The sequence below is a fragment of the Gadus morhua genome, chromosome 7 (genome assembly GCF_902167405.1).
Source record: "Gadus morhua chromosome 7, gadMor3.0, whole genome shotgun sequence".
Lineage (NCBI taxonomy): Eukaryota > Metazoa > Chordata > Actinopteri > Gadiformes > Gadidae > Gadus > Gadus morhua.
In genome coordinates this window covers 14,952,819-15,020,129 of record NC_044054.1, presented here as the reverse complement: position 1 = coordinate 15,020,129, position 67,311 = coordinate 14,952,819, and the positions used below count along the sequence as shown (strand labels likewise).

The following is a 67,311-nucleotide window of genomic DNA, read 5'->3' as shown; positions in this document are numbered from 1 at the left end:
GAGGGACCCCACTAGGCCAGGAGGGACCCCACTAGGACAGGAGGGACCCCACTAGGACAGGAGGGACCCCACTAGGTCTGGAGGGACCCCACTAGGTCAGGAGGGACCCCACCAAGCCAGGAGGGACCCCACTAGGTCAGGAGGGACCCCACCAAGCCAGGAGGGACCCCACTAGGTCAGGAGGGACCCCACCAAGCCAGGAGGGACCCCACTAGGACAGGAGGGACCCCACTAGGACAGGAGGGACCCCACTAGATCAGGAGGTACCCCACTAGGACAGGAGGGACCCCACTAGGACAGGAGGGACCCCACTAGATCAGGAGGTACCTCACTAGGCTAGGGGGGACCCCACTAGGACAGGAGGGACCCCACTAGGCTAGGGGGGACCCCACTAGGACAGGAGGGACCCCACTAGGCTAGGGGGGACCCCACTAGGACAGGAGGGACCCCACTAGGCTAGGGGGGACCCCACTAGGTCAGGGACCCCACTAGGCCAGGAGGGACCCCACTAGGCCAGGAGGGACCCCACTAGGCCAGGAGGGACCCCACTAGGCCAGGAGTGACCCCACTAGGGACCCCACTAGGCCAGGGGGACTCCACTTGGTCAGGGGAGACAGCGCTGGGTCAGGAGGGCCGGCCCTGGGTCAGACCTTGACTTGCTTGCGGAGCTGGTCCTCGGCCATCCTCCTGGCGGTGGAGCGGGGCAGCGTGCTGGACACCGTCACCGCCTGCATGGCGTTGATGTAGAAGCGGAAGTTGGTCCGCGTGGTGGTCTGGGCGGGGCTGATGTCCACCACCACCAGCCTCTCCACCAGGTCAGGCTGGAGGACCAGACAACAGGGGGAGGAAGGAGAAGAAGAAGAAGAAGAAGAAGAAGAAGAAGAAGAAGAAGAAGAAGGTGAGCAGGACAAGGAACAATGACCTTGACTAAACACCGTCGGCCCCTGTTCATGGATGTGTTGTTGTGGTACTTTTGATGGGCCAGAGTGGTCATACTTTTCAATTCAATACCCCCGTGTTTTGGCCCTAAACTCCTGTTATACTGAGGACATTACCTGTGTCAGCGCCGTAGTCATGGCTACCTTCCCTCCCATGCTGTGGCCAATCAGAACACACTTCTCAATGTGGAGCTTGGTGAGCAGGTGCTTGAGATCGCTGGCCATGGCCTCGTAGGTCAGCACCGGATGGTGTGGGCTGGTACCATGGTTACGGGCATCAATGGTCAGCACCTAACTGGACAAAAGATGGTTACAACACTTGGGATGGGGGGGAAACAAGGTGGCTGAGACCCCCATCCATTACTACAGGGTCTCAGCTAACCGCACTCAGGGCTGCTAACAGCGCTCCCTCCCTGCGTTACCTTCCTGCCGGTGCGCTGCACCAGGGACTTGGCGATGGAGTGGAAGTTGGACTTGCTCCCAAACAGGCCGTGGAGGAACACGAGCGGAGTGCTCTCGCCCTTCCCGTCGAACACGTCATAGGTGAGGTTCACCGGGCTGAGGGGGGAGAACAGGTCATAGGGCAGGTTCACTGGGCTGTGGGGAGAACCGTTCATAGGTCCGATTCACCGCGCTGAGGAGGGAGAACCGCTCATAAGCTTTTATTAAGTTAGCATTAAGTCGTTGTTGCCGTTATCATTGTCACATAATTGTTTTACAAGTATGTAAGCAATACAAATGCCATTTGGTTCCATCACCCGGAAGAGGATAATTTTTGTATCGCCATTCGCTGGTCCTCGTCCCTCTCAACAAGGGTCCTATCGCAAACAACTGTCTCGACATTGAGCTTTATTTAACTGCCATGTCTAGACAAGTCTGAGCCTATTTCATCAGAGGAATCCAACACACTGGATCACAGTCGGAGCTAGCCAAGTAGCTGCTTCTGAATGTCATCCAGTCCATTTGACCCTAATGGACCATCAGACATAACGCTGCATCACTAACCTCCATTATCCGCTCCTGCTTTTTAAAGACGTGCATGGCCAATTAATCGATAACAGAGCTATGGAAAACTCCCTCATGATAAAAGTCGACACTGAGGTTTTTTTTCAGATATCATTTGTACCTTTCAGAGCTGGAGAACCGGGCCAGAGCAGGAGCCCCGCCGCACATGGACCCCCGTCCCGCGGCTGAGCGGCACTGCGCCCTCCCGCACAACAGACCGGTCTGGAACCAGCGACGCAACACACTCATGGTACGATCGGTCCGGCGCAGGGTCGGGACAAGGACATGCGATGATCAATCTCGCAACAGAAGCTAACGTAAATCTGTGCGTCCACCTTCGTGCCCGCTACCCAGGATGCCAGGATGAGGAGTCATCGCGTCGCGTTGACAGCTGGTCATGCGTCATGACGTAGACAATACGTTCGTCACGCAACGTAAACCACTGGCGGAGTATATTATATGACATGATATAATACAACAAATATGCAATTCAGATCCATTTTATTATGGGTCTTTCATGCGCACATGTTTTTGTTTTAACTAACATATAATTCCAGCCCTAGTTTGTCAGTTCTTAAATTAAATATAAAACATTTGTGATCATATAAAACATATTTAGTTTAGAAAGAATGAAATAAAACATGGATTGTAATATTAGTTATGTATCCTATTGTATAATATCAGAGATGTAATCAATAGTTCTTACTAATTGGGACTTGTTGTAACACTGCCTTCACAATGCTGAGTTCATTGCACCGTCCACCAGGGGGAGCTGTATTGGAATACAACGGATTACAGCGTCGTGATAAGGCCAATTATCTTACATCATATGTGCCTCAAGAGTCTCTCTTGGCCGTGTTACTGGGATACGTGTTTGAGTCCTGACATTGTATACCTGTAACCAAAGGTTGACATGGGGAAACGTTTCACTGTTTCCCTATTGGGGTTTGGCCTCCTTTATCAGTGTGCAAAATGTCCTCAAATTTAAATGATGTTACCTATTATTTTGGAAAGGTAACATATTTCATTTTGCAAGCAGCTAAATGTCCATGTTGTCCACGCCAACTGCCAGGTTAGAGATGATGTAACTCGACCCTACATCACATCTGTTCATACAAAACTTAAGTAACAGCAATACTAACAACCATGTATGTATTGAAGTAGTTCCTATTTCCTATTTACAATATAATCAGTACTATTTATGATTTGCATTACCATCTCCATTTTGAAACGCATCTTTGACAAAAAAACGCATTTGCCTGTGTGATGTGTAGTTGTGTGAACAGCTGATCTATAATCAGCTACTTGCTCCTTTCTTCACCTTCAGTATTTAGTATATACAGCGAGATCCCTGCAGCGGGCAGTTGAAGAACAGGAGAGAGCAACATGGAGGGGCCTCCATGTTTCACTGCTCTCTCCTGTCAGGAGCCCTGTCCAGTGAAACATGGAGGAGCCTCTAAGGGCGCATTTCCAATGGAGGGTGCGTTGGAAATGCGCCCTCCGTACCCCTCCTCCGTTAGTACCCCTCCTCCGTCTCAGTACCCCTCCTCCGTCTCAGTACCCCTCCTCCGTTGGGGTACTGAGGCGCCTGAAAGGGTGCCGGCAAGTTCGAGCTGCACACACCGTCCGTTGATTGGTCGACAGAATTGTCCCTTCCGGGCAACATGGGGATAATAACAAACACAGTACCCGCAAGTTATTTCTGGACAACAGCGGAAGCTTAGTTTATTGCTCTTTGTTCATTGCGTCATGTTCTTCTTTTTCCTTGGATTTATTAGCAGTCTTGTGTCAGGCTGCTATGAGATCATGATGCTTATGTAGCTGTCAAGGTTATCGCCTTCCGGCTTATACCCCGCTCTACCAGCGCGAGCCGTTACTGAACTGGGCCAAAACCGCAACTTCACTACTGGGCCAAGCCGTGCAGGGCCGAAGCGCACCCGCTTGGGCCCTGCAGTAGCTACTCCTCTCTCACCGTGACAAGCCCACTGGGATGGAACTGTGTGTGGTTACATCCTGTTGTTGCCATGGGGATGGTCTCTTGGAGTGAAACCCACTGGGAACAGACATATCCCCAAAGCTGGGGGAGAAGGGGTTGCGTGTGGGTGTGGATGTGGATGCGTGTGTGCTGATATTTTTGTGTGTTTTGTTTGTGAGAGAGAGGGAGAGAGGGAGAGGGAGAGAGAGAGAGATAGAGAGAGAGAGAGAGAGAGAGAGAGAGAGAGAGAGAGAGAGAGAGAGAGAGAGAGAGAGAGAGAGAGAGAGAGAGAGAGAGAGAGAGAGAGAGAGAGAGAGAGAGAGAGAGAGAAAGAGAGAGAGAGAGAGAGAGAGAGAGAGAGAGAGACAGAGAGAGAGAGAGAGAGAGAGAGAGAGAGAGAGAGAGAGAGAGAGAGAGAGAGAGAGAGAGAGAGAGAGAGAGAGAGAGAGAGAGAGAAAGAGAGAGAGAGAGAGAGAGAGAGAGAGAGAGACAGAGAGAGAGAGAGAGAGAGAGAGAGAGAGAGAGAGAGAGAGAGAGAGAGAGAGATACTGTATACAGGTATATATCGAGAGAAACCAGCATTGCAGGTTTTAATTGAAGATAACCCCCAATAAAGTATAAAATGCCAACCTGAACTCCAACTAACACTGACTGATGTGATTTTGAAGAAAAACATGAACAGCTGAATTGGGCCATAAAATATCATAGGATTATATCTGAATCGAAACATCATAAAGTTCTTAAAATGACCCAAGTCCGGTGTGTGTGTCATGACACCAGCCCAGGAAAAACACCTGCTACTGAAAGATACTGAAAAACAGTATCTGTCACACGTCACACTTAATGAGGTCATAGTGCCCTTGTTTCATTCAGGAGTTTCTCTTGTCATGTGGTATCGGCTGTTGTCATTTATCATATGAGATACTGACAGAAAGAGGGACAATATGGAGAGAGAGACAGAAAGAGAGATGGTTTGGGGAAAGAGAGATGGTACGGAGAGAGAGAGAGAGAGAGAGAGAGAGAGAGAGAGAGAGAGAGAGAGAGAGAGAGAGAGAGAGAGAGAGAGAGAGAGAGAGAGAGAGAGAGAGAGAGAGAGAGAGAGAGAGAGAGAGAGAGAGAGACAGAAAGGGAGATGGTATGGGGAGAGAGACAGAAAGAGAGATGGGATGAAGTGAGAAAGAGAGGGAGACAGAAATAGAGATGGTATGGAGAGAGAGAGACACACACAAAGAGAGATGATTTGGAGAGGCACAGAAAGAGAGAGACAGAAAGAGAGAGAGAGAGCGAGAGAGAGAGAGAGAGAGAGAGAGAGAGAGAGAGAGAGAGAGAGAGAGAGAGAGAGAGAGAGGGGGAGAGAGAGAATGTATTGAGAGAGAGACAGAAAGCAGAAAGGAACTGTCAGCTTTAGTGCCCTGCAGGACCCTGCCAGACACAGGATTCCTGTCTTCTATGAATCATATGAAGGAATGAATGATATGACGACAGGTCTTTCAGGCTGTTGCTTCCATGTATAGCTTAGTAGAATTCAGAGTTCTCTGCCATTTCCTTCCTTTAATTCCAGAAGCTTCCCAGCTACACCACCATTCCATGGCAACGATGGCAGCTTGGTTCCATATTTTGATCACGTCATGATTCAAAAAGCGTTGATAAACGGGTGGGTGGACAAGAGCTGCGTCCCTGTAGGTCTAAATATGGAAATTAATTCCCTTATTTGCAAAGAGATTTGTTAGTCAAATAGAGCTCCTCCAACAGAAAGGTGGAGGAAAGCTGGAACACTGGCACGGGGGTTCAGCTGGCCTGGATTTTAAATATATTTGGTTAAAAGATACAAAAAGAAAAAGAGAATATTTGAAATATTGAATATGGAATGGCCCTTTATATTGAGTTAGGTGAGTCACACTTATGTTCTTCCCCTTTTCGGCAGCATCCCTGTTATCTTGTTCATTATGTGCAAACTTAGAGGAGCTCTTTTGGATGTTTGCAACAGTTATCTCTGCTTCACCTAAACATTTATGGAGGTTGAATAATCTTTGATAAGCTGGGTGATTGTGCTAATACCACCTATCAGTTGGACTTTGCTTCTGCCTACAGTATATAAATATATATACATGTAACTAAATATGTATATACTAATATCTATATATTATATATTGATATACAGTATATTTCTATATATGTCTATATATATATATATATATATATATATAGGTGTGTATATATATATATATATATATATATATATATATATATATATATATATATATATATATATATATATAGATATAGATATAGATATAGATATATAGGTGTGTATATATATATATATATATATATATATATATATATATATATATATATATATATATATATATATATATATATCCACAGCTGGTCCACTGGACCTGAAGGAAATGTGGCCAGGCCATAGGTGAGGGCAGCTCCTTGTTCCTGGTGAAAGAGGCTGGTTTCTGAAGGTGAGGACAGGAGGTAATTTCCTATCACATGAAAGCACCTTTGGATCTTTTGCCAACAGATTATTTGGCTGTAAAAATAAGCAGTTTGCTTCAGAATCTCACCCTTCCCTTATATAAGCTGCCATCAGCGTGCAAAAACAATCGCTCCATCTTTGGTGATTTATAACATGATGAATATGTATGTCAGATCACATTGATGCTTTGATTTTAGTATATTTGAGAGTGCACTAGAAGGGAGTGTTAAGAAGGTCCGTGGCATCCAGAGAAAGAATATCGCTTTGCAATGAAGTGTAGCTTCAATAAAGTGTTGTGTACTTGCCTTTGTGTGTGTGTGTGTGTGTGTGTGTGTGTGTGTGTGTGTGTGTGTGTGTGTGTGTGTGTGTGTGTGTGTGTGTGTGTGTGTGTGTGTGTGTGTGTGTGTGTGTGTGTGGGTTTATGTGGGCGATAACTCGATTACGATTATTAATCGCGATAAATCTCACGTCGATAAGCATAAGACATAAATGCTCGATATGAATTTTTTTTTTTTTTTTTTTTAAAGATAAATATTTTTTTTAATATATATATATTTGTAATATTATATATCGTGATAATATTTTTTGCAATATCGCCCAGCCCTAGTTTATGTGTGTTTGCGTGTATGGGTGTGTTTGTTAGTGTGTGCGTTGTGGGAGTGGTGCTAAAATCTATTGTCACATCTGTACAGTTTTCTTAGTAGATTTTGTTTTTCATAATGGTCTTTCTGTTTTACGACCTCTGGACTGAAGATATCACTTCGGCCGACCTTAGAAATATAAATTTCTAGGCAGAACACAAAACAACACCAGTTACTCCATGATTACAACACTTGACTTTTATTAAACATAACAAAACTTCTACACTCAGACTGCAAATTGGAATCGTCCTTGAATCCAGAACCGTGATGATGCAAAGTGGAATGAATATATGCAATGCATTAAAAAACATAAACATCAAAGTATTGGACTTAAAGAGTCATTCTTTTTGCAGGACGAAAATTATAAGTTGAAATATACAAATATATATAATTATATATAAATATGTTTATATATACATCTATATATATATATATTTATGTTTAAATATATGCATATATATATAATTTCCACGTATATATATATATATATATATTTATATATATATATATATATATATATATATATATATATATATATATATATATATATATATTTATATATATACAAGGTTTTCAGAAACCGCCTCCTCCTCTCTGTCTTTATGTCCCCTGCTCTTCCCTGCTGTACATTGCCTTTCTTTATTTAGATGTTTGTCAAACAGAGGGCTGCTGGGCCACAACCCAGATACCCGTTCTGCTTCGTGTCTTACAGTACACAGAACACCACAGATCACAATAACAGACACTACTCTTCATTATTGCAACGAAGACTGTAAAATACAAAATGGTTGTGTATCGGGTTGTATGGAATCAACAGACGCCCCACAAACACAAACACACAGTCGCATACACAAAGATAAAAATAAATAAACTGAAATGTCGTCCACTCCTCCCATGTCCTCAAGAGTAACATTGGCCAAGAACCAAGAATATCCGTGACCGGGGCCTTCCACGGACACCTGGAGCTTAGGTTTCAGTCTCAACAGAAACTCAGGTAAGCAAACGCATGCAAAAACCCCCCCTCCCCACACACAGACGCTCACAGACCAACAGGCTTTTCCCTGTCATTGTCTGCAAACGCAGGGAAGTGATTCTTCTAAAAACTGGTTTCAGTGAAACGCGACACCCCTCTCAGAAGGGGACTTTGGGGGTTGGGGTTGGGGCTAGGGGTAGGGGTAGGGTTTGGGTTAACCCTAGCCCTAGCCTTCCCTCCACGCTCACACACAGTGACACAGACATTTTGAATTACACGTGGAGAGGTACAGATTATATGTTACAAAAAAAGTATGTACAAATATTCGAATGAGACAAAACATTTGTAACCAATAAATATAGATATATGTATATATATTTATTGGATACAAATGTTTTGCTATAAGTATATATTTATATAATGCGCATACTAAACTTCAAACAAAACCAATACCACACACCATAAGCCTTCATGTCGGAGTCAACTCGGGAGATTCAAGCTGCGCTTCTTTCTCACAGCGCTTCACATTCACACGCTGAAGGCCCCCGTCCTCTGGCCCCTCTTCCTCTGGCCTGCCGCCACCCCTCTCACACATAGTCCTTCCGGTCGTAGCCCGCGGCCGCGCTGGCGCTGCGCGGCGCAGAGTAGGCCATGCGCGGGGGCTTGTACCTCTGCTCCTTGGGCGGGCAGGAGCTGCACAGCATGGCTCCTCCGATCAGCAGCAAGGCGGCCCCGCCCCAGCCGATGTAGAGCGCCGATCCCAGCTCCCGCCGCTGGCCGTCGGTCAGCAGGGGGTTGTAGAAGTTCTGGATAATGGTGCTGGCAGTCCAGGAGACGGGGATGATGAGCAGCAACCCCGCCAGCAGGAAGAAGATGCCGGAGATGATCATCACCTTGGCCTTGGACGCCTCGTCCTCGATGCAGTTGGTGCACTTGGCTCCCACGATGGAGACGAGCACCGCCAGCACGCCCAGCAGGATGGCCACGATGGTCAGGGCGCGCGCCGCCTGCAGGTCGGAGCTGAGCGCCAGCATGGAGTCGTACATCTTGCACTGCATCTGGCCCGTGCTCTGCACCACGCAGGTCATCCAGATGCCCTCCCAGATGGTCTGCGCCGTGATGATGTTGGCGCCGATGAAGGCGGTGACCTTCCACATGGGCAGAGCGCACACCACGATGGAAAGGATGAAGCCGACCACTCCCAGGGCGATGCCCACAATCTCCATACCCATAGACATGCTGGGATTATCGGTGAGGACAACAGCACCAGAATCAGATCAGGAAGCCCAGCAAGTCCAGCGATTCTTCAAGTTCCAAATCAAATGTAAATCCCAAACTGTGAGTGTCGAGTGGCTCTCTCCTCTCTCTCTCTCCTTCGCTCTTTCTCTCTAACTACCAACTCCTTTGTGCTGGGCTCCAACGTTTGTCTTGGGAAGGTGTGAGGATTTGGAAGAGGGCGGGATCGAGGCAGATACTGCCACGGAAACAGAGGTCAATTATACCTGGGAGGGAGGGAGGCAGGTGAGCGAGGAGGAGTCCAGTGTTCATGATGTCACGGTAGCTTGCCTGAAGCCGCTTTTACAAAAACACCACCTGTGTGCTCTCAATGAGTCCTCTGAGGAGTGGGTGAAGGAGGGGGAGTTGAGTCAGGGGGAGGAACAATGATCTATGGAGACTTGGATCACACTAAGGAAGAGATTAGCATAATCAAGAGACCTCCATTTGCAAAGCTAATTCTGAAGACGCCATCACGTTAAGATCCAATCACTGTGTGCTGATGAACTGATGAATGAGGAGGGGCCTGTGTTTGACAACAAACACTGAGGTAGACAGTTGATTGGCCCGCAGTCCCATCCCCCTCCATTGTTAAGGGCCGTTTAGGACAATAGAGACAGGCCCCTGGCTGCTAAGATACCTTGTTGTGAGTACGCATGGAAACAAAATATGTTAACACACACCAAACAGGCACACACAAACACCCACACACATACAGACACAGACACACAAACACACGCCCTTGCTGAAGGTGTGTAATATACCCGCCTTCCGGCTCCCGGATGGCCCGGCCACCGATTCTGGTTCTTCCTTGTTCCGGATAAGACCGGCGTCCGACTGAAGCTGTGTTAGGAAACCGTCCCAGCTCCTGAAACCAGATTAACTGCTCCCAGAGCAAACAGGCCGGGAAAAGAAAACATGATAGGCTGGCCTTCCCTGAGCACACAGACCACACGATCATCCCAGTATCGGTCATATACCCACCAGTCCAAACTGTCACCAGACACCTGGTTGGGGGGGGGGGGGGGGGGTTGGGTCCAATCCCACACTTACGGAGGCCTTCATAGATATAAACATAGATATAGATAGTATATATATATGTATTAGATATAGAGAGAGAAAGAGACAGAGACAGAGAGTGAAGAGAGAGAGACAGAGAGACAGAGAGACAGAGAGAGAGAGAGAGAGAGAGAGAGAGAGAGAGGAACACAAACAGAGGCAGAGAGGCAGAGACAAAGAGAGTTGCTATTTTTTATGTTAGTTCTCCCTGGTTACCGTCGTTGTGCTAACTATTCCCAGGGCCCTGAGTGCAGCATCTAAGAGTGAAAGAGGGAGACACTCTCTGTCAGTTTCCGGGTGGTCACAGCTCAGTGTTGGTGAAGTGAAAGAGCGGCCCGATGGCTGACCCCTAAACAACCTTGTACACTGTGTTTTAATGTCTTTATAAGGCGTATAAAAAAAAAAACACCAAGAAACCTGCTAGTTCAGGAATGATCAGGGTGAATTCATTCTGCTCACGAAGGGCAATAAATGGTTTTATGTTTTCACCTTCATAGAATAACTAATGCTTTACTGCGGCCTGTGTTCCCTGCCAATGAGCGTTTCTAATTTCTTCCTCTAACTATATTTGCATAGCTGCTAAGGAGCTCTATAACCACCAATAAAATGACTCGACAAGAACCCAGCATGACATGTCCGATGCTCTGTGAACTATGAACCACCCAGAGAGGCGATTGACATGTAACCATAGTGATGGATAAGAGACGTTTAAAACCAACCTCCGAGAATCTAAAATACTTTAATAAATATATTACAGCTTGAATTTGTACTTTACAAACCATTTGATGATGAACCACAGCTTACATGGCAAAACATTGCTGATATCATTCCCAGTCGTATTCATATTTTTATCAGAATTTAGGACATGAATTAACCATTTAACCCTCACCAATTTTCTCTCATACATAAACAATTGTTCCAAAGTGGATTTCAGGCTAAGTAGCTGAATATAAAAAAAAACAGAGCTATAGATAAACAATATATATACAGATTATATTATATCTATTCAATATACAAATAGATATATAAACAATATAGATATACACATTATATTATATCTACTTATAGAGCTATAGATAAACATTGCTGTATATACATAATGTTATATCTACTCAATACACAAAGAGCTATAGATAAACAACATATATATATAGACATCATATCCCCTCAATATATATAGAGCTATGTATTGCGAATATATATACACATTATAATATTATATGTACTCAATATATATAGAGCTTTAGATAAACCACATATGTTGTATATCCATGATGTTATTTATACTATATATAGAGAGCTATAGATAAACACTGTTGCCTAAACACAATGTTATTCCAGTTGTTCCAGAAGAAAGGGCGCTCCTACACATAATCCTTCCTGGGGTAGGAGCTCTGAGCCACGGACCTTGGAGCCGCTGAGTACGCCATGCCACTCTGGGCGGAGGGGAAGTACCTCTTGGTCTTCTCCTCCCGGGGGGGGGGGGCAGCTGGCGCACAGGATGGACCCCCCGATCGCCAGCAGGGAGGCGGCGGCCCAGCCCAGGTACAGCGCCGCCCCGATCTCCATCTTCTGGCTGCTGGGCACCAGGGGGCTGTAGAACTCCTGCACGATGCTGTGGGCCGACCAGGAGGCGGGCACCAGCTGGGCCAGAGCGGCCAGCAGGAAGGTGGCGCCGGACGCCACCATGGCCCGGGCCTTCGCCCCCTCGTCCACGATGCAGTTGGTGCACTTGGCCCCCACCGTGGCGATGAGCAGCCCCACCACGCCCGCCACGATGGAGAGAACGGAGAGGGCGCGCGCCGCCTGCAGGTCGGTGGGCAGCGCCAGCATGGAGTCGTACATCTTGCACTGCATCTGGCCCGTGCTCTGCACCACGCAGCTCATCCACAGGCCCTCCCAGTACACCTGGGCCGTGATGATGTTGGCGCCGATGAAGGCGGACACGCGCCACATGGGCAAGGCGCAGCTGGTCACGCCAAGCAGCAGCCCCAGCACGGACAGCAGCACCCCGACAAGCTCCAGCGCAAAGGAGGCCATTCTTCACCCCGAGACAGTCACACACAAACCCAAAGTATCTTCTGCTGTTCCGAAATCTTCTCGGGGACGATGAGTACTCTCTTGGTCGTCTTCCTCGAGATGTTTCTGCGCTGCGTTGCTTGTTTTAGTTGTTTTTGTTTGTTCCTCGTTCGGACCTTGACTTTCCAAAGCTTTACTCAAGCTTTTAGCCTCTTCTTCCTGAGGAGGATTCCTCTGCTAAAACTCTTATCAACTGTACCTGTTGATCACGAGGAAAATAATTGACGCCTCACAGTGTGCTCTCTCGGTCTCTCTCGGTCTCGCTTGGTCTCTCTCGGACGCTCTTGGTCTCTCACGGTCTCTCTCTGTTTCTCTTGGTCTTTCTCGTCTCTCAAGCTCTCTCTTGGTGTATCTTGGTCTCTCTCGGTCTCTCACTGTCTCTCTTGGTATCTCTCTCTCTCTCACGGTCTCTCTTGGTCTCTCTCTGTTTCTCTTGGTCTTTCTCGGTCTCTCACGGTCCCTCTTAGTCTCTCTCTGTGTTTCCACTCAGTATCTCTCCACCCTGGATGTGTAGTGAAACAGTGTTATGCTGTTATGTTGTAAAGCAATTCGGATTCTTATCGATAAACTTTTTATTACAAACCGTCACCCCCAGCCACGTCACTCATGACCAGACCAATCAGAGTGAATCAGAGCTAGCCTTCGCTCTACTTAAAAAAACACAAAGAAACGGTGTGTGTGTTTTCAAACCAAGACGACTCGTCCTGCCCTATGGTAGCGTGGGGTGGCCCCTTTATGGCAGTGTGTGGGTAATGAGTGGCCATGGCAGGTTGTGTACGTGGTTGATGAGTGACTTTATCTTAGTGTGTGTGGAACTAGGCTGGAGGGATGTTGGGGGCCAGGCACTTTGTGTACATAAGGTTGTGACCGGAGATAACTTCTCCCGTCTTCATCAGCTTCTTCTTTCCACTTATCCAGTGTATCTACAATATGCATCGCTAAATATTGCCTGATATGCCTTTTTGCGGTAATATAACATGGCATATATATATAGCTCGCACATGTGAATATAATGTCCACTGAATTACATTATAGGAGTAGAAAATATTTGTAATGTTTTCTATTAAGATCATGATACAGAATTATAATATATAGGATTAAAGATGTATAAACGACAATATAATCATGATAATTCCATCCGGCAGAATTGCAAGATACCCTTCCCTGTCTCTGTCAATGATTCCCAGCTAGCTGGAACGATTTGGTCATGGTTACAGAATGTGAAGTGCTCGGAAATGAATTTTAAAATGTAAAACAAAAATAGTAACATGAAAAAAAGAAATAAAGAAAGTGTAGTGAACATTGATGTACTAATTTCTTATACTTTAATTTCTATGCCTACATAAAGACCACACATTCCTTGTTCAGGGCTTCGTATCACAAATAGGCAGTTCTATGTTGTCTGTTGTGGAGTACCAGGAAACGTTGATTAGCTGTCTGGATTGTGGAGCCGATCGAGCTTGTTGTGTCACATGGTCCATCTCACCGAGGGGGACTTTGAACCACCGAATAAACCTGGGTCCAGACGGCCACGGTGGGCCGCTGAAGGAAATAATAAAGTCATATTTATTTGTGTATATATATATATTTATTTATATATATATATACCTGTATATACCTGTATTTGTATATATATATGGATGTCAAGGTTTACGATTTAAAGTTGTGATTAATCTAGAAACCCAAACGAGTTCATTTACTACCTGAACCAATGTCACACTTCCTTATTCTGTGCCTTACCGCTCTGATTGTGATGTAATAGTCAGACCTGCCAGCTTACCGTATCTGGTGTTCGATTAGTGCTGTCTGATATCTCCTTGTCTGGGGGGAAAGGGCCAACAGGTTTGGAAGTGATTTCTCACATGGTTGTGGGCTGCGTCATACTGCTTCTCTATTCCAGAGCTCTTTAGATGTTCTTTAGTCCAGAGCTCTTTAGAGAGAGATGCTCTCTGGTCCAGAGCTCTTTAGAGAGATGCTCTCTAGTCCAGAGCTCTTTAGATGCGTTTAATGGCACTGGGAGTCAAACATCAGTTATTGTCGCCGTTTGTAAACTGCGCGAGCCCGCAAAGCAACCAGCATATCATATGATTCATAAGATACTCTTTTTAATCGATGACAGCCTTATTCGATTTATGGTATATTTAGATACATAAAAGCAAAATAAATAAATATATTAATAATACTCATATTTACGTATTCATGCATACGTTGGTTAGTGTTGGCTTTGAGCAAGTGGGACACCACTTCCCTGTCTACTGTTAAATACAGACATCAAATGCCTTTTGATTATCATTGACATAACACAACCCTGATTAACTGTACTAAATAATGACTAATTCCACAAGATTGGTTTTGGTTGGAGCTGCTAAAAAAAAGCATATGTTTACATGTATTCCAAATGCCTTTGAATGTTACCATCTTTTTATTGCAAACAAGCCCTTTAAATATTTTCGTATGTATGCGATAAGAGGAGAGAAATACAATTCCTTTGCCAACTGGAACGCATTCAATCTGTTTGTTCTGCATGCCTAGGAACCGGTGAGCCACTGTTCTAGTTAACGATGCATCTTCCTGTAAAAAACACACATATACACACACACACACACACACACACACACACACACACACACACACACACACACACACACACACACACACACACACACACACACACACACACACACACACACACACACATACGGGTTTATAGACTATATCAGGACTTATGAAAAAAATGTGACAAATTGGGACATGCCTTTCCCAAGGTCCAAGAGACCTGGGAATCAGAATATTTCCATTCCTTGATTCTAGGAATGCAACCATCTGTTCAGATTTAGGCTAGGGCTATATTTTTGTTCAGACCTGATTTTAATGCTACATATGAGGACCTTTTCGGGTTTATGTGACTTATAAGGCCCATAGCAACCAGCCCATACACACACAAACTCTATTTTCAGGTTTATGTGACTTATAAGGCCCATAGCAACCAGCCCATACACACACACACACTCTATTTTCAGGTTAATGTGAATTATAAAGACCCTAGAATACACAAAATAGGACCTGTATTTTAACTGGGGTCCGGTTATATATGTAGAAATGTCAAAACCCCAGACAGCCCGGGTAACCTTCAACAGAAAGGACTATCCATGTTCACATAGCTCTTAAATATAATATATTCTCAGTCTACTGTTTAAGTCGTATTATTGTTATTTGTGACAATATATAAAAATTCGTAGCAAATATTCACGTAATAAAAAAAGGCGGAACACTTTTTGCATTTCTTACTTTTATTGAGTGCCAGCAAAAAAAATACAAGCAAAAAACAAGATCAATTGGAATGGATCTACCTAGTCATCTTCCTTTTTAATGCTACGTTTCTGTTGTGTACGTAGTACTTGATGGCAACCCAGTCTCGGTCTTTCAGAGCTACTGGCTCTGCCTCGAGGCAGGAGTCACAGTCCTTTTTACCAGGTATTCTGCGGCTTGTAATGAAGTTAAGCAAATGCCGCTCAACAGCCTTCTCTTCCTCACCTGTCCACTTGCTTCTCACCTTCACAGCTTTCATAAATGGAAACAAAATACAACTGATTAACAATGGAACAATGGCTCTGCTAACGTGACAAATGGGGGACATGATACAAAGGATTCTAGTTAGTAGTTATATGATATATGTTATCAATACATTTTTCTAATAAAGTAATGAATACAAAATGCTGACTAACCTTGCTTTCTTTTGGAGCCCTTTGAAGAAGCTTGGAATGTGACTATTTTGTGACTCATGTTTACGTCATCCAAGGTGGTTGATTCAGGAGTGCCCTCCATGTTGTCCAGGCTGGTTGACTCGGAAGTGCCCTCCATATTGTCCAGGGTGGTTGACTCGGAAGTGCCCTCCATGTTGTCCAGGGTGGTTGACTCGGAAGTGCCCTCCATGTTGTCCAGGGTGGTTGACTCGGAGGTGCCCTCCATGTTGTCCAGGGTGGTTGACTCGGAAGTGCCCTCCATGTTGTCCAGGCTGGTTGACTCGGAAGTGCCCTCAATGTTGTCCAGGCTGGATGACTCGGAAGTGCCCTCAATGTTGTCCAGGCTGGTTGACTCAGGAGTGTGCCTCAGAAGTGTCTGGTCCCTAGCAGTCTCAGTTATTGAGCCTTTGCAAAGTAATAATGATTGTGATGTTATTCTTCACCCCGAGACAGTCACACACAAACCCAAAGTATCTCCTGCTGTTCCGAAATCTTCTCGGGGACGATGAGTACTCGCTTGGTCGTCTTCCTCGAGATGTTTCTGCGCTGCGTTGCTTGTTTTAGTTGTTGTTGTTTGTTCCTCGTTCGGACCTTGACTTTCCAAAGCTTTACTCAAGCTTTTAGCCTCTTCTTCCTGAGGAGGAATCCTCTGCTAAAACTCTTATCAACTGTACCTGTTGATCACGAGGAAAATAATTGACGCCTCACAGTGTGCTCTCTCGGTCTCTCTCGGTCTCGCTTGGTCTCTCTCGGACGCTCTGGGTCTCTCACGGTCTCTCTCTGTTTCTCTTGGTCTTTCTCGTCTCTCAAGCTCTCTCTTGGTGTATCTTGGTCTCTCTCACTGTCTCTCTTGGTATCTCTCTCTCTCTCACGGTCTCTCTTGGTCTCTCTCTGTTTCTCTTGGTCTTTCTCGGTCTCTCACGGTCCCTCTTAGTCTCTCTCTGTGTTTCCACTCAGTATCTCTCCACCCTGGACGTGTAGTGAAACAGTGTTATGCTGTTTCACTACATCTTTAGATGCTACATCTTTAGATGTTCTTTAGTCCAGAGCTCTTTAGAGAGAGATGCTCTCTGGTCCAGAGCTCTTTAGAGAGATGCTCTCTAGCCCAGAGCTCTTTAGATGCGTTTAATGGCACTGGGAGTCAAACATCAGTTATTGTCGCCGTTTGTAAACTGCGCAAGCCCGCAAAGCAACCAGCATATCATATGATTCATAAGATACTCTTTTTAATCGATGACAGCCTTATTCAATTTATGGTATATTTAGATACATAAAAGCAAAATAAATAAATATATTAATAATACTCATATTTACGTATTCATGCATACGTTGGTTAGTGTTGGCTTTGAGCAAGTGGGACACCACTTCCCTGTCTACTGTTAAATACAGACATCAAATGCCTTTTGATTATCATTGACATAACACAACCCTGATTAACTGTACTAAATAATGACCAATTCCACAAGATTGGTTTTGGTTGGAGCTGCTAAAAAAAAGCATATGTTTACATTTTTCAGATTTAGCTTAGCCTAAATATCACTTGACCGAAGAAAGTATAATATAATGGAATTAATCATACAATAGTGCATTAATTAATAAAGACTATGGATATGTATTCCAAATGCCTTTGAATGTTACCATCTTTTTATTGTAAACAAGCCCTTTAAATATTTTCGTATGTATGCGATAAGAGGAGAGAAATACAATTCCTTTGCCAACTGGAACGCATTCAATCTGTTTGTTCTGCATGCCTAGGAACCGGTGCGCCACTGTTCTAGTTAATGATGCTTCTTCCTGTAAAAAACACACATACACACACACACACACACACACACACACACACACACACACACACACACACACACACACACACACACACACACACACACACACACACACACACACACACACACACACATACAAAAACTGAAAATAGTCTACAGTTCCTAAGATGGGAGAAGAGTTACTGTGTTACCGATAGAATAAATCATTCTGTTGTTCCACAAAGACTTTTTTACACTGGTTTGTGTTGAATGTTTTGCGGACTGCCTGAACCGGTCCATCATGGATCCCAGCAACATCTCCCGAACCAGAATTTCAGGTTGTCTTTTTCACGCACACTTATTAATTTCCCTCTCTGTCTTGGTCTGTAACCCGCTCCCCTGGGCCATGAAGCCAGACACTCAGAGGGAACAGGAGATATCTCCATGTTTCTAGGAACCCACTCACGTCACACGACGCGCAGTAAACTAACTCCTCCCCTTGATTGAGTGGTTTATATCCACTCCCATCATTCATATCATACCAGTATGACCAACAGTCCTCAAGTTCATATCATACCAGTATGACCAGCAGTCCTCAAGTTCATATCATACCAGTATGACTAGCAGTCCCCAGTATGACCAGCAGGGCAGGGAGCACTCTGGGGTCTGTGGTCTGTGGTCTTTTGAGGAGATTTATGGCCACTTGAAAAGGCTGCGGTGAAAAGGCTGTTGATCACAGAGCGAGGAGCCAGTTTCAGAGCTTCTCTCTCCGTGGGAACCGGGGGGGAGAACCCAGTGCTGATAGGGCAGAGTGCTGGCAGTGCTTTGTGAGGAGCATACTGATGCAATCACGCCATGCATAAGCAATGAACTGGCAATGTCACACTCCACCACTTTGTGAACAATGACAATCAAAACTTCACGTATGAAGAAAAACACCCACAAACACACCCACACGTATATGCACACACACACACACACACACACACACACACACACACACACACACACACACACACACACACACACACACACACACACACGTGAATAAAAATACACAGCCACAAAATAACATGATTAAAAGAGTATTTAGGAGTTGGACTGGAAGTAAGGTGATGATGTTCATGCTCCAGCCCTGTTCCCAAAGCCTGGTCCTGGGTCATCTGCTGGCACATTCAACATGTTATCCATCAGCCCTGGGGTACAGGGGAGGAGCCTCCGTCAGGCCTGGGGAACAGGGGAGGAGCCTCCATCAGCCCTGGGGTACAGGGGAGGAGCCTCCGTCAGGCCTGGGGAGGAGGGGAGGAGCCTCCATCAGGCCTGGGGAGGAGGGGAGGAGCCTCCATCAGGCCTGGGGATGAGGGGAGGAGCCTCCATCAGGCCTGGGGAGGAGGGGAGGAGCCTCCATCAGGCCTGGGGATGAGGGGAGGGGCCTCCATCAGTCCCCTGGGACATGGCTGATCTCCAGGAACACATCATATCTGCTTCTTAATCGTCACCAGTTTCTAGAATATTCAGTGGCGTGGTTCATCCTTTGTTCATTATGACTTTCAAGTTACAATAAATTAAGCTCATCATTTTAGAATGAATGTGAAGCATGACCCTGCCACACGCAGCCTGGGCGGCTCACCGGGCTCCTCCAGACCAGGACGCAGTGTGGTGGGGTTGGAAACCCGTTTATTGTAGAGTTTGAAAACAATGATCGATGAGATAGTGATCGATGAGACACTCATTCTGCCATGCATTCTGCATGGCAGAATGCATGGCATGATGAGTGATCACCACACACTCAGTGATCACCACACACTCATCATGCCATGCATTCTGCCATGCAGAATGCATGGCATGATGAGTGTGTGGTGATCACTGGTCATGAGTGTGTGGTGATCACTGGTCATGAGTGTGTGGCGATCACTGGTCATGAGTGTGTGGTGATCACTGGTCATGAGTGTGTGGCGATCACTGGTCATGAGTGTGTGGTGATCACTAGCCCATTGATTCCTCAATGTACACAGGTGAGCAGCCTCACCAGCCCCAGAGTCTACTAGTCGGACTCGGCCAGGTGAGGCTGCTCTAACCAGCCTTCATAGACACACCCAACAGGATTACCTCGTGAGACTGGGAGAAAGCGTGAGAAAGCATATCAGTTGATTTAACTGGTACTGGTGGCAATCTTAGTTGGTCACCAGAGCAGTCGGCATAATAAATGAAATACAAAGTGCTGAGACGATTGTTTGCATCTGTCTCAACTGTGTGTACCTGTCTCACCAGTGTGTACTCTATGTGTCTCATCTGTGTCTCACCTGTGTGTCCCTGCCCTGGTAGCCATAGTTTATGTAGATTGTTGATTTTCCTCATGTTGCAATCTTGTATTATCTACAATTAATAAGAACAACTTCAGCCGTGTGATACGGTTCTGTTGGTCGACATACTTTATCTAAGTATAACTTTGATAAGTTAATGAATCGCTTACCAATGTAGACATATGGTCACACAGACAAACAGACAAACAGACTTAAAGATAACAAACAGGAAACACAACCTTATTTGGTGGATGCTGATTGCATGTGGTTGATTTTGCAGGTGGATAATCACCACAGCAAGGCCCGGCCACGATCCGGGAGTCCGACGGTTTTAAAGGAAGCTATTTTCATAATAATTAGCATTCTACACAGTTTCAACGGCTTGGAATCTTTACACGCTCACCAACAGCGGGGTCTTGTTGGCCAAATGCTCTTGGCATGTCATTGGTCGAAATGTGTGTCAAGAGAAGTCGCTGGCAGCTGATTGGTTCAAGGCTTGTTATACTGATCTGCTAAATTTAACTCAACAGTTGACCAAGGACAATTCCCTTGGCACAAATGTTTGCCAATCAGACGCAACCATGGTAACCGGTGTGTCCCAAAACCCCCCACAGTCCCCAGGGTCGGATTAGTGTCTGGTATGCTCTACGTAACTCTACTACTGAAGCTATGGACTTATACTTGAACCAGTTTCTCAGGAATAAAATGCACCCGCAAGACAACGTATCCAGAGAACAACCCATGGTTCTATTCTGGTCAACTCTTCAGACAGGTGTAATTCTGAAGGTAAAGTTAAGACATGTATGATGTTCCAACCTTAAACATACACAAACGGTAGTGTGAAAACAGATAGAAAGATAAGATATGGTTCTGACGTAAGATCATGTGATAAATAAATAGCTTTCGGGGCCCAGTAGTATCGGTGGCACGGAAGAGAAACCTTCAAGTCAGCTACTTGTTGTGTCTCATGTTTCAGGGCATGATTCAACTTCTAACAATGTATAAATCATTGTTTACGAGTCATGTGGGTGTGTGTGTGTGCGGTAACACAAGATTCTAGTTCAAAGGGACATGTTGTGATGTCACAGAGGTTGTATATGACTCCCTGAGGGCGGGGCCACAGTCCGCCGGCCCCTGGGCTGTTTGTGCTGGAGTCCATGCCAGGAGTGAAGGGTTCCACAACAAATACTGATAGCCGATTTGATTACCATCCGATTGTTTAATTGCATTGTATAATTTATCAAGTTGTGTACTTGATGTTGTGTCTTAAACTCCAGGGATTGACCAAACCCCTGGCGTGCAAGACACGGACATAATGCTGTGTCTTAAACTCTGGGGTTGCTTTGGTCAAACCAGAAAGTGTGTGGCCAGCTGACGTCATGGCGGGAGGGAGTGTTGTGTGTGGGTATACATCGGGCTCCTGTGTGTGTGTGTGGGACGGGTTGGGCGAACCTGTGGAGCCGGTCGGGCGGCTGATGAGCTGCTCCCCTCCATGGACCTCCCCCTCCTCTGACAAAGGACATCATATGAACTGGCCCTCGGCTCCTCATCTCTCATTGGACTGGTTGACTAGCTCTCTCTCTCGCTCTCTCCACCACGGTACAAGGGACAAAAAAAACACAGGGGGCTTTACGTCACAGAGACAACAGCAGGGAGATCAACAGGGACAGCACCGTAGCCGTCTATCAACACTGTACCAACTTCCCTCGCCGAATCGAGAAGGACTTAAAACCGTCCATCCCCTGATCCGACATGGTTTCCGCCGGGCTGCAGATGCTGGGTGCGGCGCTGGCCGTCCTGGGCTGGATCGGCGCCATCGTGGTGTGCGCTCTGCCCATGTGGAAGGTGAGCGCCTTCATCGGCAGCAACATCATCACGTCGCAGACCACCTGGGAGGGCATCTGGATGAACTGCGTGGTGCAGAGCACGGGCCAGATGCAGTGCAAGGTGTACGACTCCATGCTGGCGCTGAGCTCGGACCTGCAGGCGGCGAGGGCCCTGACCATCGTGTCCATCGTGGTGGGCGTGGTGGCCATCCTGCTGGCGGTGGCCGGAGGCAAGTGCACCAACTGTATAGAGGACCAGTCCTCCAAGGCCAAGGTGGGCATTGCGGCCGGCGTCATGTTCCTGGTGGCGGGGGTGCTGGTGCTGGTGCCCGTGTGCTGGACGGCCAACACCATCATCCAGAACTTCTACAACCCCACCCTGGTGGGGGCCCAGAAGAGGGAGCTTGGTGCCTCGCTTTACATCGGATGGGGGGCGGCAGGACTCATGCTGATCGGAGGAGCGCTGCTCTGCGCCAACTGTCCCAAGGACGACAGCCCGTACGAGGCCAGATACAAGGCAGCCAGCTCTGAGGCGCCGTCGGTGAAACCCAGTAGGGACTATGTCTGAAGGGGTGGCGGGAGAGAGGAGGAAGGCATATGATGAAGATGAAGACTGTTTCTGAGAGGGGGGCCAGCATTTTAAAGACTTTGTCTGAGAGGGGCTAAGCATCTTAAAGACTGTCTGACCAGGGGCCAGCATATTAAAGTGGGTTTTTTTACACGGTTAAGGGTGCTGTTTAAATGTTAAAGCAGTTGTATGGAGGCTGAATGCAGGGCTTGGTGTTCAGACCAAACCACACCCAACAAGTGCATTTTGTCTGTCAAACAAGTTTGTTTGGACTATGACTGTTTTTTTCTTTTCTGAAACACTGCATCAGAATAAATATTTTGTTTACAAATATAATCCTCTTGTATTGTGTTTATGATTAAGTCATTTATTTTTTAAATGTTTTTTCGCTGTAACGCCCTAAAGATTGGTTTACATTTGTATGATGTAGACTTTCTTGTTGAATTGTTTTTGATTTAATCACAAATCACAGCATGATGTTGTTTTGCTATGATCACATTAAATAATTCTGCTATTTACACATGGAGGAAGCCACCATTTTGAATGAAGCCTCAGTATGCCTTCACGCAAGCATCCATTTTCTTTTCTTTCATTTTTCTGTGGATCAGTTCTAGGCGTGGCAAAACAAAGACTAAGTGGCTAGTTGAAAACCAGTCTTTGTTCAAACATTACATTGAACAAACTTTGAAAATGTTTTCTTTTCATTTATTAATTTGGGTTAAATTACAGTAAGGTATTATGATTGTTGTTTTTGGTTGCTGTTCTATTAATACAAATGTTATTCACTTTTAACTAAATAAAACAACAACACATTTCTTCTGAAAATGTGATTGATCTACAAGCTTGATTTTTCTTCAAGTTTCCATACTGACAACGTCAACCAATCCACCTGTGAATTACACCTGCTGAAGAGACAGGTGCAACGCCTTTTATGGAATGAATAACAACTAAATACATTATACAGCACAGTGCCCTCTGCTGTTCATTTTAATAACGTAATTATGAGCGGGAAAAGCTCTATCAATGGGTGGAACCTTGTCAAGCATTGAACTCCGGTTCTTGTAGAAGATAACCTTGTCTTGTATGGAACAGGTTCGGGACAAAATGCTGTTAGGTGAAGAGTTTCTTTGTTAAGAAGATGTACTAATATATACAAGACAACATATTGCAGAGAACCACAGTAATAAGAGTTATTGTGTCTGTGTGCATGTGTGCGCATGCATTTGTGTGTGTGTCTGTGTGTGTGAGGTGTGTGTGTGTGTGTGTGTGTGTGTGTGTGTGTGTGTATGTGTGTGTGAACATGCAAGAATTTGTGTGTGTGTGTGTGTGTGTGTGTGTGTGTGTGTGTGTGTGTGTGTGTGTGTGTGTGTGTGTGTGTGAACATGCAAGAATTTGTGTGTGTGTTTGTGTGGGTGCTTGTGTGCCTGTCTATGAATGCATTTGTGTGTGTGTGTGTGTGTGTGTGTGTGTGTGTGTGTATGGTGTGTGTTTGCGTGTGTGTGTCGTTGTGTGTTTTGGTGTGTACGTTGTGTGTGTGTGTGTGTGTTTGTGCGTATGTGTATGCAAGTGTGTGTGTGTATGTGCTTGTGCGTTTTTGTGTGTGTGTGTATGTAACTTACATGCACACACACAGACACACAAAAACACACAAGCACATACACACACACACTTGCATACACATACGCACAGACAAACAAACACACACAGACACAGACACACACACAGACACACACACACACACACACACACACACACACACACACACACACACTTACATTATGTAAGTGTGTGTGTGTGTGTGTGTGTGTGTGTGTGTGTGCGTATGTGTATGCTAGTGTGTGTGTGTGTGTGTGTGTGTGTGTGTGTGTGTGTGTGTGTGTGTGTTGGCCGGCATTAGCCCAGGTGGGAGAACTGACGCATTGTCCTGGGCTCTGTGAACGAAGCTTGAAGAAACCAAACGTGTGAACAATGAAGGAGCGCAGCGCACAAAGCTGGGGGGTTCAAGTGTCGGCTTTCCGCTTTTGTTCGGGAGCGCAGAAACTCCACCCTGAAAGTTCATCCTATAAGAGATCAGGAAGGTTCCCTCCCAGCACACCTACGTCGCCAGACCCAGACCTCAGACGCAGTCCGAGTGCAACACCAGAGGCTCCATCTCCATCGCCTGCACCTGCATAACCGCCGTACAGCGCCGGTTGCACTTACAACTCTCCTCAAAGTCTCAAGCAAAGCCGTGGACGTGCTCCTCCTCCTCCTCCCCCTCTTATTGAGACGCAGCGGGCTCCCCGGCAGGTTACCATGGCGTCCCAGGGCCTCCAGCTGATGGGGGTGCTCCTGGCCTTCGTGGGCTGGGTGGGCACCATCGCCACCTGCGCCATGCCCATGTGGAGGGTCACCGCCTTCGTGGGCGCCAACATCGTGACGGCGCAGACCATCTGGGAGGGCCTGTGGATGACCTGCGTGGTGCAGAGCACAGGCCAGATGCAGTGCAAGATCTACGACTCCATGCTGGCGCTGAGCTCGGACCTGCAGGCGGCCCGGGCCATGGTGATCGTCTCGGTGGTGGTGGGCGTGTTCGGGGCGCTCACCGCCATCATGGGGGGGAAGTGCACCAACTGCATGGAGGACCCGACGGCCAAGGCCAAAGCCTGCGTCGTCTCTGGGGTGATCTTTCTCATCTCCGCCTTCCTGGTGCTCATCCCTGTGTCCTGGTCGGCCCACACCATCATCCGGGACTTCTACAACCCCCTGGTGAACGCCGCCCAGCGCCGGGAGCTGGGCGCCTCGCTCTACCTGGGCTGGGGGTCGGCAGGGCTGCTCCTGTTGGGAGGGGGGCTGCTGTGTAACAACTGCCCCCCGAAGGAGAACCGGCCCTACACCGCGGCCAAGTTCGCGCCTCTCAGGTCGGCCTCTGCGAACAAGGACTATGTGTGAGTCTCTCACGGTGAGGACAGGATTTGGGTCATATTGGGTCCTGTGGGAATGAAAGGGAGTACTAGGATAGAAATGACTAGGACTTGATCAGTGTCTGTCAATGTATTTGAAGTATCTTAACAATCAATCCAAGCTATAGGCGCTTGACATGTGTATATTTGATTTGATTCCTATAGATAGCTCTTTATTTTTCCATCATATGTTTTGCATGTTCTGAAAGCCTGATGCATGATACTAGTGTATGATTTGTATTAATAACATATAAAACTGATAACAGAGGCTCTACAGGGCTTATTGTTCTTCCTTTTGTAAGTACATTGCTTTTTAAAAGGTTGAAATTTATCAAATTATTCTATGTCTTATTCTTCTATCCTTTAAAGAAACATTAAAAAATTACAATTTTTTGAAAATGTTTTTGTTTTCTCTGTTTCTTAGTTTGTCTCCCCAACGCTCCCACATTAAAGTGTTGTTGGTCCAGCACACTCTGGCTCTTAGAGCCAGAACTATTCTGCTGCATGCTGGGAAAAATATTGCCAAGCGACTGCTGCACATATTCACAGCGTGGATAATTGTTTTTTGTTTTATTTTTAAAGACAGGGATAAGAACAGATAATAGGCTAGACATATAGACATTTGACAAAGCTTACTCATTTAGTTTTTGATTGGGTATACAAATATATTATTAAAACAATAATCGGAGTGCAATATATTATTCAAACAATAAGTGGTTTCCTCCAAAGTGGAAAACCCAGTATGAAGAAGTCCATTAATCTGATAAAAAGTTAGGTTAGATCTACACATAGACTACAGCAAACATAATAACGAAGTAGGCAGGAAGTTAGGAAACATTTTCGCCAGGTCTGCAGTCGGAAAACAAGTGGACTAGTTTGCTGCTTAAAAGTCCCATAAAAGTATATAGCATTACAGTGCATAATATAAAAATACAATGGTTGTACAGTTATTAAGTTTTAGGTGCGTCGACAAATCAAAACATTATTCCAAGTAAAAAATAAAATGAAAGTTACTTCACAGTAGCCCGTGACCTTGAGCCCCAGACGTGTGAGCTCACACAAACTCCTTCCCTGGGACGGTGGACCTAGGCGGGGCGTATCTCCCTCCGTGGTAGGGGTCTCCCCCGCAGGGGCAGCGGCAGCAGAGCAGCACCCCCCCCACCAGGAGCAGCCCGGATGCCCCCCAGCCCACGTACAGGCAGGCCCCCAGCTCCCTCCTCTGGGCGTCGGGCACCATGGGGTCGTAGAAGTCCTTGATGATGGTGTGGGTGGGCCAACACACGGTGCCCAAGCACAGGGCCCCGCTCAGCACAAACAGCCCCCCCGCCGCCAGGCCCACCCTGGCCTTGGCGGCCGGGTCGCCCACGCACGTGGTGCACTCCCCCCCCACCACCGACAGCAGGACGGCCAGCAGCGCGAGCAGGATGGCGATGACCACCATGGCGCGCGCCGCCTGCAGGTCGGTGGGCAGCGCCAGCAGGGAGTCGTAGATCTTGCACTGCATCTGGCCCGTGCTCTGCACCGCGCAGCTCATCCACAGGCCCTCCCAGATGGTCTGCGCCGTGATGATGTTGTTGCCGACGAAGGCCGACACCTTCCACATGGGCAGCAGGCAGATGGTGACGGTGCCCAGCCACCCCAGCACCGCCAGCCCCACGCCCACGAGCTGAAGCCCCATCGACGCCATGGCTGGCCGGGGTTCCTCCGCGGACTGGAAACCTACTCAACCCACGCCAAGGAGATGGGGCTCCCACAGAGAGAGAGAGGGGCTTTATAATGGGAGAGCCCCCCCCCCACCCCCCCCTAGGGACCCCGCCACCCATGGATGGGCTTTAGCCCCAGTGGAGATTTACAGGGCCACCCCAGCCTCAGAGCCCCCCAGCCTCAGAGCCCGACGGCTACAGACCGTGTGGAGCCTAGCCTGCTGACATGGTTACCAGGGAGGCATGAAAGAAGCCTTTGTTGGTTCAGAACACTGTTACGTCACATGGGTCAACATTTAACAGCGTTTACAGACAGGTTCCGCCCCCATGTGCCTCTGCCCTCCTAACACCTCCTCCTGTGAAGGGACAGCAGGCTGATTTAATGAGGATACTCACGTTGTCTCGTCTCGTTGAGCTCATCAGGACCACTGGTGTCTCTATCATGGCATGTCTTACTCTTCATACGATGCGACCAGTAACCATCTGCAGTGGGCTTCAGTGCAATTCTGACTCATTTAAATCAGTTTAAAAAATGTTTTGTGCAATTTGAGAGCTATTGTTTTAGTTTCAGTTGTTAGGAATGGCCTAGCCACCAATCAGCTCTCAGTGGGTGAACTGGGCAGAGAGAATGGCCATTTCATGATGATGCCACCTGCCCCCGTTTAAACTATTTCTATTATAGATCGCACCAAGCTCATTTCTAACCCATCAGGAATCTCTTGTGATTTCTTTGGGGAATTCAGCTTGCCTGTCAATAACAGGGATAGGAATAAAACACTTCAAGGTGGAGAAACTTCATTTTATTCAGTTTAAAACAGTAGGAAATATCACCTGTAGCAATGTCAAGTAGCGCCAACATGCAAACCATTTGGGTCTCAAATGTTCCAGTGCTTTCCATAGACATCTAAACCCAGAACTATATATATATATCCAGCACTATAATATAACTTCTAAACCCAGCACTATTATATTATATATAAACCATAGCGCTATAATATAACATCTAAACACACCGCTATATATATATATCATCTAAACCCAGCATTATATTTAACATCTAAACCCAGCGCTATAATATAATATCTAAAACCAACACTATAAAATAACATTGAAACCCGGCATTATAATATCAGAGCTAAACCCAGCAATATATTGGATCTAATCCCAGCACTATATTACAATTAAACCCAGCAGCCATCAGGTTCAGTGCTGCAACACAACAGAACAGCGTTTAAAAGAACATTTAAACAATCTTACACTTGTAAAGACAATCATTGGAAGTTGAGAATTTCTTCTTATGAAACGACCACAAAAAGGTCGTCTACAAATTGTAAGGACAAATTAACTCATGAAAGTAACAAATAACTTGTGAAAACCAACTCTAGCGCATGGACAAAGCCCTATTAAAGACGGTGGATGGTTAAGGCTAATGGGGAACCAGAGACTCTGGGTTTGAGCCCCCTGAAGAAGCCATGTGGGTTAATGAGCACCATCTCATCTTCTGCTGGTCCTGGGAAAAGTGTGTAGAAGTGGGTCAATAGTGTAGATGAGGTACAACACAACATATGGCATGTGAAGTTCAATAAACATTATGTAGTGGTGTGGTCATTCACTATGGAGGAGCCTTTACTGGCTCTTCCAATGAACACTTTATCCAAAACATGACTTATTCAGATACAACTTATCTTGGTCAATGTATGCATAGTGACCTCTAGACATTGAATTATGCCCAAGAAATCCAACATGAGAACCATATGGTGAAGATGAGTTCATGACCAAGTACAAGATTATAGGTAGAAAGATTAGGTTAAACACAACAATGCTAACAGCATGCTCAAAAGATAATACAGTAGTAAATATTGAAAGGCAAGTAGGCATTATTATAATCATGCCAATTATTGAATCAAGAATTATGCATTATAAATATCCAATGTCCCATCAGATTAATTAATGATCACTTACCCTAAAGATAAAATCAGTTAAAACAGCAGATAAAAGTCACAACTAAATAACATAAAAGACTGACAAACTAGAAGAAGCTCAAGACCTTTGTAGGTACTTACTTAGCAAAGGTCTGCATGAGAAAGGAGAACAGCTTCTGCCTCAGCTGCATGTAGAACATTAAGAGTTGATTTCTAATCCAAAAACGCTTCCTCTCCAACGATAATACAAACGTTCAAAGTGGCTCTAATAAAATTCTTATAAATGCCAGAGGTGCTTTTCAATGAGTCAATTATCCAACAACCAATCAGAAGCTATCCGAGCCAAAGCAACGGGTTTAAAATACACAGGTGAGCCAACTATTAAATCAAGGCAAGTTTTGGCAGAGAAGCAGTAACAGCAGTATCCACCGGCTCGCCAAAACCAAATCGATTGACATCATGGTATCTGCAGGTCTCCAGATCTTCGGCATCTTCCTTGCCGCGGTGGGCTTCATTGGGGACATCGTCATCTGTGCCCTCCCCATGTGGAAGGTATCTGCGTTCATCGGCAGCAACATCGTGACGGCCCAAACCTACTGGGAGGGCCTGTGGATGACCTGCGTGCAGCAGAGCACGGGCCAGCTGCAGTGCAAGATCTACGACTCCATGCTGAACCTGCCCGCCGACCTCCAGGCGGCCCGGGCCCTGGTGATCATATCCCTCCTTGTGGCCGTCATGGGGCTCCTGCTGGCCACCGCCGGGGGCCAGTGCACCAACTGCATTGAGGACGAGGCGGCCAAGATCAAGGTGGCCATCGTGGCGGGGGTCTTTTTCATCGTGGCCGGCGTCCTGTGCCTCATCCCCGTGTCGTGGTCCGCCAACGAGATCATCCGCAACTTCTACAACCCCATCCTAATGAGCGGCCAGAAGCGGGAGCTGGGCGCGTCCCTCTTCATCGGCTGGGGCTCTGCCGGGCTCCTTCTGATCGGCGGCGCTCTGCTCTGCTGCCAGTGCAAGAAGCACAAGGAGCACGGCTACTCGGCCAAGTACTCAGCGGCAGACAGCGGCGCGGCCTACGTCTGAGAGGACAGCATCCTGTTGGGTCTGAGACTACAGCGTCCTGCTGCATGGATCTTTTAAGTTGCATTTAGTAGTTTGGTAAAACTCGGACATTTTTAAATTATGATTGTGTTTTAAAGTATTTTATTGCCTCATTAAATTTTATGAAAATCTTGCATCATCTCGTCTCTAAAATTGTTGCATGCTTTTGGCTTCTTCCTCAGACAGGACTGTGGGATCAAACTTATTTGCAAACAAATCTACTCTGACCCATTAGTACACTCAAGCTAAACTAAGTACTTGTGTTGAGAGGCAGCGTGCATCACCCAAACATCTTGCTCTTGTGACTTAATTTCCTGACTTGTAGCGTGCCAGTTGTCTTTTTGGGCATCGCTATACGACTAGTCGGAAGAAGTTATTGTTAGCAACATTAGCCTCTTTAGCAAACCAGGTCGAATACAACTTTACATTGTATTGCAAGACCGTGCAATGCATGAAATGACAGGATTAAAGCAGCAATGTTATCAAGTTAGATCATTTTAGAACTAACGTGGTACCGAATGCATATACAAAAAGTACATCTCATTATGGGTGCAGCCATCTTTGCCTACCGAGTCCCATGGTCAACCTCGCTGAACTTTGTGGACTCTCAGAATCCCAAGATATTAACACAAAGGGGGCGTTGCTCAGTGGAATGCCACAAGCTGGGAGATATCCCTGTTTTAAACTTGTGTTGTGTACAAGGCCTCTTGAGCTCACCATATAAACATGTGAATGGGATACTTTCCTCACTGATTCGGCATTGGTAGAAAACTTGAACCTTTGCCTCTAGCGAGACTTGTCTGTCCCTTCCATGTAGAAATGCATATGTTAGACTGGGGTTTACACATAAGGGAGGGATTAATCATGATAGTTGCCTAGTTTTAACCATTGCATTATCATAGGCGGTCATGGAGTACCGCCTATGGACTATGGCCTATGGACGAGGCATCCTAAAAAAAAATTCTTTGAGAGGAAATTTGACATTTAGACTTAGTTGATGATGCAGAGCACAGGTCTCTCCCCGACCAAGGCCTATGGGTGCTGGTTGAGCACAACAGGTGCGTTCAATTAATCAATCTTCCAACAACCAATCAGAAGCTTCACAGCCAAAGCAATGGGTATAAAATACACAGGTGAGCATCCTATTCATTCAAGGCAAGTTTGGGCAGTGAAGCAGTAGCAGCAGTTTTAACCGGCTCTCCCGAAACCAAATCGATTGACATCATGGTATCTGCAGGTCTCCAGATCTTCGGCATCTTCCTTGCCGCGGTGGGCTTCATTGGGGACATCATCATCTGTGCCCTCCCCATGTGGAAGGTATCTGCGTTCATCGGCAGCAACATCGTGACGGCCCAAACCTACTGGGAGGGCCTGTGGATGACCTGCGTGCAGCAGAGCACGGGCCAGCTGCAGTGCAAGGTCTACGACTCCATGCTGAACCTGCCCGCCGACCTCCAGGCGGCCCGGGCCCTGGTGATCATATCCCTCCTTGTGGCCGTCATGGGGCTCCTGCTGGCCACCGCCGGGGGCCAGTGCACCAACTGCATTGAGGACGAGGCGGCCAAGATCAAGGTGGCCATCGTGGCGGGGGTCTTTTTCATCGTGGCCGGCGTCCTGTGCCTCATCCCCGTGTCGTGGTCCGCCAACGAGATCATCCGCAACTTCTACAACCCCATCCTAATGAGCGGCCAGAAGCGGGAGCTGGGCGCGTCCCTCTTCATCGGCTGGGGCTCTGCCGGGCTCCTTCTGATCGGTGGTGCTCTGCTCTGCTGCCAGTGCAAGAAGCACAAGGAGCACGGCTACTCGGCAAGGTACTCTGCTCCGCGCTCGGCCGCCAGCGGTAGGGCCTACGTCTGAGGACAGCATCCTGTTCGGGTCTGCTGCGTCCTGCTGCATGGATCTTTTAACTTAGTTTGAAAAACATTTTTAAATATATGAATATTTTTTAAAGTATTTTATTGTTTCATTAAATTTTATGAAATCTTACATCTTGTCTCTAAACTTTGTTTACATGTGGTGGGCTTTTTACTCAGACATGTTTGAGTTGTAACTTATTGGCAGACAAATCTTACTCGCTCGGACCCTCTAGTTCAGTAAAGTTGTGTTTTTGTGTAAAAATGGGGACCAGTCCATGTGAAGATGTTACCACTTTGCATCACTGACTTGGCATTAATAGAAAACCTTTGCCTTATGTGAGACTTTTCCATCTCTTCCACATAGAAATGCATGCCGGGGGCGGGGGTGCTAATGGAGGGGGTACCGAACATGGTAGTTGGCCAGTTTTAACCAATTGCACTATTTAGGAGGCCAGGGATTACTTTTGTTTGAAATCCTTAAAATAAACGTTGACATTTACACTTTAAATGGGTTGTTCCTGCGCTAATTGTTTGTTGCTGGCCAACTTGGATCCACAGACATTTGTCTAGAGGCCTTGGGGCTTGCTGAAAGGCTAATGCCACATGCATCCTTGTAATGCAATTCACCAGTTGAATAATGTTGTATAGGAGACATCCCTTGTACCGAAATGGAGGGACTCTCAATGTCCATGCTAAATCATTGCTTTCTGGGCAACAAAGCGGCTTTTCAGACCTCGTCTCCATGGCAACAACTATCCCGCCCTCTTGTTCAAATCAAAGGAATCAGGACAAGCAGGTAATCTGATCTTTAAACTAGCAATGTCTCCGCCCCTGTTTTGGTCTTCCTTGTAACTAAAGTGAGCTGAGCCCTGCGTCCACACTGAGCGGAGCCTACACACACACAGGGCCGACTTAGTTCAGCTTCCTGTTCAATCCAGTGGGAGAAAGAATGCTGCTTCTGACGATCCACTTGTGACTGACCGGCCCTCGTCTGGCGGAACGGCTCTCTGAAGCTCGGCAGCTCTGCTACTACCATGGGAAACCAGGTGGTCGCCCTCCTCCTGGCCCTCCTCGGGTTCTTTGGAACCATCTTGATCTGCGGCCTGCCCATGTGGAAGGTGACGGCATTTGTGGGCGCCAACATCATCACAGCGCAGGTCTTCTGGGAGGGCCTGTGGATGAACTGTGTGATCCAGAGCACGGGTCAGTCCCAGTGCAAGGCCTATGACTCGGTGCTGGCCCTGCCCCAGAACCTGCAGGTGTCGCGGGCGCTGGTCTGCGTCTCCATCGCCGTCAGCGTAGCGGCCATCGGGCTCACGGTGGCGGGCGCCCGATTCACCAACTTCCTCCGCGACGACGGCCGCACCAAGATCAGCGTGGGCATCGCAGGAGGCGCCGTGTTCATCGTGGCGGGGGTCCTTTGCCTCATTCCTGTCAGCTGGTCAGCCTACACCATCATCACAGGGTTCTTTAACCCCATCGCCACCCAGGAGAGGCGGGGCGAGCTGGGGGCGTCCATCTACGTGGGATGGGCCTCCGGAGTGCTGCTCGTGATTGGTGGAGGAATGCTATGCAGCACCTATAGATACTGAGGAGCTAGAGCCACATGGTTCATGCGTATTGCATACGTAGCAGGGGAAGTTAGGCTCACCCAGGCTGCTTGGGTCAGTGTGTGTACATAGCAGGGGTAGATGGGTCCAACCGGTCTGCCTGCATAAATGGAAGTTTGTTAAAGGACCACATTTTTTAAGCTCTGAATTGTCTCCTTGTTCCATGACGTGTTAAACTGAATGATAAACATTATGTCGCTCTTTTTCAACAGTTTGTAATATTTGAAATGAACATGTATGATTGAATGTTAGTAATTTCTTGTATTATTTGCACGAAAATAAATGAATATATTTTCTCCTTTTATTTGGTGTCTTTGTCCTGATAGTCTTCCCTTCGTAGAAACCAAGAACAACGCAATGCCACTTTGCTGCTTTGCTGCACTCAAGAACGGTTGTCCATTTAGCAAAATGACCAAATAGGATGTTGTCATTGTGGTTTGTTTACGGCCCGTCTCAAACATAAGCAGAAGAACCAGATCAAGAAAGGGCCTGGAATCACCCTATGCATATTTACATAGAGCACAAACACATGATCCACGCAGCCAGCTTATTTTGGCTTCTTCAGAGCAGTCGGCTATGAGGGGAGAAGCAGCTTCACTTCACATGTCTCTACCAAGCAAACAGCACACGATTTTTTTAATGATGCCAAAGAGGCATTTTTAAGCAATAAGTATAACTAAATTAACTCACTTTTTGCGGCAGTTTTTCTTTTTCAGAAAACAGTTTTTTTAAAACGTTTCCAGGGAGAAGAGGATTTATTTGGGATGGAAGGACAAGGCAGACTGATAGGGGGTCTGGCTCTGGTGCTGGTGGGGATCCTGGGAGTGGGTCTGACGACGGGACTGCCCATGTGGCGAGAATCATCTTTTGTGGGTCCAAATATTGTGTCAGCACAAACGGTACGTAGTAAAATATGTTTACAGTATTTTCATATGTATTTTCTATTACATTTGAAATAGCAACTCTACTATCCAATCAGATGTGCAGTTCAACCGCTGCCCCAGTAGACGTAGGAGAAGTATTTTTTACTTTGTACCCGGTCGGCAGCGTCATATTGTCACGGAGCACATCCTTCATGCTGGACCGACGAGTGGCCCCGCTCCGCTCCAACACCGCCTCGTCATCCATGTCTCAAACCTTCCAGATCTGGGACGGCCTGTGGCTGGCCTGTGTGGTCCAGTCCACGGGCCAGATGCAGTGTAAGAAACCGTCGGGCATCACCTACACCACCGACCTGCAGGCGGGGCGGGCCCTCACGCTGCTGTCCATTATCCTGGGCCTCATCGGCTTCATCATCGCCATCATGGGAGGGGGCGTGGCCAACTGCAGCAGCGCTCCACCCGACGACTATTACACCACCAGTCAGTCCGGCACGCGGTCCTCCCAGAACAAGGTCAGGGCATGTCTGTCTGCACTGCAGTGTCTGTCTGTTTGTCTGCACTACACGGTCTGTCTGTCTGTCTGCACTACACTGTCTGTCTTTCTGAGTGTCTATCTGTCTATCTATCTGTCTTTCTGTATGTCTGTCTGTCTCTCTGCACAACAGTGTGTCTGACTGTCTCTCTGTCTGTCTGCCCGGTTCTCCTGGTCCTCCTGTTCCCAGGCCGCCCTGCTGGGGGGGCTCCTGTGTCTGGTTGCGGGGGTCCTGTGTCTGGTAGCGGTCATCTGGTCGGCGGCGCTGACCGCCTTTGTGAGCAACGACCCGCTGATTGTGACCTCCCTGAAGCGGGACGTGGGCACCTCCATCTACATCGGCCTGGCCTCGGGGGTCCTGCTGCTGCTGGGCGGGGCCGTGGTCTGCATGGTGTGCGGGAACAAGCCTAGCGCCCCCCAGCGGGTCTACCTGCGCCCCCCGGTAGAGTACAGCTATGCCGCCCCCTCCCAGGACAGCCGGTCGTGGCGCAAGAACGGGCCGTACGACCAGCCCCTGGAGACCCGGGACGGCTCCCGGTACCCAGCTTGGAACCCGGGGCCCAGCGCCGCCTCCTTCCCAAGATAACGGTCCGAACGGGCGCCTCTGGAGCGGGACGCCCCCGGCATCACCGCCCCCCCCGCCCCGGGCGTATTACTTCAACACGCCGACTTAAGAATCCAAAACGAATGCTTCATAGAACAACTTCCATCCATCCTTTTCTCCTTCAACCTGAACCCCTGGTGGGACTCAGTCTCTGTCCATCACTGGGACTCATCCAATCAACAATAGGATTTTGGGGTCTTGTCAGTGGTTGTTTTTATGTTGTTGTTGTTGTGGTTAACAATCATGTGTCTCATTCACTGAGAAAACTTCTTCCCAAGGGGACAATAAATGATCTATCTATCTATTTATCACCCCATTCGCACACGGTCAATCCCAGAACCTGTGAAGCATCTTTAATTTCAGAGGGGGATCCGTCACCCTCTGCTGTTTATTATACTCAATACACCAAATCTAGAGAAAGATTGCACATCTCTGCTACACCATTTGCTGTCATTTCTATTCCATTTAAATATAGAATGTATACTGTACATGTGTGTGTTAATTGTGTAGTGGTATGAGGCACCACTGCTACTTAGACACAGGCTTCTGTTTTACCACGCCCTCTCCGGCTGGTTCGCCAATCATTGTTTGTGTCAAGGGGATAAAAGTAGGTCGTGCCCTTCCTCCTGACCTCTCTCTTCCTGCCTCTTCGGCCCGTCCACTTCTGGGTCGTTGCCCTCGCCGCTCACCTCAGAGCACAGGTAGGCGCACCTTGGCATGCTGTTTTGCGTACATTCGTCAGCGTTTTACTAAACTCAAACCGTTACTCTAATAGATCTGCCGAGATCCTCATCGCGATCGGGGCAATATATTAGGGGTCGTTTACCGCCGCTGACCAGAGCATAGGTGAGTCATGGTGAGCTTTTGGTTGTTAATTGCCTGTTAGTCTGGTGCTAAGATCACTTTGCGCTCCTCTCCCTTTAACAGTCTGCTTGTCGCATGGTGCGTGGTGGCTGTCTCCCCTGCTACGCCGATCCTCTTCACCCCTCTCCCTCTTTAGAAGGGACGCAAAATAACCGGACTGAGAACCGGGGTTATGAACGCTAAACCGAGAGAGCTGAGCAATCATGGTTATTTAAGTCATTGCTACGTTATCATTGCTGCTGCTTCGCTGCCGCTTCCGCCGACTTGGTTCGGGGCTCTGTCTGCTGCCCCTGGTCGGCTTGCCTCCTGCTGTTAACCCTGTGTCCCGCTGCTGCTGTGCGTGGTGCGGTGTGTGCGTGTGTGTTTTTCAGAGTTAATCTCATAAGGTGTGGTGTCGTTGTTCATTTAATTTCCATTTGGAAGGGAAGCTTCTCAATCTGAGCCCTTGTTTATTTTTGTTTAAAACATGTTATGGTTACTTGTTGAGTTTATATCTGGTCAGAGACTCTTTAATTTTCTTGCTTTCTTTAATTTTGATAGATTTCTGGTTACTGCAAATTAATACTCTTTAGTTTATTGATTGATTTTTCATCCGTTGGTTTGTTATGTGATATTGTTTGTGTCAGTTGTGAGTAGGGCTGAACGATCTATCGTTTTCGACCGAAAATCGCGATCTCAAGCATTACGATTTTGGGATCGTCAAAGCTGCGTTTTTTTTTTGTTTTTTTTTACAAAATTGCAATTATTTTGATGCTGATGAGCCATTGAAGCAAGTTTACTTAAGAAAGAGGGCTCCCTTTTTATTTGACTTTTTTGGTTGTTGTTTCTTAGGTACTTGAATAAACAGTCTTGCATTTGAAATCTGTTGCCAGCAGTTTTCATTATTGCATTACCTTAATGGAATTCATTGGTTATATTAATTTATACTGAAACTTGATTTAAAGAAAATAAATCGTGGTTGAAATCGAAACCGCAATCTCTACCAGAAAAATCGCAATTTCAATTTTTTCTTAAAATCGTTCAGCCCTAGTTGTGAGCCCTCCTAACTGTGCCTCTTTCTCGTAGAGCTGAAGGCCGACGGTGGTGGTGGTGGTCCTCCTGGGTGGTGGTGGTGATCTCTTGTGTGCGTGTGCTTCGTTTAAGATTTTATTCGTATGAACTTCACGTTTTTGCTGTGTGTGTGGGGTGCTCTCGTTTCTTTTGTTGGATATCTCTTTCGACCACCCTGTCGACCACTCCTCCAGCTGGCAAGCCTCAGCTTGTACCCACTTCCTTCCCCAGTTGGGCTTACTTCTCTTTTTTATCTTTTTGTGCCAAACCGTGGTCATTATAATAAAGTGTTTTATGTTATTCTTGAACTCCGTGCCCCGCCCTCCCTGATTGAACGAACCTGAGTGTCTTATTGTCAGAGACAATCATAATCACATAATCACAATAATAGTGTACAGGTCCTTGGGCCCTAACCCAAGGTGGCGTTGTTGGTAAAAAAGAGAAGATACTCTGACATAAAATAGTAAAGCCTCCTCGTGTCACCACAATTGTAAATGGTTCTATCAATTTCAAAAAATAAATAAACGTGTCGACAGGCAACAGGTCGTAGTTTACTTTGCATCACACCATTTCCTCCCTGGTGTTGTTGTTCACTTTAATGTCGTCTGATGAGATTCCTTCGAAAAAACCAGTTGTGGGTATCCATGAGGAGGGGGAGGGCTGATCCACTCCTCTGTTAGTGTGACGCCCAGAAACCCAGCTCGGCCATTCATTGTTACCTCCAGCTCTGCCGAGGAGGAAACAGCCTTCACAGACCGTGCCTTCACTCCGTCCCCTCACCTGACCTGCTCCGGCTTACTCCCCCTCCTGGTGCGTTCCTCCATCAGTGCTCACCATGGTTTCTACTGGGAGACAACTGCTGGGCTTGGCCCTGGCCATCGTAGGCTGGATCGGCGCCATCTTGGTGTGCGCTCTGCCCATGTGGAAGGTGAGCGCCTTCATCGGCGCCAACATCATCACGGCGCAAACCACCTGGGAGGGCATCTGGATGAACTGCGTGGTGCAGAGCACGGGCCAGATGCAGTGCAAGGTGTACGACTCTCTCCTGGCGCTGAGCTCGGACCTGCAGGCGGCGAGGGCCCTGACCGTGGTGTCCATCGTGGCGGGCATAGTCGGCATCCTGCTGGGCATCGTCGGCGGCAAGTGCACCAACTTTGTGAGTGAGGAGCGGGCCAAGAGCAGGATCGGCATCGCGGCCGGCGTGGTGTTCCTGATTGCGGGGGTGCTGGTGCTGGTGCCCGTTTGCTGGACGGCCAACACCGTCATCCAGAACTTCTATAACCCCATCCTGGTGGGGGCCCAGAAGAGGGAGCTGGGGGCCGCGCTGTACATCGGCTGGGGGGCCGCCGGACTGCTGCTCCTGGGGGGAGCCCTCCTCTGCAGCTCCTGCCCGCCCAGCGAGGAGCGCCGGCCGTACGATGCGGCGTACTCCAAGGCGCCGAGCAGCCGGGCGTACGTGTAGAGGCAAGGAGACGCGGCGAGGTTGAATTGTTGAAAGACAACCCTACAGAAGCGCTCACACGTACAGTCCGATGTGATATGAAGTATTGCCTCATGCTTCCGCTGCCTGGAAACTATGCTGTGTACTGTTGGCTTGACGCTTTGTTGAATGTATTGAATGTGAACTCGTTGCGAAGTGGGTCCTGAGTCACGCTGCTCCACTAAGCCTGAGTCGGTGCAGCTGCCTGCTGGTCCCTCACTAGCTGCCATGGAGAGGCCTGGCTTTGAGCCGCCAGTGGAGTAGACCTGGAAATGCTTCTTCTCTCCACCAATCTAAATGTCTGCATCTGCCTTGTTTAACTTTATTATCTTTTGATTGTGTGCTTGATTGTACTATATCTATGTACAATTTCTATATAAAAATTGAATAAAGTGTCAGTGATGATGACAAACGCTGAAGAAACCTGTCTGTCCAGCTTCTCACTCTAGGAAGTATTTGCCGATGGCAACTTGTAAACTGGTTTAGGAACAAGTCTGAGAACAATGATAGGCATACTTTAAAAAGAGTAACCTGAGGGACACACACACACACACACACACACACACACACACACACACACACACACACACACACACACACACACACACACAGACACACACACACACACACACACACATACACATAAGCCTAGTGAAAAGCATGGGTAAATAACAAGGTAGAATTTCCCTTCAAATGATGACAATCTCTCAGTCTTCTGAAAGACCTGGGGCAGGTGAGGACGGAAAATACTGTTTGCATACAAATAGAAACAGCAAAGAGCAGTCTATTTTGGTTTTGTTTAGACAATAAATACCTAAGAATTAAATTAAGAAAAGCCATTATTTGTGGGTTTAAGGATGGATTTATGATAACATTATTTATAAATATAGACATAGATAAGATTTGTTTTTTACTTTTCCTTCTCAGCTCTATTATTCACCAGTTTAATATAATAAATAATAGAATAGAACATAGTCAACATGCCAACAGGTTTTTTCCCTCAAATCCACCGAATGAAAACATTCATACTTTCATTTCAATCTGCATTCACCAACCCAGACTTAAACAGATGATGTCATTGGCCACCATAGTTACCTTCTCTGTTTGGCTCTCTCTCCACCCCCGCCCAGCCCACCCCAGGGAGTAGGCGTGGTGAAATATACACCTGAGCGCTCACAGACAGCTGCAGAATGGAAGGGAAGCAGGCGGTCAGACAGGACTGACGCTGTGAGAGGAAGAGAACGATCTGGGGTTTGAGGCAGCGGGAACGAGTGAGGCTTCCGATGGGACCCAGAAGAAAGGCCCACCTGAGGAAACCCTCCTAGGATAGAAGGAGAAGAACAGAACAGAACAGAATGATAGTGGCAGGGGCGAGAGAGAAAGAGAGCGAGAAAACAGGTTGACAGGAAGTGGAGGTTCAAGAACTTCCTCTTCACAGCGGCGATCCCAATAAAGACCAAGAGAAGAAGACCCCCCTACGACCCCTCAGAAGAGGCTTTTCCCGGGGGAAGCCGTCCGTCCATCGAGCCTCCCCATCTGCGATGGCCTCGCTGGGGATCCAGATGCTGGCCAGCGCCCTGGCCCTGATGGGCTGGGCAGGCGCCATCCTCAGCTGCGTCATGCCCCTGTGGCGGGTCAGGGGCTTCGTGGGGTGCACCATCATCACCTCGCAGACCATCTGGGAGGGCATCTGGATGAGCTGCGAGTGGCAGAGCACGGGCCAGATCTCCTGCAAGCCGTACCAGTCCATGCTGGCGCCGAGCTCCGACCTGCAGGCCGCGCGGACGCTGACCGTGCTCGCCATCCTCACGGGCGCCGCGGGCCTCCTGCTGGCCTTCATCGGCGGCAAGTGCACGCGCTTCCTGGACGACGCGCCAGGCCGGAGCAAGGTGATGGTGGCGCTGGCGGCGGGTGGCGTGCTCATCGCCGCGGGACTGCTGCTCCTGATCCCCGCATCGTGGACGGCCGCCTCGTTGGTCAGCAAGAACAACAGCAGCTTCACCATGAACATCGAACGCCGGGAGATGGGGGCGTCGCTGTACATCGGCTGGGCGGCGTCCGTCATGCTGATCCTGGGCGGGGCGTTGCTCATCGGCTCCTCCTGCCCGCTCCGACCCCCGGTCGACGACGAGAGGAGCGCGTCCGCCGTGCGCTACGTGGCGTTGGAGTCGCTGGAGTCGGTGAAGACCTAGGGCAGCGAGGACGCTCGGTCCAACGCGGTCAAATCATACTTATAGGAGCGCGACCCCCCCCCCCCCCCACCCCGCCCCCCATGCTGCGCCCTGAGCCCACCGCCTCCATGCGGCTCCTCCACAAACACTGCACTGTGTAGCATTATAGCATGGACTCACCATTTTACTGTTAACCTGCACTATTGACTTTTCATGCAGTGACATGGTTTGAGAACATATGCCTGTCTATGTTTAGCAATGGGTGATGATAAGCTTTAGACATGAAGGATTTGTTCAAAACCTTTTAGAAAAAATGTTGATATGTTGAAGATGTGTAAGTACATCTTCAAAGCTCTAGTGAAGATGTTTATTTGTGATTGTTATGATGTAAATGTTTATTCTTAATTAATGAAGACGATGAAGTTAACGTGCACTCAGATTTTAGGGAAACGTTCAATGTTTTAATATGTTGTATCCCATTTATAGATTAGATAGATTATTACGTATCCTTTTTCACCTCAACTGAAAGTAATTGTTTTTTCAAGGAAACAATGGAAGGTTTGAAATAGGAGCTCACTATCTGACAATGCTCTCATGCTTTTACAAACCACATGGTAAACTGGTTTGACAGAAAGTGAGCTTTCACGAGGCCGGGCAATACAGAGAGGCCTTGGATGACATTAGGTTTCACTGCAGGGCGCTCTGGCTGTCCGCATTGGAACATTTTTGCATATTCAAATATGGTGTTTCGATGCAAACAAGAACTTTTATGCTGGGCAAAATGCACATTTAGTTATTATTGATATATTACATATGAGTTTTGGAATTGTATTTGTGTATGAGACAACTGCCCGCTTATCCTTTTAAAACCAAGTTTACGTGTTGTACATTTACATTCTTCAATCTAAAATAAACATTTCTTATCGTAGTTCCTTCTGAGAGGACATTCATATCAGGTCATTAGGTCTCCAGAATAGCACCTCATGGGCTTGGAGATTTACTTTCTGTAAACGATAAGACAGCTTGAGTGATGTTTTTGTTTTTATTTTTGATTTATTATGAATATATTAATAATGCTCAGATGGACAGCACAAAGGAAGTTTCAAAGGCTTGAGTAAAATATCCTAGGACTACACTATAGCGATTTATTATTACGCATTCCCATCTCCTCACCATATTGATCGTTTTCACAAGTGTCAATTATGTAGACGACCCCATGTGTTTAAGCTTCAGTTTTGTTTTATCTTAGTCAGTTATTATCCTTGTGGGGGGGGGGGGGGGGGGAACTATGCTGTGTACTGTTGGCTTGACGCTTTGTTGAATGTATTGAATGTGAACTCGTTGCGAAGTGTGTCCTGAGTCACGCCGCTCCACGAAGCCTGAGTCGGTGCAGCTGCCTGCTGGTCCCTCACTAGCTGCCATGGAGAGGCCTGGCTTTGAGCCACCAGTGGAGTAGACCTGGAAATGCTTCTCCTCTCCACCAATCTGAATGTCTGCATCTGCCTTGTTTAACTTTATTACTTTTTGATTGTGTGCATGATTGTACTATATCTATATACAATTTCTTTATAAAAAATGAATAAAGTGTCAGTGATGATGACAAACGCTGAAGAAACCTGTCTGTCCAGCTTCTCACTCTAGGAAGTATTTGCCAATGGCAACTTGTAAACTGGTTTAGGAACAAGTCTGAGAACAATGTTAGGCATACTTTAAAAAGAGTAACCTGAGGGACACACACACACACACACACACACACACACACACACACACACACACACACACACACACACACACACACACACACACACACACACACACACACACAAGCCTAGTGAAAAGCATGGGTAAATAACAAGGTAGAATTTCCCTTCAAATGATGACAATTCATGACAGTGATTGATGACAGTCTTCTGAAAGACCTGGGGCAGGCGAGGACGGAAAATACTGTTTGCAAACAAATAGAAACAGCAAAGAGCAGTCTATTTTGATTTTGTTTAGACAATAAATACCTAAGAATTAAATTAAGAAAAGCCATTATTTGTGGGTTTAAGGATGGATTTATAATAAAATTATATTATAAATATAGACATAGATAAGATTTGTTTTTTACTTTTCCTTCTCAGCTCTATTATTCACCAGTTTAATATAATAAATAATAGAATAGAACATAGTCAACATGCCAACAGGTTTTATCCCTCAAATCCACCGAATGAAAACATTCATACTTTCATTTCAATCTGCATTCACCAACCCAGACTTAAACAGATGATGTCATTGGCCACCATAGTTACCTTCTCTGTTTGGCTCTCTCTCCACCCCCGCCCAGCCCACCCCAGGGAGTAGGCGTGGTGAAATATACACCTGAGCGCTCTCAGACAGCTGCAGAATGGAAGGGAAGCAGGCGGTCAGACAGGACTGACGCTGTGAGAGGAAGAGAACGATCTGGGGTTTGAGGCAGCGGGAACGAGTGAGGCTTCCGATGGGACCCAGAAGAAAGGCCCACCTGAGGAAACCCTCCTAGGATAGAAGGAGAAGAACAGAACAGAACAGAAAGATAGTGGCAGGGGCGAGAGAGAAAGAGAGCGAGAAAACAGGTTGACAGGAAGTGGATGTCAAGAACTTCCTCTTCACAGCGGCTATCCCAATAAAGACCAAGAGAAGAAGACCCCCCTACGACCCCTCAGAAGAGGCTTTTCCCGGGGGAAGCCGTCCGTCCATCGAGCCTCCCCATCTGCGATGGCTTCGCTGGGGATCCAGATGCTGGCCAGCGCCCTGGCCCTGATGGGCTGGGCGGGTGCCATCCTGGGCTGCGTCATGCCCCTGTGGCGGGTCACGGCCTTCGTGGGGTCCACCATCGTCACCTCGCAGACCATCTGGGAGGGCATCTGGATGAGCTGCGTGTGCCAGAGCACGGGCCAGATCTCCTGCAAGCCGTACCAGTCCATGCTGGCGCTGAGCTCCGACCTGCAGGCCGCGCGGACGCTGACCGTGCTCGCCATCCTCACGGGCGCCGCGGGCCTCCTGCTGGCCTTCATCGGCGGCAAGTGCACGCGCTTCCTGGACGACGCGCCAGGCCGGAGCAAGGTGATGGTGGTGCTGGCGGCGGGCGGCGTGCTCATCGCCGCGGGACTGCTGCTCCTGATCCCCTCGTCGTGGACGGCCGCCTCGGTGGTCAGCAAGTTCTACAGCGCCAGCAACGACGCCCAGCGCCGGGAGATGGGGGCGTCGCTGTACATCGGCTGGGCGGCGTCCGTCATGCTGATCCTGGGCGGGGCGTTGCTCATCGGCTCCTCCTGCCCGCTCCGACCCCCGGACGACGACAAGAGGAGCGGGTCCGCCGTGCGCTATGTGGCGGTGCGCGTGCCCACCGGGTCGGGCCGCACGGCGCCCCGGACCCCCGTGTCTCCGCCCGCACTGCAGGGGTCGGCCAAGCTGCCGTGGGGGGAGGGGTCGGCGAGGTCGGAGGGCAGCAAGGCCCTGTCCACCAAGTCTCAGCTGGAGAGGCCCGGGTCCACCAGGTCTGAGCAGAGCAGTGCCCTGTCCACCAAGTCGCAGCTGAAGCGAGCCGCCGCCGCCGCCGCCGACGCTTCGCTGGAGTCGGTGAAGACCGAGGGCAGCGAGGACGCTCGGGCCAACGCGGTCAAATCATACTTATAGGAGCGCGACCCCCCCCCCCCCACCCCGCCCCCCATGCTGCGCCCTGAGCCAACCGCCTCCATGCGGCTCCTCCACAAACACTGCACTGTGTAGCATTATAGCATGGACTCACCATTTCACTGTTAACCTGCACTATTGACTTTTCATGCAGTGACATGGTTTGAGAACATATGCCTGTCTATGTTTAGCAATGGGTGATGATAAGCTTTAGACATGAAGGATTTGTTCAAAACCTTTTAGAAAAAATGTTGATATGTTGAAGATGTGTAAGTACATCTTCAAAGCTCTAGTGAAGAAGTTTATTTGTGATTGTTATGATGTAAATGTTTATTCTTAATTAACGAAGACGATGAAGTTAACGTGCACTCAGATTTTAGGGAAACTTTCAATGTTTTAGTATGTTGTATCCCATTTATAGATTAGATAGATTTATACATATCCTTTTTCACCTTAACTGAAAGTAATTGTTTTTTCGTGGAAACAATGGAAGGTTAGAAATAGGAGCTCACTATCTGACAATGCTCTCATGCTTTTACAAACCACATGGTAAACTGGTTTGACAGAAAGTGAGCTTTCACGAGGCCGGCCAATACAGAGAGGCCTTGGATGACATTAGGTTTCACTGCAGGGCGCTCTGTCTGTCCACATTGGAAAAAATTTGCATATTCAAATATGGTGTTTCGATGCAAAGAAGAACTTTTATGCTGAGCAAAATGCACATTTAGTTATTATTGATATATTACATATGAGTTTTGATATTGTATTTGTGTACGAGACAACTGCCCGCTTATCCTTTTAAAACCAAGTTTAATTGTTGTACATTTACAATCTTCAATCTAAAATAAACATTTCTTATCGTAGTTCCTTCTGAGAGGACATTCATATCAGGTAATTAGGTCTCCAGAATAGCAACTCATGGGCTTGGAGATTTACTTTCTGTAAACGATAAGACAGCTTGATTGATGTTTTTGTTTTTATTTTTGATTTATTATGAATATATTAACAATGCTCAGATGGACAGCACAAAGGAAGTTTCAAAGGCTTAAGTAAGTTATCCTATGACTACAATATAGCGATTTATTATTTTGAATTCCCATCTCCTCACCATATTGATCGTTTTCACAAGTGTCAATTATGTAGACGACCCCATGTGTTTAAGCTTCAGTTTTGTTTTATCTTTGTCAGTTATTATCCTGGGGGGGGGGGCATTTCCCCCCTTTTCATTGGCAAGGCTAAATCAACTTCTTCCCACGGGTGAAAAAACAATCAACGATATTGAGGAGAAGTGAGGTCGTCTGATGGAAGGAGGCAAACATAGTTGAAGCACTTTGATTTAGAAATGTGACACTGCTGTAAAAGCTCTACATCTAATAAAAATATAAATTGTAAGAAAATAAATGACTGACTTTGGATCTGATTATAATGGCTACACTGCACTCCATTTCCTGCGCTACATGTGGCGTCAGGCTCAGTACTAAGAGCAGCTACTGCGCAACATGGCCGCCAGCGGGCAAAGAGCTATGATCACGTTTTATGAAATAGTGTTCATCCTTGATCAGGACTAACGTTATATTATCAGGTGGTCCAGATGTCAGGTATAACCCCTGCACCTCTACAATAAGAACACACAGGTAACTATAAACATTTAAATCATACTATTTTGAGGGAATGTTGTCGTTTTGTCAACTGTAAGGGAACGGAACCTCTATTAATCCTGTTGAAAGGGCACCACATCACATTTCAAATCCTTTAGGAAACCATCCCAATTCTCAAACATAGGGCCCCCTCTACAACACTGCACTGGACTCAATCCACTGGAGGGGTATCCATGAGGGGCCCCTCTTTGGGGCCCCTCATTCATTTTCTCCCCTGTAGATGTAGTCCCCTACAGCATCCCATGTTCTCTACTGGAGAAAATAAGTGTAAGTGTAGCGTCCTCATTCAGGATATTATCCACTCTAGATGGCTCTTTACATGTGAAGGGCCAACAGGGCCATTTCTCTGGTTCCTGCCGCTCCAGGGGCCTCTTCCAGGGGCCCACTCTTTTACCACGCTTTTTCATTCCACCATTGAATGGGAATTTTGTATCTATCCCTGTTTTGATTGACTAGCTTAGTTGCTCTCAGCCTGAGTCTAAAGCAGATTTTATCTGATGAACTACAAAAAAGTAAAAGGTCCATACAGTTCAATTCTAGTCCCGATCCTTTTGATGTCAGTGCAGTGGCGCCCCCAAGGGGTGGCCCAGGTGAGCTTGAACCCCGTACGCATGCGCTGCCTCTGGCGACATGCATATGCGTCGAATGCAGGAGATACCTCTGCCTGTGTAAAACATCAGGTCATAATCATTTTCATCGATAATGAATGTTTTCATAATAGTTAAAGTCAAATAACATGAAAAGGAGATGTTTTGGTCCTTATAATCCATATTCTCCTTCAGATAAAAAGCTGTATGTATGAATTTTTGAGGGTAAGGACAACTAGTTTATTTGAAGAACAATTAATCACATTTACAGAAACTCTTAGCAGATAGGATCTCTACCTTTTCCAATGTCCTGTTGTCACCTGACATGCTTAATGTTCCTATGCAACCAAAATAAGGCTTATTGTTCAGCATTCATTCATTCACCAGACCTTTTTTTTTATCAACCACTTGCAAGAACCCAATCCCAATGTTGCCACTGATAAATGTGCAAGAATTAAACTTGGTTTTCTGTACAAATGTCCTACCTGCAATGACTTATTTCCTCTTCGTATCTGCTCAATTCAAGAGCCCCTTGCAGAATACCAGGGTAAAAATCGAAGGTTTACTGTGGTGTTAGTCGCACAAATGATCAGGTCGATTTCTGATGTAGGATCAATAGGTCTAATTAGTGAAGCTCCAGTTTGATGCTCAAAAGCAAAATACAAAAATCCTTTTCCATGATATGAGGTTATGATTAGAGGTGATAGTCAGAGAGAGAGGTCAAAAAACGTCGTGGCTCCACGCCTGTTAGTTAACACAATAAAGTTCCTCTCACACTTCAAAATAAAGTAATTTAATGTGTGCATACACCAAAAATAATGCAAGTGAATTTCAAAATAAAATCGAATATATTCGAAATGACCGCAATTGACAATATTATATTATTTCACTTATGACATTCCAAACATTATCATAAAATATTAACTTAAATAAAGCAAATAGGCACTAAGGCTTCTACATCTGATATTCCTAACTGGTAGGCTTGTTTTCTGTGTGTTTTGAAAACAGCTAGGTGCATAACCCCTGTAAGGTTAGGCATCTCTGTCTACAGGTAAGAGTGCAGCCGTTGAGGTTTGAACTCAAAACCTCTTGCTAGGAGAGAAACCCCCTCACCAGTAGACGAGCCTGGCCCTTGAAGAACGCATTAGCGGATTTGATGGAAGCCGTGGATCTCTAAATGCGTTGGGACGTTTCTGACCAATATCTGTGTATACATCGAACATGATAATAACAAGGAAACTGAATCTCGTTTTTATTGGGTCGTGCAAAGTTGTATAACGGCATTTTCCAGGTATGACAACAATGCAATGACTTGGTCATCATTGGAGCTACATCTGAAGGCTAATATGCACTTGGAGCTTAACAGGACCGTTTAAAAGTTTAACGACAAGATTACTTTTGTCAGTTGAAAATGTTCCTGTCGGGACTAATAAAGCGTCCGTGAACATTTGTAGATAAAGTGAGTCCCGGACCAATGACGTCATTGTCCTGCCGAGGTTGCAGAAATCCTGAGTTTGACGAGTTAATGAGTTCATCGGAATATTGCTAGACTGTTAAAAATGAACATGAAATTGTTAAGACCAGTATGGCTGCGCAGAGTCCTTTTTACGGCGCAATCAGGAATTCCTTTGTGTGTCAGCAGGATATCTTCCCAGTACAGCATAACGTATATGCAAACTCGGCGACTCGTTTCAACAGCCCTCGTTTCTTAAAGCATAGGGCTGCATCATGGCTTTACATCAGAGACCCTGTATATGTAAACACAGCCGCCGATGTAGCCCTCCTCATCCGCCGACACAGCTCTCTCCCACTCCTCCACCTCCGTCGTGGTCACACAACTCCACAGACCTTCTTCCTCCATGATCTTCAGCTGCTGCTCCAAACACGCTTTGTAAAGCAAGTTGTCTCGGTTGCTTCTGGTGGTCATACAGACGAGGCCCCCTAGGGGAGAGAGGTCGGAGTGTAGAGTCAAGTGTCTTCTAACGAGCCAGGCTTTGGCGGGTGGTTTGAGGGGCATCAAAGGTCTCACCTGGTTTGGTGGCCTTACACAGCTCTTTGGCAATACAAGCTGGAACCTGACCATCGCTAAGCGCTCCAACAATTAACACCACATCAAATGAGCCTGCTGGACAGAGTGGTGTAGTTACCGTTCTATAAGCGGTAAGAGGAAGGCTTCACATGTTTTTCACAATAACAACTGGTTCATTGTTATCATAAACCATTGTTCATTGGTTTATGATTATAGAATTTTTCGATCACATGATTGAAACCCTCCGATAGAACAACGCAATGTAAGATTCTGAGAGGTTTAGATAAATTGTATTATTGGTTGATCCAATTGTTCCAAAAGTACAACATTGTCTATCTAATATAATAATAATATCTATACTAGGAGGGAATGCACATGTTTCATGTGAACGGATACACATGTCTTATGCAAACCGTTACCCCATGTCACCGGTAGCTGGTCTTCTCCCAGCATGCACTGCCTGACGTCTTCGTAGAGCCCCGTGTTTGTGGCCAGCTGGAGCATACCCTTGCTTCCGTCAAGGCCAACAAGACGTCCAAACCCGTGCTTCTTCATCTGCCAGAAGAAGGGCCACGCTTAACAGTTTCCACATACTGTGCCGGCAGATATTAAAAGCAGTCGGTTCACACCAGCCCAGGTTAGTTCTCACCTCTGCAGCCACCAGCCCCGTCCCACACGCAACGTCCAGCACCAACGCCGCCCCCCGCTCCCCGGGGAAGTGGGCGGAGACCAGGTTGGCTGCTAGAAGGGGCGCACGGTAGTCCAGGAGAGACACATCCTGCCGGTTCATCCACAGGAGGAGTTATGTATAAGACTGCTACATTTATATGGAGTTGAGCCTAATATAGCTAGCACCTGGAATATACTCTAAATTAAATAGCAATATTGTAACTAGGTTACTTCAGGCTAGAGAAATTTAATATTTCCAACAAATGTATCTGAACGTGCAAAAAGCAATGTTTGACAGTATTGCAACTGATATTTTTGTTTTCACAAGATTTAATTTGAATCATGATGATTTGTATTAGAACATGAGTGTAACATGGCCCATGCCACACCCCACCTAGGGGTCTGTCCCGGGCTCCTTCAAACATAAAAGACCTTGGTGTTGACAAGCACCCTCACCATGTTAACATGGTGAAGGTGCTCTGCTGACATGCAGGAAATCTCTGAGTGTGTGTGTGTGTGTGTGTGTGTGTGTGTGTGTGTGTGTGTGTGTGTGTGTGTGTGTGTGTGTGTGTGTGTGTGTGTGTGTGTGTGTGTGTGTTGACGGATGGATTAAAGGTTACCACCTGGACACGCCCACTTGTGATGTCAGAAGAGGCAGATTTCAAAACGTCTTGTAACGCTAGCTAATCACGCTCACACCTGGTAGTATAATATGTCACCTTTAACCTGTGCCCACCACACACACTCCAACAACAAGTTTGCCACTTTTTCCAAACCAGAAGCTTACCTTGTCATAGTTCTCTGACCACGTGTTGTAGAACTCCACCTTTTCTGCTGGTGAGAGGTTCATGTGAGCTGATAGAATAACGTCTTTCACATTGTCCAAAGTCCTCGTCTCAGAAGACATTTTGAATCAACCTATGTACAGAAAGGTACACCAATTATTTTGATTCAAGCTCACTAAATAACCATAATTATAACCGTTTATACCACAGCAGATCAGTGCGCTTCATCAAATCAAACTATCGACCGGGTTCACCGCGGGAAATATTCTAATTCCAGCTGATTAATCGATAGAAACAATCAGTATTCATTATTGCTTATTGCATAGTGTAATATGAAATCCTAACTACAACGTCAGTTTAACCAGTGGTACGTATACAGCGTCTATCGTACTTACGTCAGCTGGTCTATTATAGCCTTGAAGTTTATGTTCCTCAGACTACAGCAAGGCTACTGAAGGGTTTACACGGCGGACTTAGGTAAAGTTATGGTAGGACGGTGGACGTTGGACGTTATGGAGTTGGATATTCAACGGACATTCAGCCGGATTCAGCGGCTTCTTGTCCCCCAGTTTCACGCAGTGTGGCAGCAGAGGATTGGTTTCACTTAGGGACCGTCAATCAATTACAGTTAGAATCGTTGTTATTTACATTACCTTCGTGCTGACTTGGTCATATCTAAAAAATAAAAGAAAGATAAAATGATGTAACTGAATTGGTCTCATCTAGCAAACCTATTTTGATTGCTTATGTGTTATAATAACATAAATATTTGACCAAAGAATAAATGCAGAATTACTTTTTTTCAACAGCTCCCATGTCATGACACACCTTTTTAAAAATCATGTAATGCTTTAGTGCTCTATTTTATATTAATATTTAATTGTAAAATTGTTAGTGACCTATCAGCTGGAACCAGGGGGAATGAGGTGTTAGTGACCCACATCTGGAACCAGGGGGAAGGTGGTGTTAGTGACCCAGCTGGAACCAGGAGGAAGGAGGTGTTAGTGACCCACAGCTGGAACCAGGGGGAAGGAGTTGTTAGTGATCCACATCTGGAACCAGGAGGAAGGAGGTGCTAGTAGTGACCCAGCTGGAACCAGGAGGAAGGAGGTGCTAGTATAGTGACCCAGCTGGAACCAGGTGGAAGGTGGTGTTAGTGACCCAGCTGGAACCAGGAGGAAGGTGGTGCTAGTAGTGACCCAGCTGGAACCAGGAGGAAGGAGGTGCTAGTGACCCATATCAGCTGTTGCCTGTTGATGAGGATGGAACGGTACCAGTAAATTAAATATGGCTTAATCTCCCTCTGATGTTCAAGATATTTGCTAAGTATTCAGGTAGGTATTTTATTTTATACATGTCAAAAAGATATATATTATTGTAACAATATTTTCCTATTCCAAAACCTATGTTAAGTCCATAATGTCATGTCGCGGGGACCACACCGCATTGCACATGAAATAAAGAATAAATATTATTTAAACGTGACACGCCAGCCTAGCTTGTTGTCCCTGGTGAACATGCGCACTGCGCGGAGATGCATTTCTGTTTCTCGCCTGTAGTCAGACCAAACCAACCAAAACAGCTAAGCTAACTGTAGCTACTCCTGTTGTCATTTAACCTCTTCATCCTTTCCATTAATACGCAATAAAACCAGATAGCCGTAGAATACTTTATTTGCGTGAGGCAATTATGGCGATTTGCCAAGTCTGCAACTTATTATATTATTTATTTTGGTCTGTTTTTGAGGCACAGCTGGAAAACTAACGCTAGCTAGCTAACTTTTCAACACACTGTACGAGTCCCATCGTCTCCACCATCACAATTTAACTACAGGATTTATTAATTCTCTAGAGGACCAGCCCGTGATAAAGTCATTGCGAAGGTAAACTATGGATGTGTAAAAATGTAATCTGTTCTGCACAGTTTAATGGTATGCTATCCTACACATGCCAATCTGTCCATGTCACGTTCATCTTTCACACGCATAAGTCTGCCCAGTGTGAGACAATCTTCTTGTCCTAGTGTCCTTTTGTAATCTAATGTGTAATAGATGGGTCTTGTATCCCCAAAAGTGATACACGAGTACAACTTTTTCTAGCGTTCGTGGTTTGGGCAATATGCATTACAGCAATGTGCAAAACACAGATCTTTTAATGAAGTGAATAATGTCTGTTTCTTATTTTACAGTCCGTTTTCGTTCGATTCCTGGTGTCCCTTCTAACTTCAGACCTCCAAGATGTCTATACTGGGCTTAAAAAAGAAACAACCAAAGACCTTTAAAGTCAAAGTCATCACCATGGATGCTGAAATGGAATTCAGCTGCGAGGTATTGAATCGCCTTCAGTAAAGCGACTTCTTCCCATTTGTTTTGATTTTTTCAGTTGGTTGTAGTTAGCCCCTTTCTTGGCAGGCAAGGTCATGTTTCGAGGGCCTGATTCTGTGAATAAATCTGTTGAACCAATACCAATCAGCTATCTTTGTCATAGTCTTCATGGGGACTATACATGGTGTAGGACATGGCAGTGGTAACGGCCTATTCACGTTTCTCAAACACAGTCCTCTCCATACATTCATAGTTTCAAACTACATTCAGAGACCTATCATATTAGCTATCTGTTTTCTGTATTGATCATTCACCTCAAGAAGTTGGGTCTACAAGCTAATGTTAACTTGCACTGCAGGATGTGAATATAGCTTACTTTTGATAACATGACAGTTTGCAGTTGTATCACAACAGTTTGGTTATGGATACAAACCTTCTCAGAAAGAGCGATGGCCAATCTTTGGAGTGGAACAGTGAAAAGAACCTCAGAAACGATCACACAAACTGCCATTCACTATTTTTAACTTCACCTCTGGGCTCCGTTGAAGAGGACCTGCCCCCTATGTAGAATTAAAGGGGTCATTCTAAGGGGATTATGCACTATTTAAAACATACTTTTGTGTGTGTGTGTGTGTGTGTGACCATTGGATATGTTTTAGTGGTTTAAAAATGACCACAATTCAAAATGTACGACTAGCATTTCCCTTGACCTCCTCCACTCAGAGAGTCAAAGCCAGGTGTTTTTCTGTCTCCCCTGCAGGTCAAGTGGAAGGGGAAGGACCTGTTTGATTTGGTGTGCAGGACGGTTGGTCTGAGGGAGACCTGGTTCTTTGGCCTCCGCTACACCGTGAAGGACACGTACGCCTGGCTGAAGCCTGAGAAGAGGGTGAGCATGCATCACTTGGTACAGATAAATTTATTTAACGCTCTTGAATGTGTCAATTTAGAAAAGCTGCATGCATTGATTTCCAAATGCCCAAGGGCAGGAAATGAACTAAAAACAGGGCAATGCCGCCATTTGGTCCATCCATATCCCGCTTACTGAAGCTAAGCCAATCAGCTGCAAAGGTTGACACACACCGCTCAACAAACACTGCAGACGGCACACTTCTCTAAATGAAGTGAAGTGTATGTTGTGCGGGGAAATGGAGGACCCCAGCTGATTAACAGTCTCCCGTTCACCTGGTGGTCTTGTCTCATATTGTTGTATGTTTCTGATGATGCAGGTCCTTGATCAGGAAGTTCCCAAGGACTCACCGATTACCTTTAGTTTCTTGGCTAAGTTCTTCCCAGAAAAAGTAGAAGAAGAATTGGTCCAGGAGATTACGCAGCACCTCTTCTTCCTTCAGGTGAGGATGCGACTGCTTCTGCTCTTTGTAAACCACTACTATAGGAACAGGGTTATTTACATCTGCATTCAGGTCAGGTTTACCTTTCACAGATGGCAGTTAACTAATGTTGCAATTACAGTTAGGGTTAGTTCAAGTATCAAGTTTTCATCAACAATATTTTACAAAATGGAGGTGTTAAAGGTGTTCTCTATTGCTATTATGAATTAACATCAGGTGTTGGGTTTTTAGCTAAGGAGAGGGCACTCACGATTCAATCATTCCTCAGCTTTACTATTGAGTGAGCTAAAGACAAACCCCTTATTCAAACTGGAGCCCATTTACCCTTTATAGGCTAGCGTTACCTCTTAAAACTCCTTCAACATAAGATTAGCTTAATTTATTTTGGTCACACTGCAGAGTTTCACCCCACAGTAAGACATTGACATGACTGTTTGCATCTAGGCTAGACAACAGGTGGAAATGCAGCGTTAAAGTGTTTTTCCCTTGTTCACTTTGTGACTGACGCATAACGTTGGATAGGTGAAGAAACAGATTTTGGATGAAGAGATCTTCTGCTCTCCCGAAGCCTCGGTTCTGCTGGCGTCCTACGCTGTCCAAGCCAAGGTAAGTAGCTCCTACTGAAGCAAAGGAGACCTTGTGGAAATCTTTCCTGCTCTGCACTATCAGATATCATTGAGACATCAAGTACTTTAGGTCTGTTTTGGTTGTTTTGGAGTGTCTCTGTAACCATTTTCCCAAATCTCTTTTCTTTCTTTTCAATTATCGCAGTATGGGGATTATGACCCAAACTTCCACAAGCCTGGGTTCTTAGCCCAAGATGAGCTGTTGCCTCAAAGGGTAAGTGTCTGTCCGTCTGTCCGTCTGTCCGTCTGTCCGTCTGTCCGTCTGTCCGTCTGTCTGTAAAAACCTGTCTGCCTTCCTCAGGTTCTGATGCAGTACCAAATGACAGCAGAGATGTGGGAGGAGAAGATCACTGCATGGTATGCAGAGCACAGAGGTATCGCCAGGTACAACATCATCATCCTAATCTCTCCTGTACCGAAGCTGTTAAACTATACTCTAGCCCCAGGCGTATCACTGCCAACATGGCAAATGAGATGCGTTGCTGTAAATGCAAACTAAACAAGGACTTCGCAAACGTACCTCTTTCTGTTAACCAACACTGAGCATTAAAGCCGACATGGCTGTCGGTTCATGTGGGACTATTCCATCCATTGTGTTAATGGGGTTTGATCAGTTTTGTCAGTACATGCATATTAGTTTATCAAGTGGTCATAAATAAGGAATAGGATTTCTGTCAAATGAGGTCAGACTCTTCTTATTGTTTTGCTTTTGTTTGGACCCCTGCAGAGATGAAGCTGAGATGGACTACCTCAAGATTGCCCAGGACCTTGAGATGTACGGCATCAGCTACTTTTCCATAACTGTAAGAATTTTTCTTTTTTTTTCAAACTCAAACACTGCTGCTCGGTCTTCTTTCCTAGATTCCTTGAAGTTTTCTTTTGGGATGCTTCCTTTGTTCTCAAATACATGTGGTAAGCCGAAGGGGGACACCTAGCAGAATAAACACTGCAATCCATTTAATCTTAACAAAAAAATCCTGACCAGAAGTCTATTAGGTATTTCATCGCCGGCTATGAAAATATGTTGCTCGCCAAGAAGGTGAAATTATTCAGTCTGTTTATGCCAACGTGCTTATTGTTATGCGAGTGTGGAAGAACAGAAACAGTGTTTCCATTTAAGTCACCCGACCAAAGCCTAAAATGAACTTTGCATTTCTTGGATCCATTAAAAAAATGTATAAGTGTAACCTCCTCACAGACCACAGATGCACAGCCACTCAGTACATGTGTTGATTACCTGCTTGCTTCCTGTTTTTGTCCAAAAAATAAATGACAGCAAAACAAGAGAGACACTGACCTGCTGCTGGGTGTGGATGCCCAGGGTCTCCACATCTACAGCCCCAACAGCAAGCTCAACCCCAACAAGTCCTTCCCCTGGAGCGACATCCGCAACATATCCTACAGCGAGAAGGAGGTGGGGACTGGGATGTGTATTAACGATTACTTTCTGGTGGTGCACCCTGATTTTTCATGATCCGGACTAGCTGTGATAGGGCAATAGAGGGCGCTATGGAACCGCCTTCCTGGGTGGAAATTATTTTACATTTTCTTCTGAAAAAATATAATTCAAATAAGTTGGCGTTTATTTTAAATTCCTTGTGGCTTGTATATTACCCGTAAGCCGTTTCTAACTTTATTTCCACAATCCAGTTCACTATTAAACCCCTGGACAAGAAGAAAGACGTGTTCAAGTTTTACTCTTCCCAGCTGCGTGTCAACAAACTGGTGAGTTCGGTTCTTCAACGATCAGATGGAATTTCTCACAAAAATGCTTAATTGATGAGGTGAGACATCTAAGGGCTCTTGTCCGGGACTCTTCCAGATCCTGCAGCTGTGCATCGGCAACCATGACCTGTTCATGAGGAGGAGGAAGGTGGACTCCATCGAAGTGCAGCAGATGAAGGCTCAGGCCAAAGAAGAGAAGGCCCGCAAGAAGGTCCGCTTTTAAGACATGGGCCTAACAAACCCCCACCAGCCCATTCTCCTCTGCAGATCAGTGTGGCCTTGATCCCACCGAAACGATTGGACCATTCAGTGCTCAGGGAGTTTTGTCCTGACCAAAAGGAAGGCCACAGTCTGCCGAACTTAAAAAAAAAAAAAAGATTGTGGCGCCTAAGAAGGTTGTAGCAAACTAAGGGGCAATTAAAAAAGTTTGGTCTGAAATAACAACGGTGAAAGAAAAAGGCATGGCTCAAGTTTTATTTATTTGATTTCATATTTGGAAATCAATTCCTCTCCAGCCACGGCCAGACTGATTTAAAATTCAAACTGTGCTCTGCAGTCCTGCTGAGGTCCAACATGAAAAAGGACTCTTTAGATGAAGTGAACCTATTGAAGTAGTAAGATTAATGGAATACGATGAAAGCACACCTGCTGCGTCATGTTCTCGGTGGATTTAGTTGTGATACTTTTCAGAATCAGAATCTCTTTATTGTCATTGCACAAAGTGCAACGAAATTGGGGTAGAGGCTCTCAAAATAAGAGGCAAAACAAACTAATCGAGACAAAAACAGCATCAATATTCACTGCACTCAAGTAGGCCACACGCACTGCGCTCCAAATGGTTTGTAGTCCTCCGAAAAGTCTCTGAAAAACGACCAAATGCATTAATTAATCTAAGTACTTCAACACTAACAGAATGGTTTATCTGTTTGTCTGCATATTTAAATTGAACTTAGTTTCAACCCTTCGCTGGCTCTCTCTCTCTCTCTCTCTCTCTCTCTCTCTCTCTCTCTCTCTCTCTCTCTCTCTCTCTCTCTACAGGTGGAGCGGCAAATCCTGGCCCGGGAGAAGCAGATGAGGGAGGAGGCGGAGCGGGCCAAAGAGGAGATGGAGAGGAGACTCTTTCAGCTCCAAGACGAAGCACGATTGGCCAATGAGGCACTGGTGAGGGCGGGACTCCCTGGAAAGATTCTATCCCACAACGTTCTTTACATTGCACGCGTCACGTCTGCGACCAACATTTGATCCATTTACAAAAATGGTCAATGTTGCAACCGCTGCCTCAGCTTGGTGGCTGGCATGACCTATTAAAGCAGCGCAAGCTAGATCTCTATTTAAATATATCAACACAGGAGGTCTCTGCTGGAATACTGTGTCGGACTGCTTCCCCGGAAGTTGGTGGTTAAAGCGCTGTAACTGTAACGAACCCTAACCGTTACCATGAATACAACTACAGATTTATCTGGGTTTGGACAATGTCGGATACAATTTGGATAATGTAAATACAGCACGCAAAAACCTATCCAATATTATAACGCGTAAACGTTGGTCTACCCTTTTTAACCTAATAAGGCGTTTCCTCCCCAGCTGCGGTCGGAGGAGACAGCCGACCTGCTGGCGGAGAAGGCCCAGATAGCGGAGGAGGAGGCCAAGCTGCTGGCCCACAAGGCCGCCGACTCGGAGCAGGAGAGGCAGCGGCTGGAGGTGACGGCCATGAAGACCAAGGAGGAGAAGAGGATGATGGAGCAGAAGATGAGGGAGGCGGAGCAGCTGGCCGTCAAGCTGGTGGAGCAGTCGGAGCGGAGGTCAGCAGCGGGGCCACTTACTGTGTTGTTTCCCCCGCACAACTTTATTACTTTATTCACACATTTCCTGTAACAAAGCTGAAACGTATGTCAGGAAGCATGATAAAGGTAGTCAGAAGTTATTTTGTTCCATTCCATAGTGCTTGTCAACAGCCAACATGTTAATCCCGAATTCTCAGAATTTCACCACCTTCTCAAACCAGTGTGTGATGCACCTGATGTTCCCTCTTCAGTTCATGAATTTTTATTGATGGATCTTCCTTGCCATATATTGTTCAGGGTACCCTCCATTCAGCTGGTGAATGAACTGGTGTGGTCCTGTTATTTATCCTCTTACTGGTCTGCAGGTTAAAGGAAGCTGTAGTGTAGTTACCTCTCTAACTGGAGTGCAGGTTAAAGGAAGATAGTTATTGTAGTTACCTCTCTAACTGGTGTGCAGGTTGAAGGAAGCGGATCACCTGAAGCAGGACCTGACTGAGGCCAAAGACGCGGAGCGCCGAGCCAAACAGAAGCTCCTGGAGATCACCAAGACCACATACCCGGTACGCCCAAGTTCATACCCTGGTGTTTTATTACTCCGACAAATGGGTTTTAGGGTTTAAAAAAGACCGTCCGTACATTGGGTTTGCACTCATTCGACGTCACGCTTCTAGTCCAGCCCTGGGTCTAGGTTCCTCCTCCCATGTTGATAATAGATTGTGCTTTGCAGCTCATAGCGGCCTACTCCACGCCGCCTCCTCCCCCGCCACCCCCTCCCCCCGAGGCTGCGGAGGCCGGCTGCGACGCGGCATCCATGCGTCTGGACTTCAAGGACTCGGACATGAAGCGGCTGTCCATGGAGATCGAGAGGGAGAGGTATAGGACCCCCCCGCTGGGTGCGGCCCTTCGGGGTCTCTCCTCCTCTCGTTTGTGGTGTCCGCCCAGTTGGGTTGTACCTTTTTTTTTTTTTAGTTTCCCCCTGACCCGCGTCCCGCCTCCTCACCCTGGGCTCCCCCTGTGTCTCTCTGCCTCACTCCGAGGTCTGCCTCTTACTCTGTTAACTGATGTTGGGACACTTTCTTCTCCCTGTTCCTTTGGTTTTTACTCGTGTGCTAACAATTCCCCCGCCTCTCTCCTCTGCCGTCGCTGTCGCTCACTCCTTCACTCTCTCTCTTTCCTCCCTTTTCATCTCTCACTTGAAACCAACCTGCTCCTTCTCCTCCCCCCCCCCCCCCCCTTGCTCTCTCTCCCGCAGGCTGGAGTACATGGAGAAGAGTAAGCACCTGCAGGACCAGCTGAAGGAGCTGAAGACGGAGATCGAGTCTCTGAAGCTGGAGGAGCAGCAGCAGCAGCAGGCCAGCCTCTACAGCCTGCGGGGGGATGTCCGCCAGTACGCCCAGCCCCACTACGCTCAGCCCCACAGCAACGTGAGTATGCCCAGCACGCCGGATTAACCCTTCTACGGGGTTCAGTGCGTCCCCACGTGGTGACTTAAGAGACGCCCCTCTTGTCAGAGCCTCCTGCATTTATAATGGCGCATAATGTGCTCACATGGGGGCAGCACAGAGCTTTCCAACCCAAATCTCAATCCCGTCTGAAAATGGAACGGTCTAGACCGAGTGCTCCAATGAACACATGTTGAAATAGCATCTGTGTGAAAAATATAAAATGTCGTGCAGAGAAACGGCTGCTAGATCACCATCACTGAGAACAGTGTTTAGATTGATCCGGATGCGAGTATAGTATTCTTACGCCTGGCTTTCGAAAACGAAACGCTACGCCTGGTTCCTGCTCGACCAATCAGAGATGAGTCAACACAAACCACTGCAGAGACGGGTGACACGCTATCTATAGATAGCTATAAAGATAGAGATATCTCTAGAGATGGATGGTTATGTAGAGATATTGATATAAGATCATGATCTCTTATGCATGTTAAAATGAAATGAGGGGTCAAGTGACATGCTTTTAACATTTTGTTTCTGTTGAGAGATTTGTTGCCGGTAAAAATGACAATTCTATCAATCAACTTGAAACATAAACATGTGTATATATTTGTATATATGTTCCTATAAGTACTGAAATGTAACCTGAATACTAAAGTGAGTGTTTCTGTCCAGCGGAACTCTGCCTACATGTCTCAGATGGCGTTCTTTGAAGAGGTGTGATCCGCAGCCCGCCGTCTCCTCCACTGCTCTGTTTACTATCCACACTTATCTTTCATTTCATGTTTTTGCTACTTTGTGATATTACCTTCGATCATAAGACACTTTCACACAGAAGACATGAGTGACCTGCTCCCCATGAAGAGACTCTCCCCGCCCCCCCCCCCGGACCTGCGCCGCTCCCCCTGGGCAGCCGCCTGAAGCCCATGGCCCATTTCGTACACTAAAGGTCTTTGTAATGCCAGGACTACCAACGCATGACTTCTCGGTGCGCCCCGTCCGACAGCCCAAACCCACAGTGGTGTGCGTGGATGGATTGGGGTTTGTTTGAATTTGATTTGTTTTTCTGTGTGTTTTTTTTTTTACTTTTTTAATAAGGGATGTTATTTGGCGAGTTTTTTTTTTTATTTTTTTAAATGTCACCAGATTTTCATTAAAGCCCTAGCAGTCCCTGGCTTTTTTTTAAAGACCCAAACCAGCTCAGGCCAGCTCACTGAAGTCAGCATAAACCTGTAAGACTCAAAATGAAATGGGTTATCAGTCATCAAAGCTGAACCACGAAAACATGTCCATCCTGGAGATCAGGAGGCCGGTGCCATGGCATTCCCAATGTCCATCCTGGAGATCAGGAGACTAGTGCCTGGGCTTTCCCAATGTCCATCCTGGAGATCAGGAGACTAGTGCCTGGGCATTCCCAATGTCCATCCTGGAGATCAGGAGACTAGTGCCTGGGCATTCCCAATGTCCCTCCTAGAGACTAGTGGCTGGGCATTCCCAATGTCCCCTCCTAGAGACTAGTGGCTGGGCATTCCCAATGTCCCTCCTGGAGATCAGGAGACTAGTGCCTGGGCATTCCCAATGTCCCTCCTAGAGACTAGTGGCTGGGCATTCCCAGTGTCCCCTCCTAGAGACTAGTGCCTGGGCATTCCCAATGTCCCTCCTGGAGATCAGTGCCTGGGCATTCCCAATGTCCCTCCTGGAGATCAGTGCTTGGGCATTCCTTATGTCCCTCCTGGAGATCAGTGGCTGGGCATTCCCAATGTCCCTCCTGGAGATCAGTGCCTGGGCATTCCCAATGTCCCTCCTGGAGATCAGTGCCTGGGCATTCCCAATGTCCCTCCTGGAGATCAGTGCCTGGGCATTCCCAATGTCCCTCCTGGAGATCAGTGCTTGGGCATTCCTTATGTGCTGTTTGCAGAGGACTGAGACCGGGTGCTGCCCGCTGCGTTGGGCTGAAGACCTCCTTCTGGGACTAAATGACTTTCACCTTCCTAGTCGGAAAGTTATCTGTCCCCATGCTGCGAGAACACAGCTGGGACACGTCAGAAAGGGATCACATGGTCGGTGACATCAGAGACTGCCCCAATCAGTATTGGAACATGTCCGGCCTCTTTTTGGACTTGCACCTGTTTGTAGAAAGTACACCATGTGCCCACACCATTTCTAGTGCCTTATCGTGCTTTTCACGAGTTTGATAATTACAAGCTCTTTGCCATTTCAAACTTTTAGCTGTGTAACTGTAGACTGTCGATGTGAGTTTTCTGTTTCTAGTTTTTACCCACGCATTTGTGTTACTGTGTTCCTATTTAAAATACTATACCTATGCGCTTTGGTGGTAATATTGGATTTGAGGTGTTGAAGATTGACGGCCCTGATTAAGTTTCACTACAGATTAATGTTTTAATTTGCCCCTGTGTGTGTGTGTGTGTGTGTGTGTGTGTGTGTGTGTGTGTGTGTGTGTGTGTGTGTGTGTGTGTGTTCCTCTCAGGTTTAGTAAGATAACAGCGTTTTTAGGATCCCTGACTTGTTCTGCCCACTGTTAACGTCTCTGTTCACCTGAGGCAGAAAAACTTTGAGTACACCCCAAGTTCTTTATTTAAGTTATTGCAGTTGACATCATCCCATGTTGTTTTATGAGTCCTTCATGTGTTCCGTATTCCGTCCTGTCTGTTGGGTATTGGATCTATGGGAATATGAACTAAGCAATGTCATGGTTTTGCTTAGTCTGTCTACGGCTTGTATCGATATCATTTTCGTTTGTTTCCCCCATCATTCTGTAAAGTATTTCATATTTGTATGTTGCAGAACATATTCTTAAAGAAATTGAAGTGTATATTTCATTGCACAACATTTTCAAACCGTCAGTTTGAAATGGAAAACGCGTTCTTCCGCGGTTGTATTTCTTGTGATTGCCTCATAACCTTTAGTATTGGTATTTCTAAAATGCAGCTTTCTTGAAAACCTTGTTTCAGTTTTTTGCTACAATATTTCAATACAGTTCCTTTTTATAGTAAAAGCAATTTACCGAATGGTAATTTGAGTTTAAAACATGACTGTATGCCTACATTAATAATAGCAGAAGCTTATTTGGTTCCTCAAACATAATGTAAATTATATTTGGAAAAACGTATTTCAGAACAAAATCGGCTGAGATTTCTTCACTTTTGTTTCCAACCATAGCGCTTTTCTAGACCTCAAGCTCTTTTCTAGACATCAGGCACTTTTCTTGACCTTGCATACCCTTTCAACGTGCACAAGTTTTTTTATTACGATTTTGATTGAACGCATAGGTTAACCATTTAAACTATGCAGATGTGAACTGGTGAAATTGGGTTGAAAATATGACATAACATCAAGTAGCTTTGTCTAATGGGGTCCGTTGACCCTCAACCACCCTTTAAACACTGGCCTGCGTTAATGAGCCCTCTGAGGCCGCCCTGAGATTGGAGCACGCTAGTCTCGGCCTTCTGTTGACCCTTATTAAACTTGAATACACCCTTTGCTCCTTTCCCTACCAGGAGCAGACTCATTCCTATAGGGTTCTGAGCCTGTGTTCCTACTAGCCACTGAAATAAGAGCATACTCATTCCTAGGGTTCTGAGCCTGTGTTGTTCCTACTAAAAGAGCAGACTCGTTCCTAGGGTTCTGAGCCTGTGTTGTTCCTACTAAAAGAGCAGACTCGTTCCTAGGGTTCTGAGCCTGTGTTGTTCCGACTGGTCCCTCTAAAAGGGGCGTGGTCGGAGATCACCTGGTGGATGCTCACCAACTGCCGTCGCTTGTCGGGTATCACTAAATGAACACTTGGAGCGACTGCACAACGATGCATTCAATAAAGATCGGGAAAGTCTTAACGTGAAAACCATCTAAATGGGGATGCTGTTGATTTTCATGGCCCTTGAGTCACTGGTCCAGCCTAAGTTCTCTCGTATCCTTTGTGTCGGCAGGCCTTTGGTTTGTCACAAAGCAGCTGTCATGTATGATCATCTTCCCAGCAAGGAGTCTGGGGCCTTCAATATCTTGAAAAAAATGAAACTCCTCAGTCTTACAAACCGAAAGTGGCTCATAAACAACTGAGTTTTTGGTACTTGAATACAATCGAATAATACTTGCTTTATGAACTGGAACCTCCATGGAGGGAACAGACTCGTGTTGCGAACGTCCTCTTAGTCATTTGGGGAGAGCAGATACGGTCAATTCTGCCTGTTTTCTTCTTATCAGTCCCCTTTCTACAAGCTGCAGGGCAGCCAATGTGCTGCTTTATATTAATCTCCAGGGATGAACATTGCCTTTTTTCCACTTGAGGTGGAAGCCTAATGAGTTGGAACCTGACGAGTTTGCCTCGGCTGCGCTTGCGTTGATTGCGGACGTTCACGGCAGCCTAGGCACCGGGAGAGATCTCTCATGAATGCCCTTAAACAACTTTAAAGAACTTAATTCTGGAACAAATTATAAGTGATATCAAAAGCAAGTGTAATTTGGTTGGCTTCAATTGGTCCGCATGGTCGTGCAGTCAATCATGTCCATGTTGAACTGTGCAGGCTCTGGGACGATGGCCGGAAGCATATGTTGGATTATCCAATAAGTAAACCTGCATGTGTCGGGGGAGTAACCAGATGCTTCACAGGCCACATCATACAACTAACACTACACATCACACTAACCCCATGAGTAAGAAGCCTGGAGACGTAACATCAAAAGGTGCATGACCCCTTGGTTACGGGATCTTGTGGGGCCCAACAGGCAGCAGCGGTGTCAGAGAATTCTGTTTGGGGGGTCGGGGGGGTTGTGTGTGTGTGTGTGTGTGTGTGGTGTGTTTAAATATCAGCAACTCTCGGGTCGTGCAGAGTATGGTGCACGAGAATTGTGAACTCCTATAACTTGGGCTCCCGTCTGGTTATACCTGTGCTGATCGGCACATAATTAAAATAATACTTTTTCCATTCATATTTTTCATCACAAAATGGCTGTTTTTCTTTTGGAGCAGGGCTTAGAGGGGGGCTGAGGATTTTCAGGGGGAGCTTAAGCCCCCGCTAGTCACCAACAGCTAAACCGGACGATGTGGTTCCTAGGCAGAGTATTCAGTATGTTATTGTCTGGCTTACTGATCTAGAACAATGTGCCAAAGCGAGGGAAGTTAGTGCTTTATTTACAGACACTACACCTGTAAGATGAGAAGAGATACCAATGGGATATTTGATATCTGATTCAGCCAAACCTATTTTCCCTCATTTTCTTTTCCTTCTGCAGATTCCTAATCCAAAGTGTTTTCCTGTGCCTTTACTGTACATACAAAATCTCTATGTATCTTTGAAACACTGGTCTTGCAGCCGAAAGAGGAGTGTTGGTGTCTAGGTCTACACCAAACACTGCACATTTCCACTTTGACCAAATGAAACCGCAATATTCTGACAAAGGTTGAACATTTCCAAAAGTTCTATTAAAAGACAAAATGCTACTTAACATCTTCTAACGAATATAAGATAAGTGTGTGTGTGTGTGTGTGTGTGTGTGTGTGTGTGATCATACAAGCGCAGACATCCAAGGGTACCGCAGCGGTGGATGTGTGCTGGTGGGCCGAGTGCCCGGGTGATAACCCCGGTGGAGCCCGGGACGGTGTCTCCCCCGGGCCGGCAGGGCGGCTGCTATCAGTCAAAGCAGACGGGGGGCTGCGGCGCCGTCCCGCCAGGACACGCAGCGCGGCACAGCCACGCTCTGGATGATCCAGGGCCGCTCTGGGGACTCAGAGGAACAGGCTGGGACAGGCTGACGTCCTGGCTCGATGTGGGCCCTGGGTTCACTCCTGTTGTCCTCGTTGCAGCCTGCTTCAAGACATCCAGGTTATTTAGGATCAGGAATTACAAGAAAGGATGTGAATGAAGTTGCCGCAGGTGAGATTAAACAGCGATCATTTGAGATGGCTATGAAGGACCAGAACCTCAGTCAGCTATGAGGGAGACACGGTGAGGACTCCCGGGTTCACTGGCCTGCGTCTGTGTGTGACCATCCTCATTCCTGACCATTCAGGGCTTCTCCTCCCTGGTTGTTTGGGGAATCCGTCCTACAGCACTACAACCTCCCAAAAGTGTTAGAACACAGAAGGTAGGGAATGAGGGTGATTTTATCCTTTATTTCTGTGTCTGTGTATGTTTGGTTTACCTTTCTGGTCATGTCTGCTCTTCCCCCAGAACCCATCTGGAGATGGCGTCCAACAGGAGGAGGTGGAGGAGAACGTTGACTGGTGATGCGTGTCGAGCTCCTCTGGCTGTGTCACTGCGTGAGGAGTATGCCTGTGAAGGTCGGTTGGTTTAAGAGTGGACAAGTGTCTGTCTGTCTGTCTGTCTGTCTGTCTGTCTGTCTGTCTGTCTGTCTGTCTGTCTGTCTGTCTGTCTGTCTGTCTGTGTGTGTGTGTGTGTGTGTGTGTGTGTTTGACTGACGCAGTCAATCCCTCAGATCAGGCGTGCTGTCCATGGGGGCGGGGGGAGGGGCTCCAACAGGTTGTCAGAATCCGTTGGAGTGTGCTGAACAAGAGACAACCCCCCCAAGCCGCTCTGAAACGTCCTGCCCCCCCCCCCCTCCCTGCCTTATTCTGGGCCGATAGACATCGAGTTTGGATGAGTGACGGTTCCCCTCAAAGTGAGACTCAAACCTAAAGGGGCCGTGTCTCTGTGCGTGGAGATTGGGAGGATGCTGCAGGATATTGATAACATTCATTTCTGCTTGTGACAAACCGTTAGAATGAGCTCCATAGAACCACTGGTTTCTCAGATGGTGTTAAAGAAATGTTCCATATCCGTTGTAGAGAAAAGGGTTAGTCAGATATACTCCCCTGCTGCTCTTCTGATGAAATAGAAAGAATGAAAGAAGACATGACGTCACAGGCCAGAGGTCTTTAGGAGTTCAACTTTAAAACCCCAGGGTGGGAGGAGGGCCCCGGTCCGGCCCCAGGGTGGGAGGAGGGCCCCGGTGCGGCCCCAGGCTGGGACCAGGGCCTGGGCCGGCCCCAGGGTGGGACCAGGGCCCCGGTCCGGCCCCAGGGTGGGAGGAGGGCCCCGGTGCGGCCCCAGGCTGGGAGGAGGGCCTGGGCCGGCCCCAGGGTGGGACCAGGGCCCCGGTCCGGCCCCAGGGTGGGACCAGGGCCCCGGTCCGGCCCCAAGGTGGGACCAGGGCCCCGGTCCGGCCCCAGGGTGGGACCAGGGCCCCGGTCCGGCCCCAGGGTGGGACCAGGGCCCCGGGCCGGCCCCAGGGTGGGACCAGGGCCCCGGGCCGGCCCCAGGGTGGGACCAGGGCCCCGGTCCGGCCCCAGGGTGGGACCAGGGCCCCGGTGCGGC

The 67,311-nt window shown here is 46.9% G+C and overlaps 13 protein-coding genes, 1 long non-coding RNA gene and 1 pseudogene across 16 annotated transcripts in view; 9 read left to right on the top strand and 6 right to left on the bottom strand.

Annotated features, from left to right (window-relative positions):
• The window catches only part of abhd11 (abhydrolase domain containing 11), a 5,974-nt gene extending 3,635 nt beyond the window's left edge, over positions 1–2,339 (bottom strand). Inside the window, exons 1-4 of the mRNA XM_030362127.1 lie at positions 2,065–2,339; positions 1,361–1,496; positions 1,056–1,229; positions 651–821 (exon numbers count right to left, since the gene is read on the bottom strand). Coding sequence (XP_030217987.1) covers positions 651–821; positions 1,056–1,229; positions 1,361–1,496; positions 2,065–2,192 — 609 coding nt within the window. The 5' untranslated portion in view covers positions 2,193–2,339. The remainder of the gene's footprint in view (positions 1–650; positions 822–1,055; positions 1,230–1,360; positions 1,497–2,064) is intronic.
• A 4,883-nt stretch (positions 2,340–7,222) lies between these two features.
• On the bottom strand, positions 7,223–10,184 carry LOC115547711 (claudin-3-like). Its single transcript, XM_030362142.1, has one exon. The coding sequence runs from the start codon at positions 9,256–9,258 to the stop codon at positions 8,608–8,610; it is 651 nt and encodes a 216-aa protein (XP_030218002.1). The 5' UTR covers positions 9,259–10,184; the 3' UTR covers positions 7,223–8,607.
• An 889-nt stretch (positions 10,185–11,073) lies between these two features.
• LOC115547709 (claudin-4-like) lies at positions 11,074–13,153 on the bottom strand (annotated as a pseudogene).
• An 8,836-nt stretch (positions 13,154–21,989) lies between these two features.
• On the top strand, positions 21,990–23,477 carry LOC115547722 (claudin-4). The gene has a single exon (XM_030362154.1). The coding sequence runs from the start codon at positions 21,995–21,997 to the stop codon at positions 22,634–22,636; it is 642 nt and encodes a 213-aa protein (XP_030218014.1). The 5' UTR covers positions 21,990–21,994; the 3' UTR covers positions 22,637–23,477.
• A 1,012-nt stretch (positions 23,478–24,489) lies between these two features.
• LOC115547714 (claudin-4-like) lies at positions 24,490–25,958 on the top strand. The gene has a single exon (XM_030362144.1). It carries the CDS (start codon positions 24,932–24,934, stop codon positions 25,565–25,567), a length of 636 nt encoding a protein of 211 aa, XP_030218004.1. The 5' UTR covers positions 24,490–24,931; the 3' UTR covers positions 25,568–25,958.
• A 175-nt stretch (positions 25,959–26,133) lies between these two features.
• LOC115547716 (claudin-4-like) lies at positions 26,134–27,356 on the bottom strand. Its single transcript, XM_030362146.1, has one exon. It carries the CDS (start codon positions 27,263–27,265, stop codon positions 26,633–26,635), a length of 633 nt encoding a protein of 210 aa, XP_030218006.1. The 5' UTR covers positions 27,266–27,356; the 3' UTR covers positions 26,134–26,632.
• Positions 27,357–28,066: 710 nt separating this feature from the next.
• On the bottom strand, positions 28,067–29,626 carry LOC115547730 (uncharacterized). The gene is made up of 2 exons (XR_003977412.1): positions 29,345–29,626; positions 28,067–28,791 (listed from the first exon to the last, which is right to left on the bottom strand). It is a non-coding gene; the product is annotated as an uncharacterized LOC115547730 (long non-coding RNA).
• Positions 29,601–32,290, top strand: LOC115547715 (claudin-like protein ZF-A89). Its single transcript, XM_030362145.1, has 2 exons — positions 29,601–30,249; positions 32,116–32,290. Exons 1-2 carry the CDS (start codon positions 29,663–29,665, stop codon positions 32,159–32,161), a joined length of 633 nt encoding a protein of 210 aa, XP_030218005.1. The 5' UTR covers positions 29,601–29,662; the 3' UTR covers positions 32,162–32,290.
• Positions 32,291–32,829: 539 nt separating this feature from the next.
• LOC115547719 (claudin-like protein ZF-A89) lies at positions 32,830–34,074 on the top strand. The gene has a single exon (XM_030362148.1). It carries the CDS (start codon positions 33,195–33,197, stop codon positions 33,750–33,752), a length of 558 nt encoding a protein of 185 aa, XP_030218008.1. The 5' UTR covers positions 32,830–33,194; the 3' UTR covers positions 33,753–34,074.
• Positions 34,075–34,308: 234 nt separating this feature from the next.
• LOC115547704 (claudin-4-like) lies at positions 34,309–37,359 on the top strand. Its single transcript, XM_030362132.1, has 3 exons — positions 34,309–34,669; positions 34,915–35,163; positions 35,374–37,359. Exons 1-3 carry the CDS (start codon positions 34,535–34,537, stop codon positions 35,767–35,769), a joined length of 780 nt encoding a protein of 259 aa, XP_030217992.1. The 5' UTR covers positions 34,309–34,534; the 3' UTR covers positions 35,770–37,359.
• A 1,033-nt stretch (positions 37,360–38,392) lies between these two features.
• On the top strand, positions 38,393–39,604 carry LOC115547718 (claudin-4-like). Its single transcript, XM_030362147.1, has one exon. It carries the CDS (start codon positions 38,537–38,539, stop codon positions 39,161–39,163), a length of 627 nt encoding a protein of 208 aa, XP_030218007.1. The 5' UTR covers positions 38,393–38,536; the 3' UTR covers positions 39,164–39,604.
• Positions 39,605–40,370: 766 nt separating this feature from the next.
• On the top strand, positions 40,371–42,280 carry LOC115547712 (claudin-4). Its single transcript, XM_030362143.1, has one exon. The coding sequence runs from the start codon at positions 40,723–40,725 to the stop codon at positions 41,371–41,373; it is 651 nt and encodes a 216-aa protein (XP_030218003.1). The 5' UTR covers positions 40,371–40,722; the 3' UTR covers positions 41,374–42,280.
• Positions 42,281–43,716: 1,436 nt separating this feature from the next.
• Positions 43,717–46,407, top strand: LOC115547701 (claudin-4-like). Its single transcript, XM_030362128.1, has one exon. It carries the CDS (start codon positions 44,089–44,091, stop codon positions 45,007–45,009), a length of 921 nt encoding a protein of 306 aa, XP_030217988.1. The 5' UTR covers positions 43,717–44,088; the 3' UTR covers positions 45,010–46,407.
• Positions 46,408–48,486: 2,079 nt separating this feature from the next.
• mettl27 (methyltransferase like 27) lies at positions 48,487–51,338 on the bottom strand. 3 transcript variants are annotated; one of them, XM_030362137.1, is made up of 6 exons: positions 51,130–51,338; positions 50,737–50,867; positions 49,930–50,058; positions 49,700–49,835; positions 49,281–49,376; positions 48,487–49,192 (listed from the first exon to the last, which is right to left on the bottom strand). In XM_030362137.1, the coding sequence occupies exons 2-6, from the start codon at positions 50,854–50,856 to the stop codon at positions 48,978–48,980; spliced, it is 696 nt and encodes a 231-aa protein (XP_030217997.1). In that variant the 5' UTR covers positions 50,857–50,867; positions 51,130–51,338; the 3' UTR covers positions 48,487–48,977. The 3 variants fall into 3 exon arrangements, with proteins under 3 accessions (XP_030217997.1, XP_030217998.1, XP_030217999.1); XM_030362138.1 differs by having other exon boundaries at positions 49,281–49,373; XM_030362139.1 differs by lacking the exon at positions 49,281–49,376.
• A 929-nt stretch (positions 51,339–52,267) lies between these two features.
• nf2b (NF2, moesin-ezrin-radixin like (MERLIN) tumor suppressor b) lies at positions 52,268–62,944 on the top strand. Its single transcript, XM_030362093.1, has 17 exons — positions 52,268–52,616; positions 52,922–53,060; positions 53,818–53,943; positions 54,284–54,406; positions 54,929–55,012; positions 55,178–55,246; positions 55,334–55,416; positions 55,760–55,835; positions 56,309–56,446; positions 56,683–56,757; positions 56,855–56,968; positions 57,796–57,918; positions 58,342–58,559; positions 58,999–59,101; positions 59,269–59,414; positions 59,794–59,965; positions 60,659–62,944. Exons 2-17 carry the CDS (start codon positions 52,971–52,973, stop codon positions 60,704–60,706), a joined length of 1,788 nt encoding a protein of 595 aa, XP_030217953.1. The 5' UTR covers positions 52,268–52,616; positions 52,922–52,970; the 3' UTR covers positions 60,707–62,944.
• The last annotated feature ends 4,367 nt before the right edge of the window (positions 62,945–67,311 follow it).

Excerpts from the sequence above, each read along its gene's own strand:
- LOC115547711 (XM_030362142.1), bottom strand. The coding sequence starts at position 9,258 with ATGTCTATGGGTATGGAGATTGTGGGCATCGCCCTGGGAGTGGTCGGC.
- LOC115547722 (XM_030362154.1), top strand. The coding sequence starts at position 21,995 with ATGGTTTCCGCCGGGCTGCAGATGCTGGGTGCGGCGCTGGCCGTCCTG.
- LOC115547714 (XM_030362144.1), top strand. The coding sequence starts at position 24,932 with ATGGCGTCCCAGGGCCTCCAGCTGATGGGGGTGCTCCTGGCCTTCGTG.
- LOC115547716 (XM_030362146.1), bottom strand. The coding sequence starts at position 27,265 with ATGGCGTCGATGGGGCTTCAGCTCGTGGGCGTGGGGCTGGCGGTGCTG.
- LOC115547715 (XM_030362145.1), top strand. The coding sequence starts at position 29,663 with ATGGTATCTGCAGGTCTCCAGATCTTCGGCATCTTCCTTGCCGCGGTG. Across the intron at positions 30,250-32,115 it reads GAGCACGGCTACTCGGCCAA|GTACTCTGCTCCGCGCTCGG; the intron begins GTACTCAGCGGC and ends CTACTCGGCAAG.
- LOC115547719 (XM_030362148.1), top strand. The coding sequence starts at position 33,195 with ATGGGAAACCAGGTGGTCGCCCTCCTCCTGGCCCTCCTCGGGTTCTTT.
- LOC115547704 (XM_030362132.1), top strand. The coding sequence starts at position 34,535 with ATGGAAGGACAAGGCAGACTGATAGGGGGTCTGGCTCTGGTGCTGGTG. Across the intron at positions 34,670-34,914 it reads ATATTGTGTCAGCACAAACG|ATCTGGGACGGCCTGTGGCT; the intron begins GTACGTAGTAAA and ends CAAACCTTCCAG. Across the intron at positions 35,164-35,373 it reads CGCGGTCCTCCCAGAACAAG|GCCGCCCTGCTGGGGGGGCT; the intron begins GTCAGGGCATGT and ends TCCTGTTCCCAG.
- LOC115547718 (XM_030362147.1), top strand. The coding sequence starts at position 38,537 with ATGGTTTCTACTGGGAGACAACTGCTGGGCTTGGCCCTGGCCATCGTA.
- LOC115547712 (XM_030362143.1), top strand. The coding sequence starts at position 40,723 with ATGGCCTCGCTGGGGATCCAGATGCTGGCCAGCGCCCTGGCCCTGATG.
- LOC115547701 (XM_030362128.1), top strand. The coding sequence starts at position 44,089 with ATGGCTTCGCTGGGGATCCAGATGCTGGCCAGCGCCCTGGCCCTGATG.
- mettl27 (XM_030362137.1), bottom strand. The coding sequence starts at position 50,856 with ATGTCTTCTGAGACGAGGACTTTGGACAATGTGAAAGACGTTATTCTA. Across the intron at positions 49,377-49,699 it reads CCAGCTACCGGTGACATGGG|CAGGCTCATTTGATGTGGTG; the intron begins GTAACGGTTTGC and ends CACTCTGTCCAG. Across the intron at positions 49,193-49,280 it reads GTGTAAGGCCACCAAACCAG|GGGGCCTCGTCTGTATGACC; the intron begins GTGAGACCTTTG and ends TCTCTCCCCTAG.
- nf2b (XM_030362093.1), top strand. The coding sequence starts at position 52,971 with ATGTCTATACTGGGCTTAAAAAAGAAACAACCAAAGACCTTTAAAGTC. Across the intron at positions 56,758-56,854 it reads AGCTGCGTGTCAACAAACTG|ATCCTGCAGCTGTGCATCGG; the intron begins GTGAGTTCGGTT and ends GGACTCTTCCAG. Across the intron at positions 59,102-59,268 it reads TCACCAAGACCACATACCCG|CTCATAGCGGCCTACTCCAC; the intron begins GTACGCCCAAGT and ends TGTGCTTTGCAG.